Source organism: Vigna umbellata, chromosome 3, assembly GCF_029865625.1.
Source record: "Vigna umbellata cultivar VRB3 chromosome 3, Vumbellata_1.0, whole genome shotgun sequence".
Lineage (NCBI taxonomy): Eukaryota > Viridiplantae > Streptophyta > Magnoliopsida > Fabales > Fabaceae > Vigna > Vigna umbellata.
The window spans coordinates 15,361,808-15,422,755 of record NC_142167.1 but is presented as its reverse complement, the minus strand read 5'-3'; the positions used below and the strand labels follow the sequence as shown (position 1 = coordinate 15,422,755).

General features: G+C 29.8%; 7 protein-coding genes, 1 non-coding gene and 1 pseudogene across 10 annotated transcripts; 4 read left to right on the top strand and 5 right to left on the bottom strand.

The window, feature by feature from the left end:
• Positions 1–1,106: 1,106 nt before the first annotated feature.
• Positions 1,107–2,287, top strand: LOC124833780 (zinc finger protein ZAT5-like). The gene has a single exon (XM_047308323.2). The coding sequence runs from the start codon at positions 1,262–1,264 to the stop codon at positions 2,177–2,179; it is 918 nt and encodes a 305-aa protein (XP_047164279.2). The 5' UTR covers positions 1,107–1,261; the 3' UTR covers positions 2,180–2,287.
• Positions 2,288–6,137: 3,850 nt separating this feature from the next.
• On the top strand, positions 6,138–6,210 carry TRNAV-UAC (transfer RNA valine (anticodon UAC)). The gene has a single exon. It is a non-coding gene; the product is annotated as a tRNA-Val (tRNA).
• Positions 6,211–6,605: 395 nt separating this feature from the next.
• Positions 6,606–9,706, bottom strand: RPL9 (ribosomal protein L9). The gene is made up of 6 exons (XM_047308333.2): positions 9,504–9,706; positions 9,190–9,317; positions 8,384–8,429; positions 7,964–8,061; positions 7,834–7,881; positions 6,606–7,019 (listed from the first exon to the last, which is right to left on the bottom strand). Exons 1-6 carry the CDS (start codon positions 9,648–9,650, stop codon positions 6,899–6,901), a joined length of 588 nt encoding a protein of 195 aa, XP_047164289.1. The 5' UTR covers positions 9,651–9,706; the 3' UTR covers positions 6,606–6,898.
• An 8,611-nt stretch (positions 9,707–18,317) lies between these two features.
• On the top strand, positions 18,318–19,816 carry LOC124833786 (protein SENSITIVE TO PROTON RHIZOTOXICITY 2-like). The gene is made up of 2 exons (XM_047308330.2): positions 18,318–19,569; positions 19,717–19,816. Exon 1 carries the CDS (start codon positions 18,407–18,409, stop codon positions 19,526–19,528), a length of 1,122 nt encoding a protein of 373 aa, XP_047164286.2. The 5' UTR covers positions 18,318–18,406; the 3' UTR covers positions 19,529–19,569; positions 19,717–19,816.
• A 5,170-nt stretch (positions 19,817–24,986) lies between these two features.
• Positions 24,987–29,259, bottom strand: ACD1 (Pheophorbide a oxygenase family protein with Rieske 2Fe-2S domain-containing protein). Its single transcript, XM_047308329.2, has 7 exons — positions 28,633–29,259; positions 27,974–28,209; positions 27,706–27,832; positions 27,007–27,143; positions 26,210–26,369; positions 25,488–25,763; positions 24,987–25,331 (listed from the first exon to the last, which is right to left on the bottom strand). Exons 1-7 carry the CDS (start codon positions 29,083–29,085, stop codon positions 25,077–25,079), a joined length of 1,644 nt encoding a protein of 547 aa, XP_047164285.2. The 5' UTR covers positions 29,086–29,259; the 3' UTR covers positions 24,987–25,076.
• A 2,577-nt stretch (positions 29,260–31,836) lies between these two features.
• LOC124833782 (uncharacterized) lies at positions 31,837–33,220 on the bottom strand. 2 transcript variants are annotated; one of them, XM_047308327.2, is made up of 3 exons: positions 33,033–33,220; positions 32,827–32,931; positions 31,837–32,473 (listed from the first exon to the last, which is right to left on the bottom strand). In XM_047308327.2, exons 2-3 carry the CDS (start codon positions 32,907–32,909, stop codon positions 32,356–32,358), a joined length of 201 nt encoding a protein of 66 aa, XP_047164283.1. In that variant the 5' UTR covers positions 32,910–32,931; positions 33,033–33,220; the 3' UTR covers positions 31,837–32,355. The 2 variants fall into 2 exon arrangements, with proteins under 2 accessions (XP_047164283.1, XP_047164282.1); XM_047308326.2 differs by having other exon boundaries at positions 32,827–32,943; positions 33,033–33,201.
• An 867-nt stretch (positions 33,221–34,087) lies between these two features.
• LOC124833784 (guanylate kinase 2, chloroplastic/mitochondrial pseudogene) lies at positions 34,088–34,606 on the top strand (annotated as a pseudogene).
• A 2,924-nt stretch (positions 34,607–37,530) lies between these two features.
• On the bottom strand, positions 37,531–39,083 carry LOC124833791 (cyclin-dependent kinases regulatory subunit 1). 2 transcript variants are annotated; one of them, XM_047308335.2, is made up of 4 exons: positions 38,950–39,083; positions 38,749–38,839; positions 38,600–38,660; positions 37,531–37,931 (listed from the first exon to the last, which is right to left on the bottom strand). In XM_047308335.2, exons 2-4 carry the CDS (start codon positions 38,799–38,801, stop codon positions 37,779–37,781), a joined length of 267 nt encoding a protein of 88 aa, XP_047164291.1. In that variant the 5' UTR covers positions 38,802–38,839; positions 38,950–39,083; the 3' UTR covers positions 37,531–37,778. The 2 variants fall into 2 exon arrangements, with proteins under 2 accessions (XP_047164291.1, XP_047164292.1); XM_047308336.2 differs by having other exon boundaries at positions 38,749–38,842; positions 38,950–38,996.
• Positions 39,084–46,818: 7,735 nt separating this feature from the next.
• Positions 46,819–53,340, bottom strand: LOC124827728 (uncharacterized). The gene is made up of 18 exons (XM_088110187.1): positions 52,477–53,340; positions 52,314–52,391; positions 51,930–52,134; positions 51,715–51,829; positions 51,130–51,222; positions 50,921–51,002; positions 50,771–50,830; positions 50,635–50,687; positions 50,308–50,474; positions 49,631–49,835; positions 48,500–48,554; positions 48,336–48,392; positions 47,997–48,245; positions 47,853–47,917; positions 47,702–47,758; positions 47,518–47,611; positions 47,292–47,432; positions 46,819–47,124 (listed from the first exon to the last, which is right to left on the bottom strand). Exons 1-18 carry the CDS (start codon positions 53,245–53,247, stop codon positions 47,044–47,046), a joined length of 2,628 nt encoding a protein of 875 aa, XP_087966313.1. The 5' UTR covers positions 53,248–53,340; the 3' UTR covers positions 46,819–47,043.
• Positions 53,341–60,948: the final 7,608 nt, after the last annotated feature.

Genomic DNA, 60,948 nt, shown 5'->3' with positions numbered 1-60,948 from the left:
ATATTTTGATTTCAAAGTAAAAATGAAATTATTTTGTAACATATAAAATAATTATACATTTGTCTTATATCTAATAAAATGAAACCTCCAAGTCATTTTTTTATAACGGTTTGAAACACACTCAAATAATTATTACATTTGGATTAATAATTTTTTCTTTAATCACACAGCTTGAAAGCCACTTGAATGATGATTACCCTTGGATTAGTAATTTTTCCTTTAATGACAGAAGAGATTAGAGAACTAAATTGTGAAAGTTGACATGCTTTTAACGTGATGCAATCTCACTTTTCTTGAAGGGATTAGTGTAAATAGTTGCCCTAAAGGTGTGAACAAAAGAGAGCGTTGAAACCGATTCTCAAACGTTAAGGCCAACCTTTCACGCTTTCTTTCTTTAACTCCTCCATACTTTTTTTTTTCTTTTTCCACTTTATAAGTTACTTACTTATCAGATCCATCAATCTCCTTCTCTAATTCCAACCTAACTTACTAGTAAACCCAACTTTAAGTTATACACTATATATATTAATTACACTCCCACTAATTAAACTCCCCATTAATTACGAAATAAAAACCATTTTAATCATGGAAGAATAATACAACACAAGCATTGACATTCGCAACTTTATTATTATTATTTTATAACAACATACAACACAAGTTAACACGCTGCGTTCACATTTTTATAGTAATAGAAAAAAAAATACTCAAAACACAATTAAAAAAGAAAACAGTCTCAGTTTTTATTTCGTTAGTTACTTTTGTTATCAGAAAAAATAGGTATAAAAATGTATCCTATGGATAATAAAATAAAATATTATTTCAGAAAAGTAACACCCTGAGGCTGAGCTGATGTTATTATAAAATAGTAGAAGTTAAACAGAAAGCAAAAAAGTGTGGTCACGATGAAGGCGTAGAAAGAAGTGCTCAGAGAGGCGCGTGAAAAAGCTGAAAGAAGTTAGTTTTCTTGTTAGTAACACTTCGAAGGTTGGAAACGCAAGGAAGATTTTGGTGACAGACCACTTGGGTGTAGCTGTTATAAGACGGCTTCAACTTCTTTGTTGCCATTCACTACCAAATTTCACAACACACACATACATATATATATATATATATACATATCCACATAACATAACCACTTCAATTCCATCACTACATCGTAATCACATTTCTCTCTCTTACCTTAAATAGCATTGTTTTACATATAAAACTGCTGCGTTGAGGCTTTGTTTCTCATCACTTAGGTTGTTTCAGTTTGGTTATGGAGATGGAAGGGTTAGATTCTAATTCTAATTCCAATTCCTATTCTAGCTCTGCCCAGAGCAACATAGCCAAGGGCAAACGGACCAAAAGGATGAGGCTTTTGTCCCCTTCTGGTGTCGCCGTTGTTACCACCGCCGCCACCACTGGACTCACCACCACCACCACCAGTTGCTCCAGTCCTAACTCCGGTGGCTCCTCCACCACCACTTATGAGAGCGAAGAAGAAGACATGGCAAATTGTTTGATTCTCTTGGCCCAAGGAGGGGAATCTCACCCTCATCAACCTCATCATCACAAACAACGAGTTGAAGATCATAACGGTGTCAAGACAGCAAAGGGTAACGGTAACACCATCACCACCGCCGCCGCCGCCGCAACAACCGCAGTTGACACCAAAGTTGGTTTCTTTATTTATGAGTGCAAAACGTGTAACCGAACGTTCCCTTCGTTTCAAGCACTGGGTGGACACAGGGCGAGTCACAAAAAGCCCAAACTTTCGCCTGAAGAGAAAAAACCACCACCCTCTCAATCGCCACACGTGGCTGTTACAACCTATGATCGGTTCGAAGAGGATAACGTTAAAAATGGTCCTCCGATTTCCCTTCAATTGGGTCATGGCAACAACAAGGTCAAGATTCATGAATGTTCCATCTGCGGTTCGGAATTCTCATCAGGACAAGCATTGGGTGGACACATGAGGAGGCATAGGTCATCGACAAACACCAACACTGTTGACACATCAAGTTCTAACACCGTCATCGCCGTGGCCACCACTGTTTCTCCGCCGCGGAACGTCTTGCAGTTGGATCTTAACCTCCCGGCGCCGGAGGATGATATCCGGGAGGCTAAGTTTCAATTTCCGGTAACAACTCAGATGCTGGTTGGTACTCCGGCTTTGGTAGATTGTCTTTATTAGAGAACAGGGTGGGGATTGGAATTTCAAAGAATTATTATTTTGATATCAATGTGAATTATTAGTGTTATTTTTAATTTACAATTATTCGTAATTATCGATTTTTTTGGATTATTATTCCTAATTCGGTTTATTAATAATTTCCATTTTGATATATGTGATCGATCTACTTGTTCAAGTTGGAATACTTTGAGTAAGTAAGTGGTTAGTGTTGATGTGGTTGCCTTTCATTCACGAAAAGTGAGTGATAGTTCATAGGGCATCTTTTATTCAATTAATTGAATTATTTATTTATTTTATTTGGGTGTATTTGCAAGTTCTTCTTTGAGGGGATAATCGAGGGCGATGTGCGAGAGAGAGTGCTTTGGCATTGCTATAGCTAGGGTTTGGTTTTGGCATCACCATGACCAATAACCATAACCATAATCAAAAGTGGTGGATTAGGTTCCTTTACTTGTTTTGGATTTCATTACAATAAAGCTAAAACATCACTTTCTCATTCACACTCACTACCCATTCCCACTCCTTTCATTAATGAAGAGAATAAAGGATTTGTCAAAACTGTTTGATAAATATGCCTCTACCATATGCATGCCCATCACCATGTATCTTTCAATTTACATGGTTCCCACTCTCTCACTTACTCTTACTTAAAAAAATACACTATAATGTATCTTACTATATATGTTAATCTCATCCTCCCCACAACTGTTTTGCCAATAGTCGCTTCAAACTAATATCTTTCACCTAATTAACTAACAAACTAATTTGTTCTCTGTATATTAAAATTTGAACACACGTATACAATGATTATTTAATAATGGGTTTGGAGATTATGGCATGGAAGTTTTGAGCCCATAGAATAGAAAGTTGATGCTGGGAAGAAAGATACTATTAACTTTGAAGCCACAAGTGCATTTGATTAGGACTTGTACGAATGGTCACTGTTTGGAGTTGGACCCATCACCCACTCGTTAGTACTACTACTCTTTATCTACTCTTTTGTAGCTACAAAACTTAAGCATTATTTATGCAGTTCACATAAGCAAAGATGAGAAAAAGACAGGGTGAGTGACAACAATTTCAGTTTCTCTCTTCCACGGAAAATAGTATTAACGAAAGAGTGAGAGATAAAAGTTGAATCAAGCAAATGAAAGAGAGAGATAGAAGAGTTTTAAGTGAGTTTGAGTGGGCACTTATCTAAAGTTAGTAATGTGCACGTTTAGGTGAATGGTGGTAAGCGAAGCATGTGGACACGTACTTTGCGTGAGGTGTCCGAATGCATAACAACATATCACTCATTGACATTAGCACATGTAGTTGGAGATGTTCCCTCCATGTCCTATAAATTAATCTAATAACCTTCTACTTTATATTTTTTTATTTATATTTATATTCTCCTTTGTGTATAACTCTACTTTATTCATCGTATTATTATATTCTCCTATATCACAAACAATTACTTTGCTTGCTTTCTCAACGCCCAATTTTCATTTCTCTTCACGCAACTTATGACACTGTAATACGCGTTTCGGCAATGTTTCTTCAATGTAGAAAAAAAAAACGTATTTTTATTCTGTATGTGAGATGATTTCCCAAAAGGAGATCATGGGGTTGTGTACAAATTTCACTTGACTACCTAACTTACTCCAAATGGCCATTCTCGATTACCAGACATAACTGTGGTATCTGCTGAGATGTCAATGTCCTTTTGGTGAAAAAGAATGAGAAAATTAACTGATCTATAGTTGTTCATGCATTGTCTTATTGCGTGGTTTGTTACCACGAGAGGATTAATCTTAATCAGTGAGATTAGACAATACTGAAATATTAATTCAATTCACATAACATATTAAATGTTGAGAATATAAATGAGTAAATTTTATGTTAAGGATGACTCGGTCTATTAAGGAAGAGGAGATACAACATCAATGAGATCTAAGTCCAATTACATAAGAAATTAACACTATTTTCTAACAAAAACCTTAAAGCAATGAGTTAATAGGTCTTTCTATACAGTAGTGCTTTACATTCTCATTTCTATCCAATGTGAAATTTGGACTCACACTTGCATTCTTAATTAATGTTTCATTTTAGTAATTGATAAGTTCAATCTAAGTAAAAAAATCTTAAATATAATTTTTTCTATATCGAGTGTATAAATGTGTTTATACTATTATATTTAAATTTTTAATCTAAAATCTTAAAACAATTTTAAATCTCTTTTTTTATTAAACTTTCTTATTTCTCTCTTAGTTTTTTTTTTGTTGGACGTAATTTTCTTTTCAATAAGATGTGTGTTAGAGTAACATTGGTTGAAGGTTTTTGGTGATGGAGACAAATGTCTCAAATGCATGAGTTGGTTTACTATGTGGCTGGTTGTGGCCATAACCAGAAAAGTAGGCATTTGGCCGGCCATAAATTCTGTGTGTCGTTGCTTGCTAATCTTAAATTAATTTCCACACCATTAATCAATTGCTTAATTAATACCCTATTGGTGTTGAGTCTTGACCATAAGCAAGGTTTAGTTTCCAAATATCACAACCAAAACCCTTGATTAAGATGCCAATCGGTGTTTGGTGTGCATCTTCTTTTTCATTAATCAAATAGTGCCATTTCATTTCATTCTTTCTGGAATATGTTCTAAAGATCCACTTCCTTGGTTTGGGGTTAGGTTAGCTTTTGCAAAAGCTAAGTTACTAGAAGTGAGAATGACTGTTGAACAGATTTTGACATATTGTTGACAAAATTAAGGATATTTACCAATTTAACGTAAGCTACTTTTTCTTTCTCCTTCAGTTGGCAGAAATTTTTATAATGTTCCAAGAAGCCTTGTTGGTTGGTGTTAAGATATTTGTTGTGGTAAAAATCTGTGTCGGTTGATTAAAGACAAATGACATACATAAAAAAAATACTTTGTAGGTGTTAAATGTACTATGTTAAATAGACTTGTTACTTTTGAATAATAATGGTGAGTTATTCGATTTTAAAATATCTAACTTCAATACAACAATCTTTATCAAATGTTGAACGATTATACACGTTAAGTTTGGTAGAGGAGTTTTAAGTGTAATTAAATCTTAAGTTAGATTTGTCAATAAAACTAATTATGATGATTAATTATAATTTTTTTAATATAAAAAGGGTGTTTTGGTTTAAGGTATATAGAGTTTTTTTGACATGAATGGATTTTCTAGTAAAAAAAATTATCCTTTCCTTTCTTGTTTTCATTCTTTTTTATTCTTTTATTTGTCTATTTCTATTGAATTTTTCTATTTTGTTTATAACTCTTTTTTATGCATTTTATTCTTAAAACCATGAACCTGTAAACTAAAGTAATCACATAAGAATTTGATTCAATCCCTAAATTTCTTATCAGATAGATTTACGAAAAACCACCATCACGGGTAGCAAACCAATTTCCATGGTTTGTAGGTTATAACCTAATAGATTGTAAAAATGAAAAAAAAAATCATTTTTTCCTTTAAAAGAACTGTTTTTATTTGTGATATATTTTATATCATATTCTCTGACGTATTTTTATTGATTAAAGTTTATTAGAAACTGTAAAATTATGAGTGGTATCCATTATCAAGTAAGAACAAGTCTATAAAACTTTGTGATGTTTAATAAATGTTAATCAACAAAGAAAAACATTTAAAAGAGTATATTGCCTGTATGTGTTTCCTTATATTTCAACTTTTTAAATGTATATTTCATGAGAATGAAACATGAAATGAGTTATTTCTTGTTGGGCATTTTCTTTGTCGTACACCTTATGTATTTATTATTGGTGCTAACAAATAAAGTTAATATAAAAATAAATTTTGAAAAACACATGATTCAGTTGTGCAATTGCAAGCTACACTGTGATGAATACAATAAATCCATACAATTTCTTTCTTCAAATGTCAAAAACGTTTATTATAATGTTTTCTTTATTGAATACATTTTCAACCGAGTTGCTGTGGTGTAGTGGTTATCACGTCAGTCTTACACACTGAAGGTCCCCAGTTCGATCCTGGGCAGCAACATTGATTTTTTATTTTACTGTTTTTTCTCTTTTAGTCAATTCATTACCTTTTTTGCCAAATTTCTTTTAACCTAAGACAAATGTGATTGTCAATTTAAACTTTGAAGAACATTCCTTTTTAACTTCATTTCAATAGAGTTGACAAAATTTTACAGGGTGTTCATAACAACATAGACAATTTCTTTGTCAATAAGTTAGCCGCACACTAAATGGAAATCTTCTACATTTTTGTTTTTCTCCTCCAACAGGAAAAATAAATGCTGAATCTTTCAGTGGCCTCCAAAGAAATTAAAAGCCTTCATTCACACTGGAATGTAAACATGATCATTGAATCAAGTGCAGAAAAACAATGGATTCGTTTTATATTCCATTTTCATGCTCACAAAACCAAGGAAAGATCAAAGAAAAAATAGCCTTTACCACCAACATAGTGCATTGCATTGTCCTAAAAATGAATAAACATTCAAGAATGGGGTATGAACAGAACAAAAATGTTCAAATCAGAGACAGTTCTCATTTTGGACCTATGACAAACCCTTCCTCATCCGAGAGTCAGGGCATGATTACAAGATTACAGACTGCTTGAAGCTTCAAGATTCATCGTCATAAGATGGTTATGCACCTTGAACAAAGGTAACTAGCTCCAAATTGTCCATTTAGCAAAGGAACTTCAGAAAATATTTGTGCTTTTAGTTGGCAGAAACATTCAACTTCACTCTAGCTGTAACTTCTGGGTGAAGCTTTAACTCTGCAATATATTCTCCTGTTTCCCTGATCTCTGGAAGATCAACAACTCTCTTGTCCACCTCCCTAGAAATGAATCACAGTTCAATATATATCTTAAAGCAACATTAATCAATCAGATTACAAAACAGATATGAAATAAATATTGACAGATATGAAATAAATATTGGAAAAACAACTCATCTCCCCATTTTTTTGCAGTGAAATGTACTTACATTACATGATCTTCCCCCAATAGATTCTCAGAACTAGGAACATTGTTTCAAGTGTGACAATTGAATCCCGTATAGACAAATACCATATAAATTGAAGAGTGCCACAAGTTTGGAAATTTTCTAAAATGGTAATCAAGTAGAAAATTGTATAGATTGAAACACGTCAAAGAAAATTATGCATGGATGGTTTACATTGATAAAGTTGGATTATATTGTATTTTCTACTAGCAATTGTAAAGGGAAAAGAAAAAGGTAAAATCAGATGCACTACTGAAAGACACTTGCAATACTGACAGATGATACCAAGTTATCACATGAAACATATTATGCATGCACACTCCAAAATAATGACATTTGCTAAATTAAGTATCGGATATTGAATGACTGTATTACTATTTCGGAAATTTGGTTTATATTCCATTAATATCACAATATTAACACCCAAAAATCAGAGAAAGCTCCAGAGTCAAATGAAAAAAAAAAATCTGCATTACTTAAATGACAAACACCTTACCGAAGTCTGTCACAAACTTTAGAAACTCTGTATTTTAGACACATTGAAGAAAAGGAAAAGGAAAACTTGTGAATGTATAGTATAGTATAGTACTCAATCAAAGAACATCCACAATACTAACAAAATAAAAGAATTTTGTAAAATATGGTACCTTTGAAGCTGAGCCTTGATTATGTCAACAAGATCTTGAGCAGTGACACTAAAAAGCATTCAAACATCAGACACAAAATCCATACAAGGACATAAATTGACTTCTCATAATCGTGCAAGGCAAATCTCACCTTCCAAAAATTTGTTTTCCTTTACCACCTTTACGCTTCACCTTGAAAGCCCCAACAGTTTCAAAAATTAGAGCAAGTTGTTGTGCCTCTTCTTTTACCTGCAGAAATGTAAACATGGACAGCATATGTCTAAAAGAACTGTGCATGGGGTAAAATACTTGTTAATAAATTCAGAAGATAGTATGAAATTAGATGTAACCAGATATCAAAAAGAAAGTGTTTTGCTGCATGCAAAGTTACTACAGGGATAACCATTGAAAGATGTGTACATTCGATCATATAAAACTCTTTTTCACAAGTTTACAGATCTTGATGTAAGGTTTACATATGGAGCTAAACACCATAGCATTCATTTCTAATGTTATTCAGAGATGGTAACCCTGAATCCAAGTAGGGACTGGGGATGAAAGGAAAAATTACCCGTCTTTTCTCAGCCTCAATTCTTTCTTCTTCTATTTTCATTTCCCTGGACAGAGAAGGTCAAAATGAATAGTTCTAAGCACAATGAAAAGTAAACTCAGATCAAAACTTAGACGAACATATTTTATTTTAACGGCACTTACTGCACAAAGAAATAGCTAGCCCTAAATTTCAATGATCATTTCTCTTAAAGAAACAGATAGAAAGAGTCTCAAACAAAGAAATGCACAAATTACTAAAACAAAGTTTATTACACTCACAAACGTAGAATTTTCACAATTTTATCATAAAAATGCCACAACAGCAATCTCACTTGAAAGAGGCCAATTTCCATTTGGCAATCCAAGATGACAGCAGTTGTTATTAAACTAATACAGCAGGAACAACTTAAAGAAGAAGGAAAAACATGAAAAACCTGTCCAACCCAGAACATCAAAACCCTATGGGTGAAATAAAAATAACTTCCTAAAGTCATTACTAGTATAATTATTAACTAAAAGCCATCTTTTTGTTGTTCTCCAATCAAATCCCTCTAAAAGTTTCGTTAGTCTATATACACAAATAAATCACATTCAGATGACCTCTTATCAGAGACATATTATATTTCATGACACTACAATGACATATTCAGAACTCACTGGAAACTTATCCAACCTATTGCTTGTTTGAAAATCATCATTTCTACTACGAACGGGTCATGGAAACGCAAATTCGAAGCACTAGTCCAAAATATAGAAATTTGAAAACAAATTTATCAGATAAATTAATGTTCCATCCAAGACCTAGGTGGTTTAATTACACATTACTTGAGTAGCACAGGTGTAACAAGTTGTGCCTTTCCCAAAGGAAGCAGGTAATTTCTGTAAAAACCAGCCTTCACATCAAGGAGTTGCCCTTGCTTTCCCACATCAGCCACATCCTCCTTCAGAATAATCTAATTTCACAAATAACTAACCAAGTGAACATATAGTGCTGCAAAATACAAATACATTACTGTAGAAAAAAAACGAGCATACCCATTTGTCGTACAACAACAAAATTCAAATTTGACATCCAAATAGTGTTGAAAAGCACGAAATTTTATTTCTTTATCGTGTTAGAGCATGGAATTTTATGTAACCTTTCGAGTTTTCTTTGCCTTCTTTTGAGCGAAGACAAAAAAGTGCGCAGTTTGGTTGGGGAAGTGAACTGGAACCTTCGAGCTTCCGGTGAAGGTGTGGTGAAAGAGTGAAGAAGAAGAGGAGAGAGAAGATAATGGTGACGCCATTGATGGATTGAGAACAAGCACAATGTTCTGTTTTCTTATCTCTTGTCCAGTGTTACGCGTCGTAAATTATAAAATGAGAACTTTTTAAATTTTGGAATTATTAAATTAAATACAATAATATTCTTTATTTGATAAAGAATTTGACTATTACTTCTATAATTATTATTTTAACCCATGAACTTTTTTAGTTGATATTATATATCTTTGAATTTAATTTTAATAAACTCTGAATATAAAAATGTTTTATATGCTCAATTGATAGAAAATTATTAGTATAAGTTTTAAAAAATCTTAAAATATCATAAAATTTACATATACAACTACCATTATATAACTCAAATTCGTATAACTCAAATTCATCATACGTTATTTGTGGACAAGTTTCCTGATCTAAAAAAAATTATAATATATGAAAAATAAACTCTTGTTCAAAATGTTAAAATTAATTTCTTACTGCTTACTTTTACTTGGCAGTATTATTATTGATTAATTAATTAGTCCTCAAACTTAAAAAATACTACGTTAATTTAATCTTTTTACCAATAATTTTTTAATTTTTAATTTGAATATATAATATCATATATTAGGTAAATTATGTTCTTCTATCATAATTGTGAGAATAAAAAATTATCATTTAGAAACTAAATTTAAATAGAGAAAATATTAAAATCACGAATTTTCAAAAAAAAAAAGTTAAAACGAGTTTAAAAAGTCAATATTATTATAAAACGAGTGTTTTCTTATATTAGAAATTTTTTATTAAACTATAAAATAATTTTTATTAATAAATAATTTTTGTTGTAAATAATTATTTAACTTTAAAAAATTAGTTATTAAAAGATAAAATGGTAAATTAAATTTATAAAACAATTAAATTTGGATTAACATTTAAAGGATAAAATTAAAAATATAATTATTTTAGATTAAAATACTAATTGCTTTTAAAATTAGAAAATGCAAAAGAAAAAACACATTCGTAAATAACACATATTTTCCCATTATCGTTTCAGGTGACAAGTATATATCAACTCTATTACTATTTTGTGTTAGAAATACTTAATATATTTATAAAAATAATAATTAAAATAAAATCTTTACTAATATTTCAATACAATATTAATCTTAGAAGTAAAAGTAAATATTATTTTTGCTAGTACATTTTGTTATGATGTTGCAGATAAAGATATTTGATATCATGAACAAATTTTTAATGTTTTGTTTAATAATATTTATAAAATATCTTATCATACTAAAATTATTGTTAAGTAAAATGTGACTTTTTTTAAAAAAATTATGTAAATATTTTTGTGAAAAATAATTGAATTTGAAATGATTAATATAAACATTTTTTTATCAAATTCATGAATTTAAAAATTTTTGTTTATTACTTGCCATCATGATTATTAATTTAAAATTGCTTCCTTCCTGTTGATTGTGATCAAGGTTTAAATGAAAAATTATTTTGTGATGTTTTGATTATGTATCTTTGTGTTGAGAAAAAACATAGTTTTTATTTCTAAAGCTTGTTTAAAAATTTCAATCTAATTATAAGCTTGAAGTTAATAATATTACTATATGATTTCTCATATGAAAGGTATCATGTCACTAACTCTAAGTTAAACTATGTGTATGTTAATAGAAACTTATTTTGTTTACACTAGAAATAAAAGAAAAAATATTTTGTTTATTATTAACTGGTTGTTTAGTATAATAGGGTTGTTATTTCTACACATGATGTATTTGTTATTAAAGAATATATTTGTGAAGGTTTTGTTTAAGTTAAGACTTATGTCTTTATCTTCAAATAAAATATCTAATAGTTCTTATTTGATTATTACATATGTTTGAAAGTTGTGAAATGTAACATGTTAGACTAGGTCAAGGAAATTTAAATTCTATTAGAAGAATGAAGTCTCTTAATGGTTATGTTTTTGCTTTGGGTAGATGTGCAGTAGCATAAAAATCTGCTAAATAAAATATTGTTTCCTGATATACCATGAAAACAAAGATTATTGTAAATACAATTTTTTGCTAAGGCAAATTTTCATTATCTATATGATTTACCATTACTAAATAAACTTATAACTCTTATTTCAATGTAGTGTGACATTCAAGTTTCTATATTTAAAGTTTAGCAAAAATTTCAATGAAAAAAAAAAGCAAATATTTGAGTCATAAGGTTGGTATTAAAGCCATAAATTAGTTGTAACAATGGACACTCATCTCCACATACATGATGATCTCATGAAATAGTGTTCAATGTGTAATAACCAAGTTGATATTAACTTAAAGTACACCAACTAATGACTAAATTTTATGTCTCATTCCTTTGGTGATGTTTACTATAAATTATGACAATAATAAGGTTGAGGTATGTATGTACATTACTATGTTTATTTTTTAAAATACCTCTTAATAAATCCAATAATAATTATTGCATGGGTGTAATCACCCTTTGAGAGTTATCTAGTGAGTGTGATGGTGTGACCGCTATTGTGAGACATGTGCAAGTTTCTAAGTGACACTTATGAAACATATGTATGTATAAGGTCTTACATGCAACTACTTATTAGAACCTAAAATGAATATAGATACTCTGTGTTATGTACTAAAATCTGGCTATAAGAGCTTTAGCTCAAGACAATTAAGTCTTTGCATTTTTTCCAATGGAAGTTAATGTTGAGAATATAAGTCCAAGACCCACATTGGATAAAAATAAGATAGTATAGCAAGATATAAAGGTGAAGACCTATTAACCAACTGCCTTAAGGTTTTGAAGAGAGAGTCATGTAAATCTTTTATGTGGTTGAACTTAAGTTTCATTGATGTTGTATCTCTAGTGAATATCATCCTTTATAGACTTAACCGTTAAAAGACATTATGTGTATGGTTCCTTATCTTACAATATTTTATTTTAAAAGATTATATATTTTATTTTATTTTTTAAATGATGCGAGTGGTTGTTAGAAATATTTAATATCATTTAAAAATAACTAATTACAATAAAATCCTATTGTTGCTAATGTTTTAATACAATATTAATCTTAGAGATAAATACCATTTATGTATAAAGAGTTTTTCACATTTAAAAATTATTATTATTTTTTAAATTAGATTAATTATAATTGACCGGCAAGTTTTTCTTCTATCTATAAATATTACTTATTTGGATGGAGAAAAAAATACAGAAAATACATCAAGTCATAAAACATGTTTTCGGTCTTCTATATTATCTTTTAAGATATTGATATTCATAAAATTTAGAGATCATTCATTACATTCAGTCCATCTCATGGATTATTGTATCTTGAAAATAAGTATATATAATTTTATTTTGTCTTGTACAGTGAAATCGTTTTATCTATAAGGACAATATTGGATTCGAGTGTGAAATAGAGAACTAGAAAGAATGAGAGAGAAGAGAGAAAAAACACAGAGAGGAATTATCTGAATATTACGGTATTGAATTAATCATTGAAAACCAAGACAAGCTACAATATATATAGCCAATCCAAGTAAAAGCCAAAAGACCCGAACGTTCATAACCGAACGCTCAGAAGAGAAAGTTTGGCCACAAACGACCAGACATAAAACCGAACGGTTAACAACAAGAAACCGAACGGTCAAAAGTAAAAGCTGAGTCTAACTAACAGACAACATTATATGTACCTTAACCCATACTATTTCTACTTATTTTCTCATTTACTTTTATCTTGAAATATTTTGTTATAAAAATGGTTTAATTTGTTTTTATCCAAATCTCTGTCTTATTCTTATATAATTATTATTATTTATTTTGATTATTTTTCTAACACTTTATAACGTTGACCTAGTTTTAAATTAATAAAATTCAATTTAAATTAGGTTGGTATATATTATCAAATCCATCCATATTCCTAAATCTTTTTCAAAATATTTTATTTATTTTAATTTAATAATATATGTAGTTAAAAGAATTGGAGTTTGATCCTCCAAAATTTGAAAAGTATTTTAATTTTTTAAATCTAGAAAAAATAATTTTAGCTTTAAAGACTAAATCTGAAAAATAAAGTTATTTTACTCATTTAAATTGAGAACTAAAATCATACTTTCAAAACTTGATCACAAGTAAACTATTTTAGAAATCAAAATTAATTTGATTTTATATTTTAGGGACAAAAAATATAATTAAATCCTTATAAATTTTTTATGAGAAAGGTTATGAACACTAGTGCAAAAAAGACCTTTAACGTCACTCTTTAGACGTTTCACCCTCGAATATCCAACGTAAAAGATGATCGGTGGCATTTTTCATAAATAAAACAACTATTTAGACGTCGGCTATGGAGGGGCCCGACGTCTAAATACTCATATATGTCGACTACCTTGAATAGACGCCAAAACTAAACGAAAAAGTTAATAAAAAATAATTTTTTATTCTATTTAGACGTTTGTTATTAGGGGAACCGACGTCTAAACCCTAAACCTAGAAATTTAAAAAGTCACTGTTTGACTCCATTTAGACGTCCGATCCCGTCACTCCAACTTCTAAAGCACTTTAGACGCCTGTTAATTGGGGGAACCGACGTCTAAACCCTAAACCTAGAAATTTAAAAAGTCATTTTTTGACTCCATTTAGACGTCTAATCTCGCCATTCCGACTTCTAAAGCGCTTTAGACGTTTGTTAATTGGGAAAACCGACGTCTAAACCCTAAACCCAGAAATTTAAAAAGTCATTTTTCGACTCCATTTAGACGTCCGGTCCCGCCACTCCGACTTCTAAAGCACTTTAGACGTCTGTTTATTGGGGGAACCGACGTCTAAACCCTAAACCCAGAAATTTAAAATGTCACTTTTTGACTCCATTTAGACGTCTGATCCCGTCACTCTGACTTCTAAAGTCCTTTAGACGTTTGTTATTGGGGGAACCGACGTCTAAATTTCGGCATTAAAACACCGTAAACGCGAGACAGCCATTACGCGCACTCATTGTTCATCATCTTCGTCGCGTTTTCTCTCTACGGGTTACACTTTTCAGGTTCATTTTTTCACTTTTGAACCGTTTTAAATTAATTTTACTCAGATTACATCACTCTTTCATGCATATATTTCATTTGAACCGATTAAAATGCGTTTTCGTTGGGTTTTGGTGCAGTTATTCTTGTGTACTTGGGCGACGTTCTTTGACGGGGATTTCTTGCGTTTTGTACTCCTCCAATTCCCTCCACTACATTTTTAAAACCATCCAATAAAAAAATGTACAATACATTCTCTTCAACTAAAATATAAAGTTGTAAACTCGAATCACCATGAGTCAGGAGCAACCCAGAGATGTCTGACCTATATGGATCAGACGTCTAACCTATATAGGTTCGACGTCTATAGAGACGTTTGACCTATATAAGTCCGATGTCTATAGAGACGTATGACCTAAAGGGTCCGACGTCTCATTAATGTCACCCATATAGACGTCAGACAGATATCATACGTTAAAAGCCTAAAATAACAGACGTCTAAAGTTCTTTCTGCACTAGTGGAAGCATCCTCTTTGGAATATATATTTTTTCGTTAATAAATGTTAACCAATAAATTAGTGTTAATTGAAGTGAGTTAGAAAATGTATATTCTAAACATTTCAACCAACATATATATTTTAATTAATATTTTATTTTTAAAAGTAGTAAATATAAATTAACTACTTTAATATTTAAATCATTTATATATTAAAAATTGAGTAATAAATTTTAAATTATATATTTTCTTAAATATCTAATTTTATTTTTATTTTTAGTTCTTTATTATTTATTAATGTTTACATATTCTTTGAATTAAAATGCTTAATAACTTAAAACGTATTTTTTTTCAAAGCATAAGTAAAACCAATAAACTTTTACAAAAATTAAGAAATTTTATTAATAACGTTAAAAGAAATAGGTATCATTCATTAAAATTTATACAACTTCATTCTTATACTTAATTTAAAAGATTGAGTATTGTTCATGTATATATGATCGACTCATATATTTTTTTATTAACATTAGAATGAGGTCACATAACACTAATAATCCCTAATTTTAGAAGTATGTTGAATAAAAATATGCTAACAATCATATAATAAAACAACAACAAAAAAAGTTTACACGGTAAAACAAACCTCTATTCATAGTAAAAAAAATACGTTTTATTTTTATTATCCTACTAAAAATAGGGAAAGTAATTAATGCATAACATGAATATTGATTTTCAGCAGAAGGGGTAAAAATCACAATGATTAGTTACAGTTATGTATAAAAGTCTCACAAATCAACAACCTCTTATAAAAATTGACAATTTTAAAAGTTTGTAGTCTTTTTTTATTTACATTTTATGTGAGTATTTTTAAACAATCATTTATACTACCTGAACTAGAATAGATAATAGTCATAAGTTTTGTTTTTATTATACTTTAATTTGTCTCTTTAGCATTTGACTCTACTAAAAAGAAGGTATATATGCTTTATAATATGGATTCTCATAATATTCTATTCATGAATTATTGTACACTCAAAGAAATAAAAATCCACTTGCTGTAATAAGAAATTAAGACGTACGATAGCATTTTCAACATTTCGTTGAAAGCATTGAATTTTTAAAAGGATTATGTAATAGTTAGTAAGTAGTTTAAAGATAAAAAATAATTTTTAAAATTAATTCAAAAAACATGTTTAGAATGTTTAAATTAATTTTAAAAATTATGCTTTATCTTTAAACTAATGTGTATATATATTTTCTGTATTTTATGAAAGTAATGTAAACAATTTTAACAAAAAAATGTGTGGAATGTTTTTCATGTGACACTCAAACTGTATAATAAACTATAATATAACATTCATTATATCATTTGCTATAAAAGATATTTTACGTAATTTTTCTTAAAATACAAGAATAATATATATATATATATATATATAGTTTAGAAAAAATATTTTTTTTAAATAATTTGAAAACAAAAATTATATTTAATTTCAAACAATTATATAAAAAACGACAATTTAATACACAATTGACTCCTTTGAATTTCATTATTTTTTGTTGGAACAAACCAAAATCCCCCACGTGCATTTACCATTGTTTAAGTTTAAGATTTAGGGTTTACAAAACTCAAAACCCTAAATCATAAATCACAAACCCATTTGGTTATACATCATCAAAAGAATAGATTATTTCAAAAATTACTTAAAGAAATTTACCATTGTTCTTAATAAAAAAAATAGTGGAAAAAGTATCTTTTACATTAGACCATCGTGTACAAAGGCAATATAAAAGACAAAGAATAAATGAATAAAAATACAATCACATACTAATGACTTGTAGTACTTGAACAAAATGAATGGACGCTGACAAGAACAAAGATTGTCATTGCGAACCCTTCAAACCTTGTGCTTATTGACAACACAACCTAAAAGGACAATTAGGTTTAGATAATAAGACAAAAGAAAATACTTTTTTAAATTAAAAAGGATAGAAGAACTCAAAGCATTTAATTTTTATAATAATCAACGTGAAAAAAAAAATAGAATGATGAGAGAGTCCGATGAAAGTTGTAAGTTCTGTAACCAATGGAAATTGGATTATCTCTCATTTGCCATGGTTGATGTGAGATAGGGTTCATGTGAGGAAGGTCTTAAGTGGGGATGAGTATATATATATATTGTCTGTCTCAATTCTCAGTTGACTTATTGTCTACATTTAAAAAACGAAAATTCCAAAAAAAATTGAAAAAACCAAACACTTTAAAATTTAAGCTAAAATTGTTATTTTACTTTAAAAGATATTTGGAAATTCAAAATTGGAGAAAAACACATTTTATATATAGCTTGAAGAGGTTAATGTTGTGTATGTTATAAAGACATGTCTATTTCTTATTTTATCCTACGTGAGACTTTGTTTGTATCCAACATCCACCCTTCAAAAACACTGATAAGATATTATCCGCTTTGGACCAAACCCTCACGGATTTGCTTTTGGTATCACTACAAAAAGAGGTATCTTATGTGTATATAAACTCATGTTTATTTCTTATTCTATCTAATGCGGGACGTTGTTTATACCCAACACTTAAAGCTAGTCAGGTTTTATGTCTTTAAAATTCATCCCTTTATACACAATTTCTTTATTTTATCCATAATTGAACGTGAATAACCCAAAGTTAATCAGTTTTATACAAGTTAAAATATAAAAAATTAATTATTGATGGAAAAATCCAATACATTTATTAAAAAAACTAATTTTCGGTAAAAATAAATTTATATTTTTACTAAAGAAATTTCTTTTTTAACATTAATTAATAACATTTTTTTCTATCTCTTTTTTTATCCACATAAATCTGATGTTTATCTTCAACATTTACCATTTTAAACTCCAAAACCTATCATATATAAAGATCTTAATTACCACTAATTTATTTATTTAAATTTCAATTCCAAAACAAGTAATTTATATTAATAAAATGTATTAATTAAAAAGCTAGAGGGTGTTGTATATATAAAGGGGGTAAACTCAGTATTGTGTAGAGAATCTGTAACCATCCATAAGTCATACATAACATAGAAAAATACAAATTATTATGATCATTATTTGGCTGCTCTTCACTTTATATATAAAGAACGTTCCCTCCACAACATTATATCCTTCTCTGTATGATCCAAGTCAAAAGCCAATCTTCACACGAAAACTAAGATTTGAAACCATACAGCTACCATTTTCACAGGTTTGTTGCAGGAAGATTGATTCAACAATGATGCCAAAGGCTACATCTTACTCCACAAAGGATTTTCAAGCATCTCAAATGTTTCCTGTGAATGAATATTTGGCTTCATCTTCTGTTGAACTAAGTTCTTCCTCAACTTCACACTCTTCTACCTCCCTCCTCTGCTATCTCTCTCTTCTGAAGGACAAGCTAGGTCAGCTGCAGAACCTGGTTGATGTTCTTGTCACCCCTCGACATAACCTAACTCCCATGGCAATCTCCACCATGAACGCAACACTCGAAGAAATCATAGTGGCAGCCACATCAATGAGATTTACCTGTCAGCAAATGACTCTTGGTTCCTCTTCAGGTACTAGTATTGCTAATGAATTGCACCGAAACCAGAACCAGCAACAACTTGATCATGGTAGCGTATTATCACCTCATCATCCATCAAACTTTGGCAACAACAATAGGGGTATGCTTAGTATGAGTAGCATTAACATGAGCTCTTATATGATCAGAGGGCAAAGTAAATTCCTATCTGGTATAGAAGGAGGGGCACTGGATTGGTTTGGTGAAAGCTACAACAATAACAATATTGGAGATTGTAACATTAAGGATGAAGAAGCCGACAGGAACATCATGAGAGAGAGTGATATAATCGAATTGGATGCTGCTGATTTGTTGGCCAAGTACTCTTATTTTTGCCAAGTGTGTGGGAAAGGGTTCAAACGTGATGCGAATTTGAGGATGCACATGAGGGCTCATGGGGAAGAGTACAAAACAAATGCAGCCTTGAGCAACCCAATGAAAAGCAGGGAGAGTTTATTGGGTGAGGGAAGTTCCAGCAAGAAATATTCGTGCCCTCAAGAAGGGTGTAGGTGGAACCAGAAACATGCAAAGTTCCAGCCATTGAAGTCAATGATCTGTGCTAAAAACCATTACAAGAGGAGCCACTGCCCCAAGATGTACGTGTGCAATAGGTGCAACCAGAAGCAGTTTTCGGTGCTTTCTGATTTGAGGACACATGAGAAGCACTGTGGGGACGCCAAGTGGCAGTGCTCCTGTGGGACAACATTTTCTAGGAAAGACAAGCTTATGGGCCATGTTGCTTTGTTCGTGGGACACACCCCAGCTATTCATGGCTTCTCGACATATGTTCGATGATTCATCATCAAGAGCTGCTGATTAACTCTTCCAGTTTCAGTGTTAGTTCTCTATTTTCATGTAATATCATCGTAACATTTTGTATGAAAAATGGTTGTCATGAATACGCAGACATTATTCACTTCAAAAACTAACTAAAAATTATTTCTGAGTTCTTGTGCTAACATTTTCGTCTCTTGTTATTTTAGGTGCAGTAAGTTGGGGAGAGTGATCTCGAGCATGTTCACTGCACAAAAATTCGGTTCGGTTGCAAATTTTCTGCCATAGCATATCATTGTACAGATGTGGTATATATATATATAGCCTACATTACTCTAATTTGGTTTGTGCCTTATCGTATATAAATATGGTTTTCTTTTCTGTTAGTTTGAATTTTCTTCTTTTATTCCTTAGGTTTGCCATCTATATACGAGGGTGTACTGAATTGTATAAGGTTGCTCATTTTGAATTAGGATCGTTGGACCGTAAGTTACACAAATATGATAGTTTGAATATTTTTACATATTATGGTAAAAGTCTTAACCACTTTAAAATGGAAATAATCATGAGTTAGGATTAACTTCTTTATAAAATTATGAAAAAGCAAAGTTATGAGAACTCATAATGATTTTTTTTGTAAGTGTGTTAACTGAAATCATAAATAAGACTCCGACTTTCAATTTATATTGAAGTTGTTAAAATTTATAAGACTTCTTTATAATTGTGTTGAATTGATATTATATAAGTCATGACTACTTTAGTTCAATAGAAATTGAATGTTATTAACAATTTTAATATAAACTGAAAGTCGTTACAGTCTTGATAATTTTAGTTTAACATAATTATAAAGAAATAATCATAAATTCTCATAATTTCATTGTAATTTTACGAAGAAGTTGTCATTATTGATGACAATTTTTATTTGAAAGTCGTCAAAATCTATAATGACTTACCTGTAAAAAAAATTCAAACTATTATATTTTTATAAATTAAGGATCAAACTATCTTTAAAAATTTGCTAATTTGATAAGTTAGTATTGAAAGGTGAATATCCATGACTAAAGTAAATAGAGTTGTGTGTATGAATATATATATATATATATATATATATATATATATATATATATATATATATATATATATATATATATATATATATATATATATGGGGTTTGCTAACGCGCGTACGCCTGTTTTTCAGTTGGTACATTTTAGCAATGTGTACCGGGTTTTAGTAGACAAAAATATCCTTATATACCATGGATTCTAAGTTTAAGGTTAAGGGTATTTTAATAATTTTCATTCTCAAAACTAAAAAAAAAGAACCCTGAAACCCTTAGTCACCTCTCTCATTCCTCTCAACCCTTTCTCTTTCATCTTTCTCACTCCAATCTTTTCTCTGTCATCCCTACTGTATCCCCAATTGAAAAAATCAGAAACACCCTACTCTAACCCAATTGAAAAAATCAGAAACACTTGCAGTTAAACAATCTTACAAAAAAATGATTTTGTAATGAGTTTTGATCTTATAATTTTTGTCTTATCTAATTTTATCCAATTTTCACAAGCATAAAGGAATTGGTAATTGACCTGGAAAAAATCAAAAATACTTGTTGTTAAACAATTTCTTACAAAAAATGATTTTATAATGAGTTTTTATTTTATAATTTTTGTCTTATCTAATTTTATCTAATTTTCATAAGCATAATGACATCAAAGGAATTGGTAATTGGCCTGAAAAAAATCAATCAGAAACACTCGTTGTTAAACAATTTCTTACAAAAAAAATGACTTTATAATGAATTTTCATTTTATAATTTTTGTCTTATATAATTTTATCTAATTTTCACAAGCATAATGACATCCGAAAGAATTGGTAATTGGCCTGGAGGGTTTTTTTAGAGATGATGATTCAACATATGCAGATGATGAAATTAGAAAAATTAGAGAAGATGGTGAAATTGAAGAGATCTTGAATGAACTTTTGCCTGAAGGTGAATATGTCAATGACTCAACTCTTTACAAAGGCAAATTGTTTAAAGGCAAATGTTTCTGATTTTTTCAATTGAAACTACAGTAGGAATGACAGAGAAAAAGTTGGAGTGAGAGAGATGAAAGAGAAAGGATTGAGAGGAATGAGAGAGGTGAGTAAGGGTTTGGGGGTTTCTTTTTTTTTTTTTTAAGTTTTGAGAATCAAAATTATTAAAATACCCTTAACCTTAAAACTTAGAATCCATGATATATAATGGTATTTTTGTCTACTAAAATTGGGTACACATTGCTAAAATGTACCAACTGAAAAACAGGCGTACGCGCGTTAGCAAACCCATATATATATATATATATATATATATATATGTATATATATGTATATAGATAATATATTTTTATGCGTTTGCACTGTTACTCTGATATATCTTCAATGAGACAGTTCTAAGAGCACATGCATGACTACATGTATTATATTTCCATATTTAGAACTAAGGCTAACCAGGCCAGCCCTGACCTAGGTAGGGGTACTTGGTATAGAAGGGACCTAGACTTAAACAATTAAATAGAGAGGCAAATTTAATTAATTAGTTTTTAATTTATTTATTTTTTTGCTTTGCAATAATCTGAATAACTTATGGTGTAAGTTTTCAAAATTACTTTTAAAATTTTCAATTTGATAGTATTTTCAAATTTTATTCATCTTCTTAATGATATAGTTATAATCCGAGTGACATATTTTTTTAATTTTTAATATTTAGTAAAATGTTTGATTATTGTCTTATTAACTATCACAATAATATCGAGGGTCAAAGTAATTTTGAGTTTTTTCTTTTCTTTTTTTTCTCAACTTCTGGTCTTTTATTTTCTTTTCTCTCGTTCTTTTTGTTCTCTTTTTTTTTTAATTTTTTATCTTTCATTTCTTTTTCTTTACTAATTTCCTTTTCTAATAGCTCCATATTTTTCTTTTCTTCCATCACAATGTGTCTTTTTTAATAATCATGAAGCATTCTCTCTATGGTGTCTTTGTGCTTTTTTTATTCACTTCTCATCAAAATTTTCATTCCATCACAATTTATGATATGCATTGAGTTAGATGTATAGTACGCATGGAGTTAGATATCAAAAATAAAATAAAAATATAGAAAGAAATTTAAAAGTAAAAAGAAGTATTACTTAATGTTAAGAATTGAAGCCATGGTAACTAATATTCATTCTCAGAACTAATATTGAAGTTACAAGAAAAAAAAAAACAAGTCATAAGTGATGGAGTTAATAATGACATGTTATTTCGATCTATTTGGTTTTAATAATATAACTCCAAAAAATTATCATAAAAAGGAAATTGAATCTTCTACCAAAATTGATGTATGTCTTCCTTATATTATAATGCATAAGACCAAAATTGATGTATGTCCTCGTTATGTTATAATGCATAAGATGATAAGACCATCTAAGTTGCATATTAATTATCAAGAAGTAATATTTATTTTACAATAATAATTAATTAACTTTCACTAATATCTAATTTTCATTTTTAATTTTGATTATATGAATCATTATTTTTTATCATTAATATTTATTAAAAATTAACTCTCACTGTTATGTTGTCTTTAGTTCTCATTATATGTATATTTTTTTCCGTATTTAATAAAAAAAGTTAAAATTTATATATAAAAAAAGTTAAAATTACATTGAGTTTCAATATCATCATATCACATATAATTAAAAAGATCATAAGTAGCATAACAATATAATTATAATGAAATATTTCCGATATAAATAAAGTAAAATAAGGTGAAAATAGAATTGATGATAACAAATTGAATATAGAATAAGAATGTGTTACGTAGATATATAATAATAGGTTAGATAATATTGAAAATTTTATCTTCAATTATTTGGTTGAACAGAAAAAGAGGAGAGAAAAAATTTATACCAGAAATATTTATATATCAATAAAAAGTTACTCTCTTTTATTAAGAACTTATTATTATTCAATGTTTTTGGTATAATTTTATTTAAATTTAAAAAAAATACAAAATGCTAGAGTTTTTTTAACAAAAATAATAAAGATATAATAATTTCACACCTAAAGAAAAGTTATAACACTAAATTTCATGCTATTTTGTGAGTAAAGAATAAGTATTCAATTAATATACCTTATGTGATATGATATATTTTTAGGTTTTCATGTACATGTTAGTATGTAAGAAATATTAACAAATAAACTAAGTTTAGATTTAGTTTATTATTTATATTATCATAAATATCATACTATTTTCACATTTGCACTTCGTGTTTATGGGATATTTTGGACTCACAATAATAATAATATAAATTTGGGTCAAATAGCTACAAAACCTACTTATAAAATTTCTCATTTTCTTTTTTATCTCGTTTTTAAAATGAGTTTTTCTGTTTTTTATTCTTTTGTTAAAGACAAATTAATAATTTGGATTCCATCATAGTTTTATCTTCATTAATTTAATTTAAGAAAACAATGTGTTAAGTTGCTGTGTGTTTCTTTATTCAAAACTTTGATATAGGATTGATCTCAATGCTCATAGAGTACTCATGGAAGAAGTTAGAAATTATTTTCCAACAAAGTCTTCTCCATTAGACTCTTTTCAATGATCACTTTGTAACCTTCTAAACTAGTTTGGTATTTTTAGACTTCTTCTATTTATATTTTACGTATTTATTTAATAATTTGTTTTATTTATTTATAACTAAAATGAGTCGAGTGATTAAAATAAAATTTACTTTAACCTACAAGGTGTGGTAGGCTGAGTTCAATTATATTTAAAAAAAAGAGTAAAATGAACATATTTTCGAATAATTCAATAACTTGATTCAATTTAACAGCTTCTTCGTTGGACGCTTAAGTAGATTTTATTTTAAAAATTGAATATAAGTGTGTACAAAGTTAAAAAATATATATATCAAATTTAATTTTACTCGTCATAAATTTGAAAGTAAAAAAAAAAAAAAAACTTCAAAAAACTAGACCTTCTAACGTGTTTCTTAATTACATATATAAATAATCATAGCCGAAAAAGTATGCTCTTTTTAAGAAGCGCTAAACAAATGTTTTAAATAACTTTGTAAATTCAATTAAATAGAAATGTTACTCTTTTAATATATGTATAAAAATATGGTACATAACTTATTAGTTGGTATTGTTCAAACACTTCAACGTGAAATCCACATCAATAACTTTATCTCTTACAAGAACGTGGTATGTTAATAACTTTTGATAATAATTTGTGTCATTGTTTTATTAGTTTGTATATTTGAAATGAACCAATCACGAATTGTCACATAAACTGTTGTAAAAAAAATTATCAAAAAAAACAAAGGTTCACTTTTATAGCATAGTTCTTGAGTTCATCATTCTGAAGTCACCAAGTTTACGAATTCCAATGGTTAGTGTTACTTCATGTAATTGATATGAAACGAACCTTGTTTCATGTCTTAAATTTCAAGATTGTGTAGAACTAAGCTCTTTTCATCAAAATAGTATGAATACATGTAATCTTTCTTCAACTCTATTTACAATTAACGTGGAAATCAGTGTTTATTCGATTTCTGCATGAACGTAATCGACAAATTCAAAATTCTTTTGGAGCTGGTTTAGGGTAAAAGCTAAGGCAGCGCTGACAATTGCAAGTCCTGCCAAAAGAACACGAAACTGGACATCTGCTGGGATCCCTGATGTTGCACAAAACATAACTGTTGCACCAATTAGGACTTTCTGCCATAGTTGGAATCCCTCATAAGCTCCTTTACATGATGAACACTTCAGAGTATGCTGTTCAAATCTATCCATCATCTATACAACCAAAAAGAAAATGATTCATTTAGTCTTATTCCTGATTTTGTAGTTGGAGTGAATTTTATTGGAGAGTTAAAATGAGTGTTGTAATAGAGTGTTTTCTTAACATTTCTCATTGTTGAAACTGAGAATCTTGGATCATGTTTATTGTACCTCACGTTTGGATAAAACTGTTGATGGCAATGGCAGGTTGCTGATGTTGGCAAACCATTCTGGTTGGCCATTGCCATGTCGCCTCAGCCAGTTTCGAAATGCCAAGACAAAGCGATCTGCCTGTGTTGGTGTGAAGGTGATGCTGGTGTACTGTTTGTTAATGTCGCCTCCTTCCTTGGTTTGTGAAAGGAAGATTTTCTCTTGCCCTTGAAGAACTATCATGTCCCCATCATATACCTTGTTCGAAGTCCAATGCTCATACCATCTAGGAACTACCTGAGACATTGTAAAGCCAAAACTCAGATCTAAGTTACATTAAGCATTCATGAAATCGAATGCAGAAAACACGATTACTCAGAAGAGAACTATAGGGATACAGAAACAACATGGTAAGGTAAGTCGGAGTATGTCAACTTCTAATGTATCTGAAGCATGTAATAATATTGTAGGTTCTAAGAGGAAAGCTTAGGGTGTTTTTTCAGACACTGGAACCTTCTGCCTAACAAAGAAATGTTCAATAGTGTTCTTAGTTCAGGCGTACTTCAAAATAGACAAATTCTTTCACCTTTCCACGATGATTTAGAATTTGCTACAACATAAACATCAGGGCAGAACAAGTTGTCCAGATAAACCAGTAAAAGATCATTGAAATTAAGCAAACTGGAACATGTATTTTTAATCAAACAGAAGAAAATTGACAGCATAGGCCATAGAAATCTTACTTGCCACCAGGCAGGCCCTGGCACTGTGAACTGGAAGAAGTTTCGAGCACTGCAAACTATGGAGCGAGTCTTACCAGGTGCCATGGGAACATTGAAGGAACATATCCACACAACCCATTTCTGATCACCAACTACAGGGAGTTTGGTATCAATCTCAATCCTGCAATAATAATAATGCCAAGTGTATTGGGCTTCAGTAGCAACAATTGAAGAAGAGAGCAACAGCGCCTAGGATGAAAAGTAATAGTTATCTGAAATGCATCTTTAATATGCATATAAACACTTAAAAAAAAGATGCACTACTAAGGCATACATACCACCAACATCATTCACTCTTATATCAAATTGACTATCCTCAACAAGAACCTCACATACTACATAGTGAAGGTACGGTTAACTTAGCATTATATGTCTCACCTTAAACAGCAGATGATCTGTTAAGATTAATAAGAAGGTTATACATTTCAATATTACTTCCCAGTTATCCTTTAGAGAGTGAAAAAGGAAAGAAATTCGGAAAGGAAAAAAGATAAGATTTATGGGAACCCTCTGATACTGAATGATCTACTTATTGAGGAAGCTTTGGTGGATAAAACTTCATATTTCATTCAACAAGTATCGAGACAAGAAGCCTATGACTGAATGCGTGATACCCGAAAGTTATCCAAAATTATGGCCTTAAATTACAGTTGAGAACAAATCTTTTGGCCCTAAACACTCAGAATCCATATGTTTTCCTTCAGTGTTAACAATGGAACTAAATGCACACGAGAACAACGCAAAAGTCATTGGCTTACTTGTTCATATAATAACAAGGCGCAACAAATTTAGCACTGATTTTAGGGTTCCCTTCATTCGCTCCAGAAAAGCCCCATGAACCACGAGCATCCATCTTGAATGGCAGAGGCTTGGCTCTGTCCCTCCTTCCTGTGACCTGTAGAGTGTGGACCATATTTATGTTACTGATTAGGATAATCTTGAGTACCTATCAATACCAAACAATTTCTACTTCTGCAACTGCTTATCTAATAAGACTCTAAATTAAAAGTCCAGAGTAAGAAGCAATATTATGATAAATAAAAAAAGTTAATTACAGGGCCACAAATAGACAAAGCACATCTGCAAGCTTAAGAGATACATGATCAATTAATCCAACACTTGAAACATCAGGTAAAGTTTAAATTCCTATACAGTCACTTGGACAGTGAGAATATCTTCCTAATTAAATTCAAACAAACGTTCAAACCAAATTCTCACAAGGGAATATGAAGAAGGTTTCTCAAAGTTTTTAAAACATGATAATCATATGCCGGTTTCAGTGAGTGAAAATGTATAATAAAAGAAACCAACCCAAATTTTCTTCCTGCTAACACTTTCTGAGTATATTTAACAAACTCTACTTACACCAGGATCAAATAAAATACCTTCAATATGCACACCAAACTAAATTAAAATAGCCTGCACTTAAAACTCAAGTTGGAGGGTGTCATTTGTACCTTGTGATGAGCAAAATCAATGTGAGAAGGATCAGAGACATTCTCCATTAGAGTATCGTAACCATAGAACAGGTCACGCTGAATATTCACAGTGGCAAACTCCGGGTTTTCATAGTCATCAGGCAACCTAAACAAACAAATTTAGGATAAAATGTTCCAAAATCAACATCAAATAATAAACACAAGACAAAATCCATCATAAGGGGCCCAATTACAATTAATTTAATGTTACTACTCAGACAAGACAATACAAAATTAACTAAATTACATTGGAGGCTTGGAGGCACTTGCTTTCTCCCAACCATTTTCATCAGGCCAAACAAAGAGCAATCCCTGAGACACTAAAGTAGGGAACCTAGTGGCACACGCTTTAGGAGATCGAAGAGCACGTGCTTCTGGACCTTCAGATGCAGCCTGAGGAATCTTAACACAAGATCCACAACCATCAAAAGACCAGCCATGGTAAGAACACTGCAACTTCCCATCTTCATCAATCCTTCCTTCCTACAAAAACCAAACACCCAACTTTTTATCACAAAAACTAAAAGGAAACTAAAATATCCAAAAACTACATATAATAAGTCCCTCTAACTCCATTAGTTTTTGTTTGTGGTTGATTTATATTCGAAACTAAACTCCTAGATGTATTGGATATTCTACTTTATTTCGTTTATTAGGTCATCCCTAATCGAGTCATTATTAAACCACTTGATTTGCAAATTTTACTCCTTCTAAATGTCCAGTACTTGGTATCAGAAAGATTCTACATTTATTAGTGATTTACCCAAATTATCATATATAAAATAGATTAAATAGAGCTTATACCCTCAAATAAAATAATACACACACACACACACACACATATATATATATATATATAGAGAGAGAGAGAGAGAGAGAGAGAGAGAGAGAGAGAGTTATACTCACAGATAAAGGGGCAAGACGATGGGGGCATTTGTCATCAAAAGCAACCCATTGGGAAGTGGACTTGTCGTACCAGAGCACGATTTCACGACCCAGAAGCTGAAACGGTGTGGGTAAGAGAGGGTTCAGATCCTCAATTAACGAAACAGGGTACCAGTGATCCCTCCAGGTGAACTTAGAGGAAGAGCTCTCCTCGTTAAACTCTTCCTCAGTCTCCTCCTTTTCGGTTTCAGGGAACAACTGATCGGTTTCAGCCGTTGAGGGTGGCGCCGCAACGCGTGCAGGGGTAAGCAAAGGGCTTCTTCCGCTTCTGGGTCGAGTTTGTTTCGTGAAAAATTGCGTACCCTTGTTCGAGAAGAAGGGAAAGGAATTCACTTTATTGGTGGTGAGTTTGCTCACTGAGGAGGAAAGCGTGAGTGTGGTTGATAACGCAGAGATGGAGTGTGGGAGTGCCATCAATGGTTTTGTAGTTAATTTTTCTGAGACGTTAAGGTTCGAGGAATTGTACACAGAGGTTCAAGCGGGATATGTTAATAAGGGAATCGAAGACCAAGGTTTTTGAGTCGTGCAAGCTTCAAATGTTTCTTTCTTCAGCTCTTTCGGTTTCAGACAAAACACTGTTCAGATGTGTCATTCTCTGAGAACTTTAATTTTCTTAGTTTAGCTAATTAACTAAATTAGCGAGTGCTTACTGTAAATTTTACGAAGTAAAATAAAACTTGGAAAAGTTTTGCGTCGATGTCTGTTTCTAATTAGTATTTTGAGAAATTTTGTTGTTTTATTTTCCAGCGGAGGAAAAGAAGTGAAACCATTCGGTGGAATGATTCATGTCCACAAGTTTGAAGGGTATCTACCACGTGGGTGAATATTTGTTTGTAGAAGGGAAAAGAAGACACTGAAAACGGTGAAATCTGTCCGTGTTCATGTGTGTACTTGTTTCAAACAAGAAAGAAATTGAGAAAAAAAATTAAAAAATAAATTGATTCCATCATCTTGATTATTTTTCTATTCATAGTTTAATAGGGTTTATTAAAATTTGTTTAATTTAATCTGGTTTAAAATGATTTGGATTGAATTGCATTTTGAGTTTTGGTCTTATTTATATTTATTTTTAAAACATATTAAATAATAAATATATAGTAAGATACTATAATAAATGTAAAAATATTAATTATCTCGTTTAGAAAGGTTCTAATTTTTTGTTAAAAAAAATTCCACTATTTAAAATTAATATTTTTTAGTGTTCTCTTTTTTCAGTTATCACTGCTAATTACAGTTAATTTAGCATTCAAAATAGAAACAATCAGTCAAGGTAATAAAAATAATTAGATTTTTTTTAAGTTTAATATATAAGATAATCATGAAACAAACTGAAGTGAATGACCAAATATTTCTAACGCCAAATTGGAGGTAAAGAGTAAATAAATTAGAGTAATTGAAAGTTTTAAGGAATTAAAGTGCATCAGCTGAATTCCCCTTTCATTCTTAAAATCTTTTATCACATAGGCATTAATTTCTCCTCATTCCTGTTACTTTTCATACAGAAACAAAATGTATGAAACATGGCAAAGAATACAAACAAAAACAGTAACCTATTTCCCATTGGTAAGTGTTTCAGAAACAAGTATAGAATTCATCAACATCGATTCGTGAATCAGAGTTCTTTTAGGAACTTTTTGAAGATGCAAACAAAAAGCGTGTAAAGAACATGTTGGTTGGAGATTAATTTAGGGAAACAACAGCTTTTATTTAAATTTCACAAGAAATTTCAAAACAATAATTTTTTTTTTCAAGTAAACTGATCTAGAAAAGCAGTAATAAATTTTAGATATAAAAACAAAAAGTACAAAGCAAAAGAAGGGACTGCTTCTGTGGTTTGTTGTCCCGTTTGCTTTTACACTGTCCAACTTTGTTGCGTTGTTGAGAGTTGCTCCCACTGTCACAACGCTTCATGCACCACTCTATACTTAATTTATCACACCATGCACCACTCTATACTTAATTTGTCTTTTTATAAAACAGATCTTTAATAAATATTGATATCCATTTACATATTTTATATTTTAATTTATTATTTTTATTTAAAAAAAGAAAATTTCAACGAATGTGTCACATCCGTTTAATAAATTTTTAAAATGTATTTTATTTGTTATTTAAATAATAATATATAAATTAAATTAATAATAATTATTTTATTAAATAAAATAAAATTAATTTATAAATAATTAAATAATAATTTTAAAAAAATTAAATAATATTTATATATTAATTTAAAATATAAAAATTAAAAAACTAAAAACTAAAAAAAATTCAAAAGATGTCATCACATCCGTTTGAATATATTTAAAAAATATTTTAATTATTATTTAAATAATAATACATAAATTAAATCAATAATAATTATTTTATTAAATAAAATAAAATTAATTTATAAATAATTAAGTAATAATTTTAAAAAAATTAAATAATATTTATATATTAATTTAAAATACAATAAATTAAAAAATTAAAAAAAATGGAGTGGTGTAGGGAGTAACCTTGTGTGTGTTGTTTTGTCTCCTTTTAATTTGACTGTCAGAACAATGTTTGTCTTTGGTTGTTGTGACGTTCAAAGACATACGCACACAAGATTATCTATGGAAGTGGTTTTACACCATTAGAGAATTTTAGCAGATTTGTGGTCTTTCATAATTTGTCAAAACTATAACTAATGAATCAATTTTAATAATTAAACATTTATGAAAACCAAATAAAACTGAGTAGCGACACTTGAAGGATTAAAATGCACATAAATACATGTTTCTATAAAAATCAGAAAGCAATTTAATCATTTTCTTGACAAAGCTTTTAAGAAAAAAAAACATATATTACCAAAAAACTAAACTGAAACAAACTTGCCATAAACATAAAACTGTAGTCATTCGCCTGGATGAAGTTTTAAGGTACACACACAAAGCAAGAGCTTACTAAGCCAACCTTCAATCAAAACAAGGAGCAAAACTGTAAGTAGCAGCAAGTACTAGTTTATATGAATTCACACCGAATGAAGCTAACATAACATTTCAATAGGCATTTGCATAATAGTTACCCTATGTTCAGAAAACAATGCAAAGAGGACTTCAGAACACAAAACCTTTGCAAGAAACAACAGCTAATTACGTTGAGGATAAGACATCAGTTAAGCAAAAGAAAATCTGCAAACTCAAATCCAACCACAAGCTAAGCTTAGCCAAAAGTGCAAATTGCTAGAGCTTAAAGTTTTTACAATTATATGGTCACAAGATGAAGAAAACATATTACTGAGGATAGTAAATTGCATGTTTTTTCAGTCCTATCAAAAACGAAGACCAGCAAAGACATTAGAACAAGTGATTAAGACGAATCTCGTTTGGTCTTTAACTGAACTAAATGGTATCTTGTAATCCATATAACCAACCTAAACCAGCGAGACAAAAATGTTGTTGTTATTGTGGTCACAAAGGCATGCAACACTACATGTCTTTTTGGAAACAGAAGATACAGATACAAGTGACATGACAAATAACATCATTCATCTAATACATACAGATTGAGTGACCTCTTCCAGAAAAGAACTCCCATCCTCAAACTTTCTCAGTTCCAAGATTGTGCTTAAGAATCACAATTCACCAAACTGAGGTGAGAAAAAATCTCTCAAACAACGAGCATATATATGAATATGAGCTTGATCATCTAACTCAACTTGTTTCATTTCTTCTCAACATCAGGACCAACATCACGCGAGCCTGTGTTGATGTAAGGCCCTCGAAAAGTTGCTTGTGGTGGAAGTGGCTTTGTTGGATCAATAACAGGCTTCCTTGATGAACTGAGTAATAATAATAACTTTTAGACAATTCAGAAAAAAAATGATCATACATAGCACAGGTTTAGATGAACTTGTCCAGAAGAATTTGTAGAAGAGAAAATTACAAAAAAAAAAACAAACGAAATTGACTTATCCGTAAATTAAAATTAGTTTATGCATAAGTTGAAAATAAAAAAATTTTAAAAAATTATAGTGTAAGAGATTACCTCACCTTATGAATAATCTGATTTAACTGATGTAAAGTTAAATTTATTGACTTTTCAATAACTATATTTAAATAGAAAAATAGAAATGACACATTATTAAGTAATGAGGATAATGTGAACAAAAAACAATGAATTGTGTAAACTTACGCCATGTAGAAGGGAAATGACATGCCTGCTGCAGCGAAAGCAACCAAACCCGCAGCAACCATTAGATTGCGTGCTCGTGCCATCGATCAATCTGATACCAAATTGCTACAGAAAACCCTAAAAAGAATTTAGAAAGATGAAATCATATAGTAGATATATTTGATCAAAATTAGAATATGCAGGTATTAATCAAATAAATGAACTACCTCGGAACTCAACCGAATCTTTTTCTTTTTCCACAAATTTGTTGCAGTGCCAATCGAAACTTGCGAACCCTAACTACGGAGCAGATTTTCTCCTTCCTGAGTCTGAGTTTCACATTCAGTGAAAGTTTTGGTGAAGAATGAACCTGAGCGAATTTCCTTTTTTTTTCTGGTCAACAATTAAAATGAGTATGGGCCTCAAAAGGCCTGCTATTCTCACTCCATTTTTTGCTCTTTTACCACCTATTTGTATAAAAGAAAAATGCTTATATTGGTACTGAACTTGTCAAAAAAAAATTTATAATTTTTTTTATTTCAATTAAGAATTATTTATGAAAAAGGATACTCGTCTATGTTTTAACATTTTTACTAAATTCGTAAAGAAAAATGTCCTACATAATTATCATTCATCTGACCTTTATCTAACCCTTCTCAATTTAAAGTTAAAGTTTTTTTTATTTTAAAAAACTTCAAAAACTATTTTATTTTTCATTAAGAAAGTTTATCTTTTTCAAATATTTATTTGATCTTGACGTCCTTATGAAGAAAAGTTCAGTACAAGTTCGATTAATTCTATCCAATTCATGCTATGTATTATAGTTCATATTGTTTACTTAAAGTGAGAACGTGTTTTAAAATAAGTTTAATATCTATTTTGATCCATCGGTTTATTAGATATGTTTAAATTGCTCTTACTTTTCTCAAAAGTTCACAAACGTTTCATAGTTTTGTAAAAAATGGTTCAAGTTAATCATTTTTACTTACTGCGTTAAAAAACTAACGACATAGTCACTCACCTGGCGACCACTAAATGAGTTGTCCAGTTTATTATTACGTGACACTCTGAGATGAATTGAGGTGTCAATTTTAAAAATATAACTTAATGAAGTGGATTACTATAGGTCAAGTGCTGGAGGCCACGGTTCTCACGGCCGGAAAGAAGTCGGTGGAGTGGAGCGATGCCACAGCGATTCACGTTGTGGAAGTGAGAGCCATCGGGCGCACCAACATTGTCCTCGGAGGAGTTGCTGCGGCAGGGCAATCAGCCGCCACCCTGAATGGTCGAACGCGTCGATCTCCTCCGCGCTCTGGAAGCTTCCCTAGCCTCCCCCTTCAACTTCGACCCTTTCTCTCCCAACCCTAACCCTCTCATCATTGTCATTAGCGGCCCTAGCAGCATCGGCAAAGACACCCTTATCACGTGCTTCTGCGAACCCACCACGGCCTCCACTTTGTCATCACCACCACATCACGCCCTCGTCGCCCCACCGAAGTCAACGACAAGGACTACCTCTTCGTCTCGAAGGAGGAGTTTCTCGGGATGGTGGAGTGGAAGGAGTTGCTCGAGTACTCGTCTACGGGCACTACAAGGGCGTCCCAAAGTGGCAAATTCGAGATGCCTTGCCAAGGACTACGACGTCGTTCTTAGGGTCGATATTTAGGGCATTGCAAGAGAGGAGATGAAGCATTTGAAGAATTTTGATTATGTTGTGGTGAATGCGAAGGGGAAGCTGGAGAATGCAGTGAAGTTGATGAAGTCTATTATTGATGCCGAGAAAGCTAGGGTTTCGCAATGAACTAGAAAGAATCTCTGTGAAACGTTTTCTTTTACTGATTTCATAAATTGTTCATTGTGGAAGATTTGTCATTGCTATTTTTAGGGAACAATTGTTCCCAATCTGCAACCTCAATCCTAGAATATTCATTCTTTCAAAAACTGGTTTGGACTTGAACTAAAAGATGCATTAACATGTCAACATTGATTCCACTATGCAGTTTGTGCTCATAATTGAATAATAATACGATATAATCCCAAGTGAAAAACTTCACTGTCCCTAATTTTTCTCACCAAAACTCCATTGCCTTTATTGTCATAATTCAATTTTCACGAGCCACAACCCCAATTTCAACATCAATTTCAGCAGATTCTTCAATCCCAAATCGCGAATTGATTTTAACCTAAAGGTAATGAAGGATAAGTTGTGAGGGAGGCTGCAATGTGGCTCGATATTCAGTGTGGCCGGTTAATGGTGACGAGGGTTAGAGTGATTGCAGAAGAAAGAAAAGTGTGATGAAGCTTCTAGTTTTTTGAGTGGGAAGAGGACTGCCATGTGGCAGTTTCTCACTGGCGGAGCTTGTCACGCTATGACTAACTGGACAAGTCATTCAGTTTTGGCCAAGAGAACAACTCTCCGTTAGCGTTTTTAACGCCGTAAGTAAAAAGGACCAACTTGAACTGTTTTTACAAAATATGGGATGTTAAGGAAAGTGGGATCAATTTGAACACACCTAACCAACCGAGGGATCAAAATAGATATTAAACCTTTAAAATATATTCAAAAGGTACAACGACCAGTAAAAAAATTCAAAACAAGTAGAACCTACCTCAAAATTTTAGTAAAACTAAGGATCTTAAGAGTGATTTATCTAAAATAATAGAATTTTTTTCTTGAATAATTTATGTTTTGAATAAAATAATACGTGAAAAGTTCAAATTTTAATTCGAAAAGAAAATCAGATATCGCCATTCATTCATTTCGTGAATTCAATATGATTGGATAAACTACGATTTAAAAGCTACAACGATATTTATTGGAAAACATATTTTGACAACTTATTTTTAGTAATATTATGAGATTGTCACATAGTTATTGGTTTAGTTTAGTTGTTTTTTAAAACTAAACAGCTGACATGGAGGGCTATTTTTTTTGCATAAGTCATTTTTACGGTTTCTTCAATTTCATTTTTCAAAACCTATTGTTAATCTGAAAACCTACTTCTCCAAACTTCTTTGGATTCCTTCATCGTCGTCAACTTGTTTAAGTTTAGGTTGAAGGTTTTTCAGTTGTATTTTTTGTTTTGTTGTTAGTCTTTGTGGTTATGAACACGAGCACGGCGACAATAATAGAAGAGTCCAGAAAAGTTTGGAAAAATAGGTTTTCGGATGAACAATAATTTTCGAAAAATAAAAATGAAGAAAATGCTAACTGTGTCACACATGATATTATTAAAAAGTTGTTAAATTATCATTTTTCTTAGGTTTAATACATCATTTGATCCTTGATTTTGGGTTTTTTTGTTCAAAGTCGTCCTACATTTTACAAAGTTCAATAAGACTCATATTTCGTTTAAAACGGTTCAAGTTGATCCTTTTGGCTTACGGTTAAAAACATAACGGTGCAATGATGTGGCAACTGTGACCTGTCCAATTTTTTATTACGTGGCAATTGTGATTCTGCACTCTGACTCGCAGCTACCCATGGTGGCACAATGCGTTTGATCAATGATGAACGAAGAAGAAGCTCTTGTTCTGGGCTTTTGCTCTTTGCAAAGAAGACGAAGATGGAGGACACACGAAGTGGCTTCTTGCACGATGCATGGAGGCGCATTGTTTCTGCATTTATGGGTTGTGCAATTTGCAGGTTAATGTCCATGGATGCTGCTTGCGAACTAGGGTTTCTGCGATTTGGGTAGCGATTATGCGTGTTTATGGTTTACTGTAGGTGTGAATTGAGATTTTAGGTGTCGTGATTGTGATTTTCTTGTTCATGTTTGATTTGGAATTTCTGGTTTGCAGGTTAGGGATTTCGATTTGGTTCTTGTTTGATGGTGGTGAGGTGCGACACATGGTGGAGATTTTGTCCTAATTAGTGGCGACGCGTTTTAGGGTTTCATGGTGGCTAGGGTTTTGTTGGAATTAGGCGATTTGGGTTTGATTTTTGGGTTTTATGTTGCTTTGCTTCGAATTGTAAGTCTGTGTTGATGGTGATACAGTGGCATGGTTGCATGAGGATTTGGTGACAACTAGGGTTTCAAAGTGGCAGCACAAGGGTTCTGTCCTTAGGGAAATTAGGGTTTCACAGTATTGCCACATCAATTAGTTCACATTGCCACGTAATAAAAAAGTTGGGCAGATCAGTGTTGTCACATCATTGCACCGTCATAAGCCAAAATGACCATTTTGAACTGTTTTTAACGAAAAATAGGACCTTAATGAACTTTTTTAAAAGATAAAACAACTTTGACCAAAAAAACTCTAGAGACCAAATGTATTAAACATTTTCCTTATTTATTCATCAAGGCATTATTGCCCGATAAAATAATTTCAATGATGATTGTGAATCAAAAATATATCCAGTGACAACTTTTTCTCACGTGTGAGCAAAAGTAAACATTAAAAACTTCAATCTTCCAACGGTACACATTTCAAAATCAACATCATTTTTAAGGGTTCATTGCTAAACTGAACAAGGTTCCTTGCAGTTCAACCCTACCCACCACCGGTCTTCTGTAAATTAATATCATCCAAATCGTTGTCATGGAAAGCACATTGTGGCTTCATGAAACGGTGTAAGAGCAGAGTGTTTTTCAACAAATGCACAATCTGGTTCAAAAACCAGAAAAAAGATCATTGTTTACATGCCTATAAAGAAAAGTTATGAACATCGCTGTTAAAAGACGATGTGATCACTAGTAAAACACAAATTGAATCATGGATCCATAGCAGAATGTAACTGATAATGACTATTATATAATCCACGAAGCCCACAAGAGTACACGAGAGGTACACCAACACAAATCGAAGAAACACCATGTCCACAACACATTCAAATAAAATTGAAACCACGTTAAGATTCTCCACAAAAAGAGAATTCCATCAGTTGGGTCTTCACAATATCACCCATATTCCAACAAAATAAAAATCTATATAACATTGTATTCCCACTTTCGGATTTGCAAAGGAAGTGTTCATTTGACAAGCATGCTTTGCTGAGCCTGGTTCTCCTGCTGCTGCTGATAATTCAAAGGCCTCCTGAAAAGCATTATGTGTGGCTCAGGGCGATGAATGGCGTAATGAACCCAACCACGGCTCTGCTGAACCCCAATTGCACGCCACTCATTCTGTAATTACATTAAACAAAAAAACTTAGACAACCTAAGATAAACAAAACAGAAATGGCCCTTGCACCACAAAAGTTGCATAAGAAAACCACAATATCCAATTGCTCGCCACTCATTCTCTAATGACATTAAACCAAAAAACTTAGACAACCCAAGATAAAAACAAAACAGAAATGGCCCTTGCACCACAAAAGTTGCATAAGAAAACCATAATACATGAAAATCACGTAATCAACTTTCAATCAGATAACAGATCACAGAACAAATGTCTTACATGAACCACACCATCCGAACAAACTTGCAAAATTATGATTTTGTTACAACAGAGATTATAAACCCTTCTATAGTAAAATACAAAATAAAACAAACGGCACCACAACCACAACCTTCAATAGTTAACAAAGTTTAAAGAAAACTTAAGCACGTCGAATCCTTGATTGAGTAATATTCACTTATCTTCAACCAGCACAGTAAAAAAAATCCAATCATTAAAGGCCTTTCGCAAGAGATTACAGGAAAGGAGATTACTGTAAGAATTTTCTTCAATTTTTAAGGATAGCTAACCCGTAAACTGACTTTAAATTAAAAATAATAATAAAACATAAATGCCTATCAAACACACAAAATCAAATTGAAACAAAAAATTTAAAAAAAGAAAATCAACTTACTTCAGAAAGAAGCCGATTCTTAGGAAGCATTTTGGCCACTTCAGGAGGCAGAACCACATGTCTGAACAACAAAATTAACATCAGTATAAAAATAATTGAAATCAAAATAATATTAGAAAGCTAAAGAAAATGGATTCAAGCGCGTATACCTGTATTCATAAGTGTCATCGAAGTACTTCTCAGAATACTGGATCTGACCCATCCTCAAAAATTAGGGTTCGTAACTTTGCTCGATTAAATCTGCTACAAGGCGACACAAAAATTCTTAACTAAAATAGAATAATCAAATAATCAGATATCAAAATTGACAGAGAAGAAAAAGTGAGTATAGAGAGAAAAAAATTTCCCACCTGAAGCGTGGTGAAGATTGAGAGTGAGAGAAGAAGAAAAGGAGAACGACTAGGAATATAATGTTCAACGAATATCAAGGATGGAATGGTAAATTCAGCCTTATACTCCTTTTTTGTACAGAGGTGTATTTTTATTCTTTTAAATTTATTTTAATAACACTTAAAAAAAATAACGGCTAATAAGTAAAGTAATAATAACGGCTTTGTTTCTAACATTTCAAATTTTAGATTTTCCCGCTCCTCCTCATTCCCAATTTTGAACTTTTCCTGACGCTTATAAGTAGAAATCTCATTAAAAAGAATATTTTGATACAGGTAAAAAATTTATTTAAATTTAAAATAAAAATATTTTTAAAATTGTTAATTTTTACAAACTACCATTTTAAAATTTGATTGGATTCTAAAATAAGTAGAGAGCTACTTTTTAAGACTTAAAGCACATTAAAAAAAATTAAAAGAATTTAATTAATTCCAGGACTATCTTGTTTTAATAAATAAAAGCAAAGAAATTTATTTCATTATTAAAAATTAAGTAAAGGTTCTCAACATTATAATAATATAATTATATATATATATATATATATATATATATATATATATATATATATATATATATATTATTTAAAAAAAATTATAATTTATTATTTTTTGTAACAGTATATTATATTTTAGAAAAAAAAATATATTGAGTAAAGTAAAATTAATTATTATTTTAAATATATAAATTAATTTTAGTATTTTAAAAAATATATATAAGAAAAATAATTGTAATATTCTATTTTTAATAATACAATATTACTGAAATTAAACATTTCATAATAGTCAAGCAAATAACTAATAGTATATAGTATAATAATACAATTATCCCAAAAATAACGTAACATTAATATATTAGAAATTACTATAATATTATTCTATTACAAAATTATACAATGTCTTTCAAAAAAAAATCAACGTAATAAGAATTTACATTCCTATAATTAGATTATTGTTTCCTTTCCATCATAAGATAAATTAACACATGTGTTTTATTGTATGTTTAACCAATTAAGTTGATTATTACAAAATTAAGACAAACAAAACAACAAAGGAGAATAAAAGGATAAGGTAACTGAAAAACAAGAAACATATGCATACATAATACATAGCACAACAACATTTAATAAACATGATAGATTTAATCCCAATTATCACACACAATCGTCTTCAAATGGATGTTGTGGTGTGTTAACACTTACCCCTCACATAAATAACTCACGAAACAAATTTGGTTATCTAAATCACTCCTTTTGGATTTTTCATAGTTTTTCTCAATAAACTATGGTGACGACTCCTTTTATAATATTTTTGTTTTTTTTTACAAAAGTTTTTCTTGTTCTTCGTCCCGCCATGATTTCAATTGTGATACTAACGCATTTGGCTGACTTAGGCATAACCCTTATTTAGCTTAAGAAAGACAAGTACCTTTGGACTTGAAGTATTTAAAGTATTTTTGGAGTTTTCATAAGATATATTTAGCCCTATAAAAGCGCTAACACTTTGGATATCCAATCTCAAATAATTAATTTTGTTTTGGTTTTTATGAATATAAATTTGCTGTTGTTCTAAAGAGTTCAATTCTCAACCCATCAAAGATTAACCAACTCTAAACCACTACCAAACCTTGAAGAAATTCATAACATCGTAGTGATGGAGTAAAAGTAAAAAAAAACTACATCACAGGAATAAAGCTCATAAAGGAGAATGATCATTTGAAAAATTGAGGGTCAAGAAACAAAAACCCTTATGTTTTCGGCTCATTGCAATTTAAGATACTTTCTTACTACACTTTCATAATCACAACATCAACCTACATGAACATAAAAATTTCAAAAAATACTTTCTAATTTAGGATTCTTATTTTAGTATTAGATTGTTTAATCTAAAAATATTTAAAATATATAATGAAATATAAATTTATATTTTAAAATTATATATTTTAAATATAAAACAAAAATTTATTCCAAAATTTTTATTCCCAATTTCGCTCAAGTGTATCAAGTTAGTTTATCATTTTGAAAAGGTGTCAATTGCGTCTCCACTTGATAAAATTGCCTCAAGGAAGTCTCTTCCGTTAAATACACACTTGAGTGAAACTAAGAATAAAATAAGTAATTAAGCCTATTTTAAAATGGTGAAAATTATATGGTTTAATTATTCGACAGGTCCTTATTTTTGGTAACTTTTATCAAATTGGTTCCTCGTTTTATTTTTGTCTCAATTAGGTCCCTATCTATGAAAAATTGATGCAATTAGGTCCCTAAATCTCTACTGAAGTGACTTATATTAAATGATGTGATAGACTTGGGGCGTGATCCTATCAAACTCATTGAACTAATCACAAACGGTCACATCATCACATTTTCATCTTCATCTTCTCAACCAAAAAGGGTGTAAGGTGTAAGAACGGTGAGTGTGCAGTGTGTAGAGTTTAGGGTACAAGAAGAGTGTAGGAAGGATGTAGAAAGGGTGTAGGTGTGGTGTAGGAAGGGTGAAAGCGTGTAGGAATGATGTAGAAAATATGTAAGAAGGGTGTAAGTAGGGTGTAGCGTGTAGAAAAGGTGTAAGAATGATGTAGGAAGGGTATAGGTGTGGCATAGGAAGTAGGAAAGCGTGTAGGAAGGATGTAAAACATATGTAGGAAAGGTGTAAGTAGTGTGTAGGGTATAGAAATAATGTAGGAAAAGTGTAGGAATTTTGTTCGAATAATGTAAAAAAGGTATAGGAAGGATGAAGAATGTAAGTAGGGTGAGGGTGTAGGGTGTAAGAAGGGTATAAAAAGGGTGTAAGATGTGTGTTGGAAGGATGTAGAAATGGTGTATAAAACATTTAGAAAAGGTGTAGGAAAAGTATAAGAAAGGTGCAAGAAAGGTGGTGGAGGGGTGTAGGGTGTAGGTTGTAAGAAAGGTGTAGATATGGTGTAAACAATGTGTGGAAAAGAAGGTTATAGGAAAAAAAGTACAGGAAGAGTGTAAAAAAGGTGTGTGAAGAGTATAAAAAGGGTATAGGATGAGTGTAAGAAGGGTGTACGGTATACAGTGTAAAAAAGATGTAAGAAAAATTTATGAAGCTTGTGGGAAGGATGTATAAAGGGTGTAGAAAGTGTAGGAAGGATGTAAGAATGATGTAGGAATGGTATATGAAATGTGTGGCAAATATGAAGGAAGGGTGTACAAAGGGTGTGAGAGAGATCCATAAAGGATATAAGAATGGTGTAGAAAGGGTGTAGCAAGGATGTAGAAAGTTTAAAACTAGTAGAAATTGTGTAGGAACATGAAGGAAGAGTGTAAGCACGGTGTATGAAGGGTGTAAGAATGGTTTAGAAAGGACGTAAGAAAGAAAGGTGTAGAAATGACGTAAAAAAAGGTATAAGAAATGTGTAAAAAAGGTATAGAAAAGGTGTAAGAAAATGTGTAGAAAGGGTATAAGATTATTGTATGGTGTAAATTGTAGGAAGATTGTTAAAAGGCTACCGGAATGGTGTCAAAAGGTTGTAGGATGAGTGTAGAAGAGTGTAAGACTAATGTAGAAAAAGTGTAAAAAAGTGTTAGCAAAGTGTAAGAATTATGTAATATTTGTGTAGAAAATGTATATAAGAAATGTTTAAGTAAAACGTGGGAAAGTTGTAGAAAAGGTGTCAAATATAACTTTTAATGAAAGATTAAGTCCAATAAATGTTAATTTTTTTAAAACATAATTTGTTGTACAATAAAAAAAACTCAAAATCTTAGTCATAATACCAATCACCATATGCTTTGAACAGAGAATTAATAACATGTTGATGCCTTGTTTTGTATAAAAAGGTGTCAAATATATCATTTTAAGTAAATGGTTGAGTTAAAAAAAACATTTACCTCAGGATTTAACAACTACAAATAATTTTTAATATTTTCTTTTAATCAAGCAAGGTTATGCCTATGTAACAAAAAAATATATTAGAAAAAAGTTAAAATTAAAAAAATAGACATACAGGTATAAAAACAAAACACAATATATTAAGACAACATTTCATATAATACAATATCTTACTTTAAGATCGATAAACAATCTTCCTCAAAGATAAACTTATACAAGTAGATCCCTTTTAAATTTTTAAAACACAAAGAATATATTATATATTCGATAAGACTTAAAATTCTATTACATAAGCAAAATCATATTTATATATGAATCAGATAATTTAATATGTGAAACAAAAATAATTACTTCTTAATTAGTTTTTCTCAACTCTTTCCATGAGAGTATAATACTTCATTTCATGATTTAATAACTTTAAAGCACAACTAATTTTGTGAACCTATAATAACCTATTAATGAATATTATAATAACACAATGAAAAGGCCTCGTCAACATCAATAATGTATCATATAATAAGTAATATACGCATATAATTAATACAAATTTTATATCACGTACATACATAGTTTGCTCACATAAAACATATCTACATGCACGAAAATAATTTGTTATTAAAGTAAAGAAGGATAGTTTAATAAAATGAAAGAAGCATGTTTGATCTATCTAAAATCCAAAGTAATCTTATCACTATATATTCTTGCATTTTTACCCCCTTTTCTCTCTTCTTCCTTTGTCATCTACTTCTTATTGGGTACATTAATTTTTATACATTATTTAAAATTTAATTTATATGATGTATTTATTAAAAAACTAATTTAATTAATTATCCTCTTTATCTTATATAAATTCATTTTTATGCTTTTTTTCAAATTTAATTTATATTATCTATTTCTATTCAATGAAAATTTGTTGATTATAAGTAATATTAATGAATAAAAAATAAAAAAAAAGTAATAATTATATACTTTTTCAATAATATTTGTATAATTATTATTTTTAAGCTTTTCCATAAAAAATATACATTTGTAAATAAAAATCATTAGTAAATAATTTGTTGTGAAATTAAAAATATATTATTTAAATTAAGGAACTCAAACTAGTAATTTTTAATTTGATGAACTAAAACAATACTTAAGTTTATATTTATCATTATGTGTTTCATCTCATAAACAATAATCATTATATTTTATTTTCCACTTCGCATTTAGATTCACTACACTTGTGTTTTTTTCCCACAAAATTTGTTACATCATTACTCACGTGACTCTTAGGCTTTGTTATTTAGAGGTGATTTGGGGAGATGATTTGGAGAGATGATTTGAATGGATTTGAGTCGATTTGAGAGTAATATTTTTGTTGTTTTTTTGAGTGGATTTGTGGGTAATTGACAGTAGATTTGGAAGTAAAGTTTGTGAGAATTAGTGTAGGATTTGGTTGATGTGACAGATTTAAAAAAATTTGTGTAATTGATAGAAATTTAAGATTACCAAAATGCCCCTAGTAATATAAAATGTTATTTGTTAATGCTATATTTAATTGTAAAAATGTTTATAAAGAGTAAAAAATTAAAAATAATAATTAAAATTAATTTTTTAAAAGTAAAAAATTATAATTTAGTAAAATGAATTTATTAAAAAAATTACAATTTTTAGAAGTAAAATGAATTTAGTAAAAAAATTATAATGCTTAGAAGTAATTTGCAAACAACATCTATTACATTAACTCATAATTGAATCACGATGGAATTTACATTAACCATCATATTATAACGAAAAAACCCCAGATATGGTCTGCGACGTGCCGTACCCTCCCACCACCCAGAACTCCCTCCCCTCCTCGCCAACAAACTCCACACACCCAACCCGAAACCCGGGCAGGGGATCCATCGCCACCCATCGGTCCCTCCCCACCTCGTACCGCTCAACTGACCGCATCCTAGTCCCAACAGCCCCAAACATCGTATGCCACGACCCCCCGCCAACGACAAGAATTCGGAGGAGGAGGACCAACCAACGTGGAAGCAGAACAATCGATTAAACACGCACACACCTTGCCTGGAACCGGATACCGGACTATTGTTGGACAGGCTGGAACTGGATAGCAGACTGTGTATTCGCTTGGAACTTCTTGGACAAGCTGTAATCGGATACGGAATGTGTAACCGAATACGCCTCCCATGGAAGTTGTTTGAGAACGTGTAACCGGATACGCCAATCATGTAACCGAATTCGTCAAACTCCTTCCAAAAACTCGAACCGGATACCCTCTTCTTCGAACCGAATACCTAGCCATGAACATCACTTCTTCAACCCCTGCTGCTTCCTCGTTTGGTCATCCTCATCCACTCGCTCATCATCATCAACAACGTTCTTGGTCCTCCATTAACGACCGTCTTCCTCTTTAATATCCGTACAGGGCATATGAGTCTTTGTGTACTAAATCAGCGCAAATCCTCGCAAATTAGCGAGATCACTTCAACAGTGTTATCTCGCAAATCATCGTTATTCCATCGTCGCAAATCATCGCAAGAGAACAACGCTCGTTTTCCAAATCCATCGTTGCCAATCACCGTGAACAGTCGTTTCCCTTCAAACAAACACAGTGTTAAGTTCCTTTTCATTCATCACATCACTTTTTATTTCTTTCTCACTTAGAGCATCACTAATATCCTCTCTCTCTTTTTTTTTCAAACTTAGAACGTTTATAATTTTTGGTTTAGATAAATAATTTATTTTCATTGCTTATGAAATAAGCTAACAATTGCTTATGAAATAAGCTAACAAACACCTGACTTTTTAGATTTATTTCCCACTACACAATTAAAGTTTAGAAATTAAAGTGATTTGAATAAAAATGATTGTAAAAGTCTTAAGATTGCATTAGTGTGTACAAGCATGCAATTGAGAAAAGTAAAAGAAAAAATAATTAGGATTTAAAGGAGAAAGAGATTTAAGAATTCAATTTCTAGAAGAGAAATTAAACAAAGAATTAAAAATATTTTAACTTAATCTAAACTATGATAAAGAAAAGATGTTAGGCTTGTCCAAAATCCAAATAATCAAAAGCCCAAAACTCAAAATAATAATTCAACAACAAAATCTTACTTTTTAATCTCTTTCCGTTATCCTCTCCTCCATATCTTATACACATTAATTTTTATGCATTATTTTAAAATTTAATTTATATTATCTAACTTTATATTTAATGAGAATTTATTGATTACCAAAGTATATTAATGATACAAAATTAATAATTATATAAGTTTTTGAATAATCTGGTTATTATTTTTAAGTTTTTTCATAAAAATTATACATCAGTAAATAAAAATCATTTTGAATATTATTGTATTAATATAAAAGCTTGATAAACTTTAACAAATACAATAACGTACTGGTTAAATAATAGTAGAAGAGAAAAAATGTTACATATATTTCAATTAAATTTAACTTATAAAAATAGGTTATAATGTTTTTAAACACTTACCGTTTCTCGATCATAAATAAACTCGGAAAGAAATTAAACGCTTCATAAGAAAGAATGATAAAAAAAAAATCCAATACGCTCCAATAAAAATATTCAAATTCTTTTTATTTTCAATGTGTATACTTTTAATTAAATCAGCTTAGTTGAACTGATTTTTGTTTTGAAATGTATTTTTATCACATCTAATAGTCTCATATAATTTAAAAATTAAAATATAAAATAGTTTAAACATTATTTCTTCATTTCACTCTCTAAAATACTTTTAAAAATAAAATTTTTTGACTTTAAAACAAACCATATCGAATGCATGTAATTGATCTTAATTATGATAATCGACATACTTAAGATTAAAACAAAATACTTAAACGTCATATTATTAAAACTTAATTTAAAACGAAATAATTTTATTTTTCAAAAGTGATCTTTGCAAATATTCCTAAAACAAACACACTTATTCAATTCAATATAATGAAAACCAGTACTAGAAATAACCAAACTTAACATAGAACTTGTTTGTGTCTTAAAAGTTCATTCTATGTTTCGATGTCCACAGTTTTCAAATATAAGTTTACCACAGTACCATCAAACGTTTGATCTTGTTTCGATCCATAGTACATGTTCAAAGATGTGTTCTATCACACACCCACCGAAATCCAGAAAACACATTTGCAAAATTAGGTCTCTAAATTAACATACTCAAAGTAAAATATGCTTCAAAGATGAGGAATTTGCTTATGTAGTAAAGAGGTCCCTTGAAAGATCATCATGTGATAATATTTCCAGTAATCGTTGATCTGCAATAACCAGAATAAAAGTTAGCATAAGAACAAATAAAAATAGTGACAGAATAACATATATTTATATTCATTTGACACATATTACAAAAAAATTTAACATGTTCTAGAATAATTTCTGAAACAGATAACTAATGAAACTCAAGAAGAAAACATGTGTTACAAACCTGATCTTGAACTAGCTTTGTAAACCCAAATTTATTAATCCATATTGATTCAGCTTCACCAGCAGCAGGTAGAATAAATCGTTTCACTTTCAATGATCCAAGCAAACCCTCAATGCACGAAAACAGAGATTGAAAGTATCCCTGAAAGAAAATCACATCATTTTCAGAAAAAAAACATCTCCCACAATCTCATTTTACTTTCTCTCAAGTACATTAAACAACCAACCTGTCCTTGAAAATCAGTAACAGTAGCTACTAAAGGAAGTTCTGCAATTTCTGTCCCAAACACACGAAAAACTCCAGCAGATACAACCATTTCACTGCAAAAACATTCAACACATTCAACATTCATAGTTTCTTTCAAGCAAATCGAATAGGAAAAATATTGAACAAGAACACACTTCACTTACTTAACAGTGAGTAACATACAGTACATTCCACTAAAATCTTCACCTATGATGTTCCTTCTGTGGAATTCAAATAACAAAAACTGATTTTATCATGTGTTCATGCATATCAGAAAACAAAGGTAATAGAACAATTAAAGTTGATTCTGCTAACCCAAAAACCATTGCTGGAATGTAATCAGTCCCAGTTGTAGTATGAACTATTGGATCAAATTGCTCCTACAAAACATAGTTATAATTCTAAGTACTTAATTTGAAAACAATGTTAACTAAGTAATGGAGATAGTAATACACTCACATGAAAAATAGCAACAACTTTTGAAAGCAATTGTCTTGTCTCCTCAGATTCACCCACTTTCCAGTTCAGAAGCCTCCATTTTATATGAATATCAGACCCAAATTCTAAGCCTTTGTTATTGTATTTCTTTTTGATCAAATTCAAGAGGGGATTTGGAAGATTCTCTTCTCCACGAGCCACCAAATTCACCAAAGTAACATTAATGTTCTCACATTCTGAACAGCAAAACCAATTCCCTTCAGGCAATTCCTGGAAAAAAAAAACACTAGTCAACAATTACATATATTAATTAAAACAAAGAGATAAATAAATCAGAGAAGAAAAACAAGTATACAACACCTCTATGTTATGCATGTTATGATCCTTCAAGCACCCAATATGATACTCTTTTTCGCACTGCAAACACACGTTACTTGGAAATTTTATTTAAACAGATAGATAATATAGTAAATGATATCTATTTTATTAAGGCATCATAATTAGCATTTCGAATTAAACAACACCTGATCACAAATAATCACTGTTCGAGGTCCAAAGCTTTTGCTGAAATCTTGGCTTCTGAAGTATATGAAATGAAATATATGAGATAATACAAAAGAATTTACCGTAAAACAGATAAAATACTAATCAGTTGAACCCAACATTTTAGTTTATTAGAGATATTTAAGTTAAAAGAGAATAAAATGTTAAATTTTATTTTTTATATTATGTATATAAACTAGAGACTTAACTATTTAGTTATTCATCTCTATATCTTTATATATTTATAAACTATCTCTTCTGAATATTTTATGGCTTTTCTATAAGATTCAGGGATTGATTCTCCTCATTTTTCAAATCAAATAACATCTGTGAGACAGTGGCAGAGCCTGTTAAAATATGTTGAGTATTAAGTTAGAAAGTTTGATGGGACATCTAAATTGTAAAAATAAATTGAATCACATACAAAAATATCATATGGTAAAAACTCAATGAAAATTTCATACACAAAGTTGATAATAAGACTCACTAATACTTAATTAAAAGTGTATAATTAACCTTGTTATTTGAGAAAGTGTATAATTAACCTTGTTATTTGAGAAAGTGTATAATTAACCTTGTTATTTGAGGTTGTCACATCATGTCTATATTAGAACATGGCAGATGGCCAAACATATCAAGTTGTTGATAGGTGTTACTTTCTAAGGTTGTTTGAACTTAATATTATAGTGTTATGAAAATAATCAATCTTTATTACATTTTAAATGTAAATGCGAAATGTGACTTTTGATAGACAAGTGAAATATTAGTTCACCCTATAAAGCTATGTTTGATGTATGTTGTTATGCTATAATCATGTTTTTTACATAGGAGTAGATAAATATAATGGTAATGAAGTAGAAGGAAGCCGATAGACTTCATAGAACAAACTAGCAAAAGGTTGTAATAATTTAAGTACAATGAATTGGTAACACTTATATTAGTTTGGTATATATATATAGTAATATTACTCTATAAAACCAAGTATTTGTTATATTGTACATTTTTTGTTGATGTTAATCTAGTGCAAAATATTCATAAGGAAGAAGAAAAATCAAACATTATTTATGCATGTATCAATAACCTCACTAAAAGATAGAAGAAGAATATATTACCTACACAAAGCACATCCACCAAGTTCAAATTCTTTGACAATACGGATGCATCTCTGGTTTATCTGTTCTAAGGGATCAATGCCTTCAACTCTCTCTACAACCTTGGTACTCTCATTATGCTCAATATATTTGTTATTTTGAAACAAATTCTGACAATACCTACAATACCAAGTACCACTTGGAATACATGGAAGAGATACACAATCTGCAAAAATAAAAATATTAAAGCTTGTTATCTTAACTCTAATCCAACTATAACATAAAAACGTACAAAAGGTATAATGATATCATGAATTCAAAAATAAATCTCAAGTTAATTTACATACAAAGTGATGTTGTGTAGGTTCAATATACGCACGGGTAAGATATTGTCCGTTTTAGGCTAAGCCCTCACGGATATTGTCCGCTTTGGGCTAAGCCCTCACAGATTTGCTTTTGGTATCACTCCAAAAAGCCTCTTACCAAGGAAGGTATCTTATTGTATATAAACTCATGTCTATTTCGTATTTTATCTGATGTGAAACTTTGTTTATACCCAACACAAAGACAGATATATTTTATACATACAAAACCATATGACAAAATAGATAATAAGATAAACTAAAAATAGTTTTAATAAGTAAATACATATTATTAAATTATCAACAAAATACTTAAATGAAAAGGTAAAACTTCACCTATGTGAAAAGCTCTTGGGCATCCATCACAACACAGAAGATTTCCTCCATCTCTACATATACTACATAGGTCATCATTATCATTGATAGAAAATTTGCGACCTTGTGACAGGGAGATAGACAAATCATGGAGTGATAGTCCATTAGATACACATATGTGCACATAACTACAAAGAAATTACAAAAAAAAAAATTATTAAGGAAATAAGAAAAAGTATTAGACCTCTTAAAAAAATGCCATAGTACAACTCTTAATTGTCATATTCATGAAAATAAAAGTAGATATAATGAAATTACAACCATACACAAAATTAAACAAAAACTCACGGTTGTCGTCGCGATGCCCAACCAGCATGTGCTTCAAATTGAGAAGGACTAATCTGCTCATGTTTTACATACATATAATGTATGATTACAATAGAAGTTATTGAGACATCATATGTATTATATAATAAATATTTACCTCACGATTGCAACAATAACAGACAATTCCAGATCCCTTCTTATAACCAGATAATAGGTTCTGTCCACATAACATAAAATACATTTAAAAAAATTAAAAGTAAAAAGAAAAAAGTATATAAGTATAAGAGTAAGACATTATCAAGACAACCTTTCCATGAATGTAGTATCCAACTTTAGTTCCATCTGGTAACCCATCTTCCTCAAATACTAGTTTATGCAAGCGTAAATCCCTTCCAAATTTTGACAACATAAAACAAGATTATATGTTTGATAAAAGACTATAATGTAAAATGTTACTATATGAATAAAATCATATTTCTAAATCAATAAGATAATATGTTTGACAAAAATACTTACTTCCTAGTTAGTTTTCCTATGCTGTTTCCACAAGATGTGTTATGTTTCATTCCACGATTTAATGACTTTTGAAACATAACTAATTCTGAGGATCTGTAATAGTTGATTAATGGATATTATATCAACATGATTAATGAAAAGTATTAGTTAACATCAAGAGAGTATTACATAACAAGTAATGCATAATATATATTATATAAAAATGTTGTATCATGTACATATGTAATTTGCTACTCATGAAAATTTCATGTGGGAAAAATAGTTTTCTTTTCTAAACAAAAAATCAAATGAGAAGTCAAATTGTAAATACAAAATGAATTGAACCTTGTGACGAGGGTGGTATGTTTTTCATATATTATCATAAATAAAAAGTATTTTTGTATCAATATTAAAACTAATTATTAATTATTAACGAGCTCTATAGTATTACTTTATGACATCCTTGAAGAAGTAGTTATGTTTTGTTGATAAATCATGTTATAGATACCAAACATTTGTATTAATCATATAATCATTATTGATACTAATGTTAATGTATAAGTATCAACAAAAAGTTATCTTAAAAAGTAAGTTGTATTTAAATACCTGGATTGAACTTCAAAGGTATTATTATTGTCGTTTGTTGAAATGAGATCAGCTTGACAATCCTTTAGTAACTCCAGGCATGAATTACAGAATAATTTGGATACAACATTGACATCTTCAAAATTACATAATGTAATTAAATATTATTTTCTTAAACTATATTTGGAATAAGTAGATAGGCACATAAAAATGGTAAAAAACAATAAATTTCAAACCTCTACAATTTATGCAAAACTTAGATTTTCTCATTGTGAAGTCTCCCAAAACTTTTTGCACAACTTCCTCCAAAGTGTTTAATGGAATATTCAAAAATGTGTTCATGATATCACGAATAGTACTTCCATTCTCAAGGAAAATATATTCCGGAGGACGCTTGTTTGTGCTACCAGCATGCAACTCAAAAATTGTGGGTGACACAACCTACTTCCACAAAAAAAAGTTAGTTCGTGACATTTAACCATGTATTGAATACCATAATTTTATAATAACTTGTAATGTAGTTGCATTTTTTTTCATAATTTCCAAAAAATGCACACAAAAAAATTGAAATTTAAAATATTGTTTACAAGTAAAACATAAATTTGTATTTATTCACTTACTTCAACTTTGTTACAAACTTCACAATAACACAATATTCCAATGCCGGAAATAACTCCCATAAGTCCTATAGATTTTGCCTACAAAAAATCATGTACCTATTTCATCAATGCGCACATTAAAAGAAAAAACTAAAAACTTATATAAATTTTTAAAAAATAATACCTTGATGCTGCGAACATATTTCACAAGTAGTCCTTCAAGAATTCCAGAAGATAAAAGGTCTTTTAGCTTGGAAGGAAACTTTTTTCCCATAAAAGCCATATAAGATGTCAATGGAGTTGAAGCAACCATAGAAACATTTTTTCTTTCTTTATCAACACCAGTGCTCTTAACCTGGCTATCACAATTTTCTAATTTGTTTAATGTTGATTGTGTAGACTTTCCTGAAATTTTTAACTTGTAACCCAAAGTTGAAACAATCTCATCATTGTCATCTTTCTCTTTGATTATGTCATTATCACAAGTAGGTTGTTTTTGCAAAATCTCAGTCTTAGATTCATCATTTTTATGCACTTCATCACAAATAACAATCCTTACACCTCCATCTTCCACTTGTGTTTTAGGTTCATCACAATTGTGCTCTTTTTCACACATAACCAACATTGTTGCTTCGTCACTCACTTGACTTTTAAGTTTTTTTGCATCCATCACATCACTCTTTACTTTCTTTTCACTTAGAGCAACACCATTATCTTCATTGGTTTTTACCAAATTTGTTAGATTTTTAATCTTTGGTAACCTAGAGTTTTGGCATCGCTTGTTGGATGAATTAGTTGATACCTCAACCAAAGTTTGAGCCTTTTTTGATCGAGTGCGGCCTAGAGAATCACATATTTGAGATTGTGCCTTCATAGCAAAGGCAAATTCCCTTTTCAAACCTCTACGAACTTCATACAACTCCACAAAGTGTTCTGAATTTGTATTGTTCGCCATGCATGTGTGATACAAAATCAATCAACAAAACTCTGAAATTTGAAGTGATGTGAATTAAAGTGACTAAAAATAATATAAGATGGTAATGAGATGTATACATATACGCAATTGAAAAGTGTAAAAGAAAAAAAAAGTAGGGTTTCAAGAGGAATTAAGAGATTTGAGAATTGGGATTGATAAAAGTAAGAAGAATAAACAACGACAAAGACTGAGACAAAGAAATGTTGCCTACCTGAAAAGAAGACGAAGAAAATATGTCTGATTTATCTAAATCGCAAAACAATCGTACCACCCCAAAATTTTGTATCTCTTTCTCTTTCTTTCATTAGTTCGTCTTCTCGCCTTATTTATATTTTTTCATCTCTATATTTTGTCTAAATTATTTCTCATATATTACTTTAAAATTTAACTTATTAAATATATATATATATATATAATATAACAAAATATATCAATTATATAATATCAAACAATAGAAATATAAAAATAAATTAATAACTATATATCTTTTAAACAACATTTATATCCATGATTTTTTTGAACTTTAACTTTTATGTATCAGTTTTAAAAATTTATGCATACATTAATAAAGTAAAATCACTTTTAGATGTCGTTTTATGTTTATTATTATTAAAGTACATATAAGCTTCTAACATGTTATTCAACACCAGTTTTGTTAAATTATAATGTTTTGATATTTAAAAAAATATGATGAGATGAGATAAAATAATAAGAATAGAGTAAAAGATAAATGAAAAATGAAAAAAAAATAGAACTCATTTTCCAACTAAGATATAATGAAAAATTATCTTATTAGTATGTTTGGAAAATCCATATATATATTATTTATCTATTTATTGTAAACACAAACAATCATGTTATATATGCATTCGAGAAGAGTAGAGGTGGACTTTATCCCCAAATTTTATATATAAAAATTAGTATATAATTTAAAATATAGATATTTTTTTTTATTTTGAACATACTTTATGTGTTTTGCATAACATTGTTTACACATTTATATAAAACTTTATATCACAAAATATTTGTTGAAGATCCTTCACTTCTTACTTTTCTATTGTCATTATTACAAGCAAGTTGTTTTTTTTGTTGGTTTTCCAGTGGATTTCAAGAGTATAGTCACATAGTTACTTTTAAAATTGTCACCATAATTCAATATCTCTTTAGTGATTATTTGTAAGTTTGTGAAAAAAAGTTGTATGAAAAGGTTTGTACTGGAATATCTCTTGGGTGAAGATTTGTAATTTTGTCAAATTGTATGAAAAGAATTTACAAATTTGTCAAAAAATAATATTATTTGAGAAGGATTTGCAATTTTATCTGCAAATTTGTTCATAGTTTTGTCTACAAAAATTATAGTTTATAGTTTTTGCGAGAAAAATTATATGAAAATTTATTATTTTTTTTAAATAGTATTAATAAAATAAAAATAAATTTTAGTGAAAACGTTAATCCAAATTTGAGATTACAATAAATAACAAAGTTTTATTAAATAAAATATAAATAATTTTTAGTAAAAAATTAAATCAAAATCGAAAATACAACAAATCCCAAAGTATTGTCAAATAAAATATAAATAATTTTTAGTAAAATTTTTAATCCAAATTAAAAAAGGAAAAATCAGTTGAATAAATGTAAACATATAGTAATATTGAAACGGATGACAATTTTATACAATTACCTTTAACAAATAAGTTAAAATATTTATATATAGTACAGATATGTGTATAAATGTATAGATAATAATATAAATAATAATAAACATAATATATATAAAATATTATATATTTATTTAAAGGTGTAAAAAAATAGTTATTATTATAATAAAATAAAATATGATGCATAATATTAATTAATGTGTAATTAATGAAGAAAAAAAAGTAAACCATATATAACATAAAAATAGTAAATTATCATTAAATAAATTTAATATATACATTAAATATACTATCAATGCATTCATTATACCATATTTAAAGAATTTAATGCATTTAATAAATAAACTACATTTAATAAATTTAATTTTGATAATATTATTAAAACATATTACATATATATTATTATCTCTTATGGAGTAACTGTTGTTTCATAATTGATGATTTTGTAAGTATTTGAAAAAACTATAGTTTTCAAAATATTCAACATGGTATTTAAAGTCTAGTTATTTTGAGGAAAAAGAATTTTGTTGTCTCTACCATTGTACTCGTCGTTGCTAGCAACCACGATGTTGTCAACGACGCTTTTACCGGAGCTCCTACGCACATTCAGTGTCTTTTGAAGTTGTGGATCTGTTCCATTTTTCGTCATGTGTGGTGGCATGTTTCATCTCCTCTTAAGTAACGATTTAGAGTGTGATGTCGCTCTTTTTTCTCTTTTAGGTTTATTGTACATGGTCATATGTCATGTCTCCTCTCAGATAGCTATTCAGAACATCGATGTTGCTCTTTTTCCTTTTTTAAGTGCCTTGATTGCAGAATCTTCGATTTTTAAGGTTTTTCTCTCTCGTTCATCAATGGCTTCTTCCATTGCAGTCTTTTCTAACCTCCCTTATATCACTATTACGTTTGACTCGTCCACATATGATTTTTATTCCTATGGTAAAGATGATTTTTGTTAGTTTATTTATAATTGTGGTGACCCTTCATTACCTCTTTATCTACGATGTCAACAATGCATTCCTTAACGATGATTTGTAAGAAGAGATTTATATGAAACAACCTCCCAGATTTGTTGCTTAGGGGAGTATTCTGAGTTGGTATTTCCTCTTCGCAAATCATTAACAATTTGGTGTCACTTAAGTTCAAGAGCAGATATTTTTACCAAGTCTTTATGAATTATATTAGTAACAAGTTTGGTACATACGATTTGTATATACGAGGGGAGTGTTAGATATATTATCGTTATCTTTTATTTTTAGTTTGTTTGTTATTATTTTTTATTTTGTATTTTGAACTTAGTTCATATGTCTTTTTATTATAAATAGAGTACCTTACACTGATGAAATTAAGGGATATAACAACGGTTGTTTTGAATTTATGACAGCGGTTGTAGAACCGAGGTATATTCAAACGAGGTAAAAAATTTGGACTTTTGACCTCGGTTCAAAAACTGAAGCAAAAAGGTGGTTATTTTGCCTCGATTCAGAAAACCCGAAGTAGTAAACCCAAAAAAAAAGGGTTTATTACCTCGGTTCTGGTTCCAACCGATTAACCGTTTTCCTATTATTATATATGTATTTGGGGTAGAAAATTTTTTTTGATACCGTGGTAGCCGGCATAGCCAGCTACTCCTTCCAGATCTCCCAAAAAATGCTATTTTCTATTTTTCAAAAATTAATTTTGTTTTTTTTTTCAAACTTTGCAAAATTAAAACATGAAAAAATGAAAAATCTAAAACGTTGTTTTCTATTTGCACATACTCCCAGTTATACCAACCAAATGAAAACATGAAAAACTAAAACGGAGCTAACCTTCAAGAAAGAAAATGAATGTCACAAACTACTCATCCAAAGAGTATATCTATACACAAAACCAATTGGTCAAAACGAAAGAAAATCATAACTAAGTACATAATCAATGTAAAAAATGGAAGGATAATTGATGATGGTTGTGAAAATGGGAGTTGAAGGGGGGATAGAGGCGAGGAAGGAAGGAGATCAATGAGGAGAGCGACGCAGCAACAAGGTGAAAACGAAAATGTGAAAGAGTTTATGTCTGTTCGCAAAATTTAACCCTAGAAATAAACGTTATTATCTCGGTTATTTTATTAACCGAAGTAATAAGGGGTGTATGGCCTTGGTTCTATTAAGAACCACTGCCTAAAGCATCTAAAACAAAATTGAAGTTATTTTATGCATTGGTTCGTGGCATAACCGAGACATACGTAATATATGGCATCGATTCTTTAAACAACTAAGGTCATAGACACAATTAGGTTTTGACTTTTTGTGAACCAAGGCATATATGTTTGCGCTAATTACAAAAATTTCACCGCGCCATTTTATGCTTCGGTTGCAAACAAACTGATGTCAAATGTGCAACTTAAAAAATGTATTTTGCACTATTATGTGTATATTCAATATAAGGGAAATTAATCTCATAATTTTTATTATATTCAACATATAATGATAATATTGATGAAATACATACACTATTATAATTAATATACTTATAAGCTTGTACTTTGTTTGAATATATGTATGATGTTATGGTCTAATATATTGTGTATGTTTAGTATGGTGGTTTGACTCTTTACAAGTGTGTGGGATAATATTACATAACCTAATATAAAAAGGAGAGTAATGACTTAGTTCAAATATAAATTAAAATATGAGGTGATAAGTGAATGCAAAATTGTGTATTAAACTATTACAAAACCAGTACAATAAATAATCCTAACATAGGAAGATGAAGATAATTTGTTTAATAAGTTTTCTATGAATAAGTTTGATGAAACATGTTTAATATAAGGTTTTTTTTTAAGGATTTGAGTATGACAAATTAATCTAAATCATTAATTAAGATATAGTTGATGATTCCCGTGTAATTGTCTATAATGTTATCTATAATAAGAATGTAATGTGTGACTAACATATGTTATATGAGGTATAAACATTTATTTCCTTTTTAATATTCTTATATATTATTTATTTCATTTTGAAAAATATTGTTTTTCTATTTTAGTGTGTGTATATTTATAATACAAATATAATATGTTTTTTATATTACACAAATTTATAAACTAAAAAGTAAATTCGTATATAATCAAATATGTAAAGTTGAATAAAACTTTAAAATTTATAATTAGAAATAGTTGTGTTCAAACAATGATTAAAATTAAGCAGTTCGTGTTCAATGTTTTTTTTTTTACAAACTTAGTATTGTAAATATGCTTACTTACAATGTACAAACCTTGAATTCCTAGAAAGCTAGATCCTTAATGCCATAACTTCTGCTTCATAATGTTCAAATAAAAGCTATTAGCTGCTTTAATATAATAAAATGGTAATCAAGCAAGAGGAGAGGCAAGAATCAATACCTTCACTTTTTAAATTTAGATGTTTTTCCCTTGAGTGAGTTTTGATTTCTGAAAATGATTTTTTTTTTTTGCATATATTAGTATTAATTTAATCTTGAATCACAAATCAAGTAAAGAACATCATGCTTGGCATCTTCATTTGATTTTCCTACAAGAAATGCTAAGTTTTATTTTAATGGAATAATTTAATACAGGCTCATAGCAATATATTTGTTTCTTGAATCTAACATTCCTAGCTGAGTTTCTATTGCAGCATGGATTGTAAATCTACCATAAAGGTTTTCAACACTCTCCTAATAGTCCTTGGAATACGATACGATGTATTTCAGTAGAGATTTCATGTTAATCAGAGAAATATGATTGGTACAAAATCTTCTTTATATGCGTATATATTTCAAAATTTATTTTTAATGAAGGTAAGATTTATGTTTTTTTCTTCAATATATTAGATTTGTCTATATGACCTTTGAAAGTGAAGTAACATGAATGATCTTCATGGGACATGAGTCGATGAAGGCAAGAATAGAAAGTTCAAGGTTGTGCTGTGGAAATTTTAGTTGTTACCTTTTCATGTTTTTTCTTCTCTAGTTCCAAGGGTTTGGAACCACCTTATGTAATGTAAAACACTAAATAACGAACAATGATTTGCCTTTGTCAAGGTGTTTGATAGATTATTGATATGATGGATAACTCCATGTCCTTATAATATTAATCTTTTAACAAGTTGTGTTGGGTTTTATACTTTCGTTTTATCTTTGGTCTATCAAGATTTTATTTCAATAAACTTAATTATCTTTAAGATTTAAGAAATAATATTTTTTTTCATAAATCCAATTAATTTATGTATAAACTAAACACTCCCTCGCATTAACTTTTAAATATTCTTTGGAAGCAAAATATAGAGTTGTTATTGTTACATCACAAGATTATGAATGGCTATACTTGAAAAAACATATGATCCATGAGAATTGCTTTCTCCACCCCTCGTTTCTTACATGCACCTCCATAAGTTTAAAATACCAAACTTACCCCTATGATAATAGTTTGTTAGTAGTGGTGGTGAGAGGTGGCAATATTGCACAAGTGAGTTTTTGGTTTCCCTGATATTTGGTTAACTTTTAAATTGGATGTTTTGGAGGCCTTTTGAATTATACAAACTCAAAATATATATATATATATATATATATATATATCTATATATATATATATATATATATATATATATATATATATATATATATATATATATATTCATTTTTGGTTTTGAGATGTAAAATTTTATCACAATTTTATTTTTAAAAAATGTCTTCAAAAATAAAATAAAAATATATATTTAAACTGCATTTAACTCGACATGTAAACTATGTATAACTATTGAACATAATAAATACATGGATAGGAAAGAAATCACGAGATACAATAAGCAAGTGTTTTTCATTTATATATTTGAGCTTTAATTCTAAAAAATATGGTCCAAGGGCACAAGATGAGATGGTAAGTGTCTATTTGACCTAAAAAAATTGTAATGAATTAAAGAAAAAAAGCAGATATCCGTATTTATTTTTCGGTGGCTTGTATTTATTGCTGAGTTTGTTTAGTTGGTTGGTAGTTGGCATTGCACCCACCCATTTCAATTTTACTAGCTTTCATGTAACAGTGAGAGAGAAAATGGCCTCAAAATTAAGGCAAGACTAATTAATTCAAGGAAAATGACTCTCTGGCATTTCCTAGCAAAGTTTTATTTTATGTGCCACTCATCACTTTTGTTGTTACAATTCAAAACGAAAATGGAACAAATCTCCTTTGACACCTCCCTTTTAACTAACAAAATAACATCACTTTGACATCTACCACAAATTAAAGCCAAAACCACCATTTTCTGTTCGATTTTTCTCACTCCAACCACAATTCAGTGTCATCTCCACCTCCTTTTTTCATTGTAAAATTTTTAATGCTGTTTTGTAATTGTTATAAGATGAAAATATAATTTTATTAAAGTTTTTTCATAAATATATTAAAATTTATTGTTTTGTGTAAGAAAAATTATGTTTTTGTAGTTGAATATGTGAGTACAAGCTCCATACCCTACATTTAAAATTTACAAACACCCCAACAACCGATGCATATCCAATGCAATGCAGATTCTTGCAATCACATAGTTTACGGCTTTAAGCTTGTGAATATCTTTTATTGAACAATTACGTAAAGTTATGTGCTTCATAATTCTCATCTTAAAATCACAATCTCCAGTGCTCGGTTTATGTGATTCTAAATGAACTATTAAAAGTTATCAAACCGCGTGCCTTTCCTGTTGAATGAAAAGAATGTTTCAAACATCTATACTATTTTATATTTATAAGAGAAACTTCAATTCCTTTAAAAAAATAAACCATTCAATTTTTATTTTAAAACCTTAACTTTTATTTTATATTGTATGAATCATTTCATTTATAATTAAGATATATCATATGTCAAAATCAAAATTGTTAAGAAAAATATTATATTGATTAATTTTTTGGAAGTTAATACAAAAAATCGTACTTAGTTAATACTAATAAGTTTATGAAAGAGAGAATTGTCTGAAGAGATATAACATTAATAAGACACGAGTTGAACTTATATAAGATATATTATTTTTAATTC

What these genes read in the sequence shown, in the direction of transcription:
- LOC124833780 (XM_047308323.2), top strand. Translation starts at nt 1,262, where the DNA reads ATGGAGATGGAAGGGTTAGATTCTAATTCTAATTCCAATTCCTATTCT.
- LOC124833782 (XM_047308327.2), bottom strand. Translation starts at nt 32,909, where the DNA reads ATGGCACGAGCACGCAATCTAATGGTTGCTGCGGGTTTGGTTGCTTTC. An exon ending in TCATTTCCCTTCTACATGGC is followed by an intron (nt 32,474 to 32,826) that starts GTAAGTTTACAC and finishes ATTATTACTCAG; the next exon opens with TTCATCAAGGAAGCCTGTTA.
- LOC124827728 (XM_088110187.1), bottom strand. Translation starts at nt 53,247, where the DNA reads ATGGCGAACAATACAAATTCAGAACACTTTGTGGAGTTGTATGAAGTT. An exon ending in GGTGGATGTGCTTTGTGTAG is followed by an intron (nt 48,555 to 49,630) that starts GTAATATATTCT and finishes CATATACTTCAG; the next exon opens with AAGCCAAGATTTCAGCAAAA. An exon ending in AAGTTGTTGCTATTTTTCAT is followed by an intron (nt 47,918 to 47,996) that starts GTGAGTGTATTA and finishes TATGTTTTGTAG; the next exon opens with GAGCAATTTGATCCAATAGT.
- LOC124833791 (XM_047308335.2), bottom strand. Translation starts at nt 38,801, where the DNA reads ATGGGTCAGATCCAGTATTCTGAGAAGTACTTCGATGACACTTATGAA. An exon ending in GATGACACTTATGAATACAG is followed by an intron (nt 38,661 to 38,748) that starts GTATACGCGCTT and finishes TTTGTTGTTCAG; the next exon opens with ACATGTGGTTCTGCCTCCTG. An exon ending in AGAATCGGCTTCTTTCTGAA is followed by an intron (nt 37,932 to 38,599) that starts GTAAGTTGATTT and finishes ATGTAATTACAG; the next exon opens with AATGAGTGGCGTGCAATTGG.
- RPL9 (XM_047308333.2), bottom strand. Translation starts at nt 9,650, where the DNA reads ATGGCGTCACCATTATCTTCTCTCTCCTCTTCTTCTTCACTCTTTCAC. An exon ending in TTGAGGCTGAGAAAAGACGG is followed by an intron (nt 8,062 to 8,383) that starts GTAATTTTTCCT and finishes ACATTTCTGCAG; the next exon opens with GTAAAAGAAGAGGCACAACA. An exon ending in GGAAAACAAATTTTTGGAAG is followed by an intron (nt 7,882 to 7,963) that starts GTGAGATTTGCC and finishes AATGCTTTTTAG; the next exon opens with TGTCACTGCTCAAGATCTTG.
- LOC124833786 (XM_047308330.2), top strand. Translation starts at nt 18,407, where the DNA reads ATGATGCCAAAGGCTACATCTTACTCCACAAAGGATTTTCAAGCATCT.
- ACD1 (XM_047308329.2), bottom strand. Translation starts at nt 29,085, where the DNA reads ATGGCACTCCCACACTCCATCTCTGCGTTATCAACCACACTCACGCTT. An exon ending in AGTGCCTCCAAGCCTCCAAT is followed by an intron (nt 27,833 to 27,973) that starts GTAATTTAGTTA and finishes TTGTTTGTTTAG; the next exon opens with GTTGCCTGATGACTATGAAA. An exon ending in CAGTTTTATCCAAACGTGAG is followed by an intron (nt 25,332 to 25,487) that starts GTACAATAAACA and finishes TTGGTTGTATAG; the next exon opens with ATGATGGATAGATTTGAACA.